At 39.9% G+C, this 72,089-nt stretch overlaps 3 protein-coding genes and 1 non-coding gene across 4 annotated transcripts; 2 read left to right on the top strand and 2 right to left on the bottom strand.

Moving 5' to 3' along the window:
* The first annotated feature begins 20,390 nt into the window (after positions 1 to 20,390).
* On the top strand, positions 20,391 to 20,497 carry LOC141644497 (small nucleolar RNA R71). Its single transcript, XR_012544112.1, has one exon. It is a non-coding gene; the product is annotated as a small nucleolar RNA R71 (small nucleolar RNA).
* Positions 20,498 to 36,419: 15,922 nt separating this feature from the next.
* LOC141642587 (polyadenylate-binding protein RBP45-like) lies at positions 36,420 to 41,537 on the top strand. The gene is made up of 7 exons (XM_074451419.1): positions 36,420 to 36,847; positions 37,778 to 38,237; positions 39,873 to 39,928; positions 40,005 to 40,135; positions 40,233 to 40,329; positions 40,420 to 40,587; positions 41,214 to 41,537. The coding sequence occupies exons 1-7, from the start codon at positions 36,524 to 36,526 to the stop codon at positions 41,214 to 41,216; spliced, it is 1,239 nt and encodes a 412-aa protein (XP_074307520.1). The 5' UTR covers positions 36,420 to 36,523; the 3' UTR covers positions 41,217 to 41,537.
* A 1,692-nt stretch (positions 41,538 to 43,229) lies between these two features.
* Positions 43,230 to 46,597, bottom strand: LOC141642584 (mediator of RNA polymerase II transcription subunit 21-like). Its single transcript, XM_074451417.1, has 5 exons — positions 46,409 to 46,597; positions 46,030 to 46,314; positions 44,328 to 44,405; positions 44,189 to 44,240; positions 43,230 to 43,603 (listed from the first exon to the last, which is right to left on the bottom strand). The coding sequence occupies exons 2-5, from the start codon at positions 46,294 to 46,296 to the stop codon at positions 43,527 to 43,529; spliced, it is 474 nt and encodes a 157-aa protein (XP_074307518.1). The 5' UTR covers positions 46,297 to 46,314; positions 46,409 to 46,597; the 3' UTR covers positions 43,230 to 43,526.
* A 614-nt stretch (positions 46,598 to 47,211) lies between these two features.
* On the bottom strand, positions 47,212 to 49,539 carry LOC141629169 (uncharacterized). The gene is made up of 2 exons (XM_074442214.1): positions 49,318 to 49,539; positions 47,212 to 48,467 (listed from the first exon to the last, which is right to left on the bottom strand). Exon 2 carries the CDS (start codon positions 48,464 to 48,466, stop codon positions 47,450 to 47,452), a length of 1,017 nt encoding a protein of 338 aa, XP_074298315.1. The 5' UTR covers position 48,467; positions 49,318 to 49,539; the 3' UTR covers positions 47,212 to 47,449.
* Between the last annotated feature and the right edge of the window lie 22,550 nt (positions 49,540 to 72,089).

Here is a 72,089-nt window from a genome sequence, read left to right as displayed (position 1 = left end):
GAAACATATATGAATATGTTGTAATAATGAGATGTAGATTTCTAACAACCCCATGTCGAATCGAGTTGTAATGCGCGTCATTTCTGTCGCGTAGGAATCCAGCAAGTTCCGTCAGTCAGCAAGGTCACGAAGGAGTTCAAGCCACAATCACTGTGTCTCTTCAAGACGTTTATGCCATGGTCCTACGAGTTCAAGCTACAGTGGAAAATTTGAGCATTCGCGTCCTCCCCTCGAGAATGGAGTGGTGGAAAAGAACACACCACCTAGAGAAACCTCTAATCTAGGTCGTCCAAAGCTTACCTCTCGCAATAACCATCGTCCTAGAAAGCCGAAAACAGCTGAAAGGAAACCTGGGAGGCATCAAAGGGTGCTTACCGATTTAGGCATGTCTTATGCCGATGCTTTGAAGAGACTCTCTGCCCAAGGTAAGCTACATCCAATAGGGCCGACTCCGGATCCACCTTTAAAGAAACAGGTGAACCTCTGGAAGGGCAACAAATACTGCTTATATAACCAAGGTAGAGGCCATGATATTGAAGAGTGTTTTCTCTTGAAACACACCATCCAATATATGATCGAAGAGGGCATGCTTCCTAAGCCACCTTCTGTCGGGAAATCCAAGAAAATCGGCCCTCTTGGGTCTAATATCATTAAACATGACGAAGAATCATCCCTAGACTGTTCTCACCTCCTCGCTCCTCATGGTAGTGAAGAAATCAATGTCCTCGGAGACGGAGGTATCCAAAATGGAATGCTCATGCTTTCCATTGCCTTCAACAATAAATTTTCCAAAATAGAGGGAGCTATTGATAGCCTAAACTCTCGGCTTTCCAACATTGAAAACCAGTTCGCCGAAATGGGTAAGAAGCTTGATGCTCAACCTCTCAAAATGAAAAATATCTAGACAAACTCTCAACTTGACAGTCCTAAGGAGAAAGCAACAAGTGGACAATCTATTCTTAGTTCTTCTCATCCGGGAATCAAAATCAACAAAGGCAACCTCATGGACCTTTCGTCAAAGAAACCTAACAACTCTCCAAGGTCATTTACAAAGGCTTCCAAAAATAAGGGCACACCTCCTAGGAAATTTACCAACATTGGTATTAGATACGCCGATGCCTTTCAGAGACTCGTGGAACAACGAATGTTGAAGCCTATAGGACCTACACCCGAACCAGAAAAGAAATCCAAGTTCTGGGATGAGAATTCGTACTGCAAATACCATGGAGGCAAATGGCATGATACAGAGAAATGTTACAAATTAAAACATGTCATTCAGGATATGATCGAAAACGGGAAGTTGTCCCTCTCAACTTTTAACCCACAAGGTAGCTTAGGCAATCCTCATGGATATACCACTTATCAAGAAACTCTTCTTGACTGTTATCCTTCCAATGTTCCCAATGATGAGGACGAGATGCTCAAATGGGTGAATGCTCAAAGTCAGATGCCGAAGCCAGTTGCTGGAAGAGAAAATGTTCAAGCATGGGCCGATGATTACGAGTCTAGATCTAAGATCGAGTCGAAGTCCGGATCCGAGTCCGAGTCTTAGGCTTTCTTTCCCCAATGGTTCTAGTGTCTTTCTTCGTTTTCATTTTTAGTGACAACTTGGGGGCCGTCCCAAGACTCATGTCTTTTTGAGTCTGTGTTAAATACATTTATCATTCATTTCAATAAAAGTACACTCTTCAATTCATATATTATATCCTATCTCCTCCTTTACCCTTTTCCTGTGACAACAAGAATTGATTTGAGACAATTTAAAACGAACAACAACACATGACAGTCGATGTGAGTGCACTTAAACAATGTTCCATTCCAAGTTGTAGAGGACCTGAAACTCCGTGTTCATTTTTCTTACCTATTCCATGTCTGGCAATAGAAACCACAATATAACCCTAGTTTAGGACGAGCCTATTTCTAGAGATTCTAGGACGAATCCAGACCGTGTCCCTTGTTAGCGATCCATGACGAAAGGCAAGCCCATTCCCCACAATAAACAACTCGTGTTACTAAAGACCAATCCATTTCACACCCAAAGGTGCTACTCTGACCCAAATCCATAGTAACAAGCAAATCCAAGACGATACAAGCCATAATCAAAGACAAAGGCTCAATCAAGAGAAATGACCAAGATCAATATCCAAGACAAAAGAGTCAAAAGAAGAAGGCTCAATCAAGCAAGTCAAGTCAATATCCAAAGTTATCCTCAAAAAAACCTGAATCAAGAATCTGAGCAAAAGTTGAGATATATTCCAGACCAAGAATATGAGTCTGAATCAAGAACAAGCCTGAAATAAAATGTTATACAGAATACTGCTGAAGTCTATATAGAATCAAGACACCAATAAAGATGGTCATCTAGCACCCTCACTTAGCCTATCACACATCGCACACCCTAAGTCCTTCCCGAGACCGTTACAAAGAGATGGTTAGGAATTTTGAGAATCCTCCAAAGCTTGTCAAATATACCCATCCTTTAGGGCCAAGACATGGAAATTTGAACCCACATCATTTTAACCTACCTTTATGTGCTCAGGCTACATCAAGCCAAGAGACACCATTTCCAAGCCACATTACAAGCCATAACCCCATAAAGCCTTAACACCACAAAATTAAGCTCCAGAGATTTGTTCATCAAAGCCTCTTATTACCGAGCTCCACATTCCAAATATCCAATCCAGTTTCACGTTGACCCAAACACGGAGTCTTCAAATACTTTGCTAGCTAGAATGGGACATACCCATATCATCCTTAGGGTCCACTAAGTGTGCTCACATGACAAGGACATTTTTACAAACTTAATTATACCTCTTTGGTCTATGATCAGAGGGAGTTATCTCAAATCGATTCTTCGAGTCACCAAAGGAATATACTCTCCTAACCCATCCACTTTAAGGCCCTAACAACATAGCTTAGGCACACACTTGAACTACGAACATGGTTTGATTTCACCTCTTCAGGTGGATACGTAGGCAGTCCTTTCTTACACAAGAAGGATACAACCACAACACCCAAACAAAATTAACCAAACCTCAGAACTACGATCTGGTTTGATTTCACTTCACGTGAATACGTAGGCAGTCCTCAAGGACACAACCATCCCCACTTCCAACTTTCAACCTCTATTTTAAGCTTCCAACCTCAATTAACATCCCTTCCACAACCAACACCTCTATACTGGGGGCTCCTTATTGTCGCCCAGCCTCTTTTTTTTACCAAAGTCCAGAGTCATCTTCTCATTCTGGGGGCTTCTCTTCCAAGATGCCACCCTTCCTTTATTCCTCTCTCATTTTAAGTCTAGCTAGTGCTCGGTCCGGACAATGACAAAGATCTTAGATCAATTCTCCAAGTCATCGTGCCTCAAGAGGGGTCTCTTTTATAGCAAACGATGGTGAAAGAAGTCCTAGTAGACAGATGATCCATGGCTCATGCCTTGCCTTTATATGCCTTCATCATTCTTGCAATTCTTATACCTTTGGAACTGATACGCATTGTCACCCACACTTGGCTAGGGGTTGCGCATACTTAAACAAAGTCTGTCAAAGTCATCCCTGTGTCGCGTCAAATCTAAGTTAGTGTCGCGTCAGTCCAACCTAAGTCTATATTTCGCGTCCTAGTAGGTATACGTCGCGTCAGACATGTATCTAAAGCCCATTGAATATGCATAACGCATTACAAACGACAAATTTCTTTGAACAAGTTTTAAACAACGACTTTTGCAAAGCCTATGTGTTTCCTCATTCGAGGTCCATGTGATAATTTCTTACGTGCACATATTAGATTGCATTCTTGTGTGGCTACTAACCATGAAGGTAAGTATCAGAAGCAGTACTTTATCAAGACCTCGCTTGCCACAACGAGCGAATATTCTTTGACAGGTGTTTCGACACACCTCTATTCTGTTCCCCCAGCGAGAGTACACGGATAGACATTCCCTCTCGAGACATGGAGATCAGTTCCCGATTATGTTCCCCCAGCAAGAGTACACGGATAGACATTCCCTCTCGAGACATGGAGATTAGTTCCCGATTATGTTCCCCCAGCGAGAGTACACGGATAGACATTCCCTCTCGAGACATGGAGATCAACATCAACCCCAAGATTTATCGAAGTTTTTTTGAAGACGACCCAAGCAGATTTCTCCCGGCAGTTTCTACCGACGTTTTTGTTTCCTCACGGAGTTCGGCAGAGGTGTCGTTCTCCGGAAGTTCCCAAACCAGAGCCTCCTTCCATAGGTTCGTAGACCCAAAGTTAGGATTCTTACCCATAGATTCTTAGATCCCAAAATGGCTTCCTTTAGGTTCATAAACCTTTAAGCTCCCACACCAACATCCTTAGGTTCATAAACCCATAAATCCTTTTGGAGTTCTCATACCTCAGAAAGCTTAAACGCACGCGTTTAAAACAGGAATTAGTAACCTAGTAGTTCCTAAACTTAACCCTAGGATCCCAATTCCTCTTAGGTTCATAAGCTTTTAAGTTCCCATACCAGCCGTCATTTTAGGTTCATATACCCAGGTTCACACACCTTGCTTCTTTTAAGTTCCCAAACTCCCTAGAGTTCACATACTTATACCCTTTAGGATCATATTCCTTTAGGATCGCCTTTTCCTTTTAGGATCATATTCCTTTAGGATCACCTTTTCTTAGAGTTCCTACACTCAAACCTTGGTTACCCCTTAAGTTGAACTTAGATTTGACCTCCTTCTCGTCGATGTTTTCCTTTAGGGTCCCACGCCCTAGCACAACCTCTATATATCTTTTAGGTCTTAACCTTAGCTCATACGCTTAACCTTAGCTCCTATGCACCTCCGGAAGCATCTCGAGAAAGAAATCTCAGGTATGGTCTCTTCTTATGGCTGGCGAGCTTCCTTACATAGTCTAATGGACTTTAAACGACCCTCCCCGATAGTCGACAGACTCTAAAATGTTCCCGACGACAGGTCCTTGGTTCAGACCCCTTGAACCGCCTCGCGTCATCAGGTTGTAATCTACGATTGACCTGAGGGCTATACTTTGAATTTCGCCTTATCCAAGCCTCAGTCAAAGTGGGGGCTCTGTAGATACCTCGTTTCTGCACCTCCCGCCTAACACCCAGTGATGATTGGGCCGCATGTTTAGCATATGTCGCGATTTTATGACATTTCGTAAATCGGTTAATAAAAGGTAACTCAAACACTTGTGTCTACTTCATGGTCGTCATCTAGGTGTCATTACGGTCGTTTTGGCAGTAATTAGAGTACATTTGGAGTCCGGGTCAAAAACCGTCTTCATTTCCTAAAACCGTCAAATCCCGAGTCAAAGCAATGTGCTTGTCTACCAAAGGTTAGGATGTCATAAAATGTCATGATTATATCTCATTTTGAGTCTCATGTCACTTCATTAGGCTAAACTAAAAGTTTACATTACAAAATGTGCATTTCATTTAGTTAAAATGACAACCCGACCTTTAGGCCCGTTTTACAAGGTGATAACGATTTTTTTGGGTCAGGCCTATTTCACAGAAAGTTCTAGATCTCTTTCTTAGCTTTCCAACGCCACCGAAATCACCCTATTCCGAGTCTTGTAGAGAAAGTTATGCCTAAAATACGACAGGCTATCAAACGCGCTTTCTTGAGCAGGAGGAACCCGCTGAGGAAAGGACGCAGCAAGTGCTGCGCCTCTTACAAGGGACGCAGCACCTGCTGCGCCTTTTCTCCAGGCTTTCTTTTTGTCAAAGTTTCCGTGTTTAACCTAAGTCGGTTATTTCCGGATCTTTCCTTCCGTATCCTAGTCTTACCATAATTCCGTCGTGTGATTAGTATAAATAGGAGCCTTCGTTCCTCATATTTCTCACGCGAGTATCCGCCCTTCTCTTCTCCCTTTGCATTCTAGACCACGTTCTTACTTTTTGGCGTCTACGTGCTTGAACATTCGACCATGTAACCTCGGATCCTTCTGAGTACCAGCCTCGTTTTGCATGACCGACCAATTTGACAAACTCCACCACAATTAATCAATTCAATTTGCTTTTAAATCCTTTTTCAAGGGCACTTTCATATTTGCATTATAGATCGAGTCGAGTTACCACTAAAAACCGATTGAGTTAAATCTCGCGACGCTAACATGTAAGTCTGAGGGTGTAAATCCTTATTTTATTATTTTACTTTATTTCTGTAATCATATTGTAAGATTTATGTCGAAATGACACTTAAAACCGATTTCTAAAACCATGTTTTAAAACCCTTTTTACGGATTATCAGAAGACAGACGTCGAGAAAGGACGCAGCAACTGCTGCGCCTCTTCGAAGGGATGCAGCGCCTGTTGCGCCTCTTCGTGAGGCTGCCGCAGTTCCTGCTTCCTTTCTTCTTCCTTTGTCTTTTGTTCGTCCTTTTGTTTTTCGCTTTGTTTTCAATTGATTCTTTGTTCATTAATACAACAATTTAAGCATGATAATTTTAACCTGTAATTTATTAATAATTCTTCATCATTAATTCATCTTTCAATTCCCGACTTAAATCCCTTATAATCCATATTTGCGGGTTTTCGTCATTAAAGTCAAATTCGGGTTTTAGAGTTTCGATTTATCCATATTGAGTCTCTCGAATTCGTCATTGATATATTTTCATCTGTTGTTTATCATCTCCATCATTAATTCATCTTTAATTTAACCTAATTAGTTTATTTAATTCGTTAATTAATCTTGTATCTCGTAAATATTCGTCCTAATTAGTTTTCATCCATGTTTATTGCTTTTATCACCTCATTCGCATGTAAATAATATGTTAAGCACTTCCATCCGAGTCAAATATTATTAATCGAGCATTAAATTCACCAACTAATATTAACGATTTGCAATTCCGGCTTCACAGCCAGAATTGAGTCAAGGAACGGACGCAGCAAGTGTTGCGCCTCTTCCAAGGGACGCAGCTCTGCTGCGCCTGTTCCTGGTTGATTTCTGTCCCTGAACTCCCGTGTTGCCTTGACCTGGCCTAGTTATTAATTACGTATTAATTAACTACTACTCGTATTATCGCCTAATTTCTGTTCGTTTATTTATTTATTCTTTCTTTCTCAAATTATCCGTTTTAAATGTATTTTCGACATAAATCATTAATCCGATGTAATTATTGTAATTTTCTTTATTGCATTTATCGTATTCCTTTGTTGTATCACTTGTATGCTCTCACATGCAATTAACCTAAATCTCTACTTCGACCCCAACTTGTGTGTTAAATTACGTGTTTATCGACTTAGTCTAATTCTCACATGTTAGGATTAAAACGTTGGATGTTGCATTGCATGCATATAAATCGATAATATATCGAGTATAGACAATTTCCCTAATCATTAGTAGAGGCCGCTATCGAGGCGGGCGGGATTAGGTGTTCGATCAAAAGAGCTTCCTAATACGTACCCTCACCCCTTACTCCAGATCTCTGTGAACATCCGTGTTCATTGGCATCCACGAGAGTCATTCTAGACATAGAATGCTAAGGGTAACGAGTTATTGGTATTCATGTCACTACTTTGTGTCTTGACATGGCACGACTCCACAAATGCAAACGCTTGTTCCCAAGCGCCCCCGTGGCCCATGTCCACACATTGTATGGCTTGGTAAATTCCCTCCCAATGTTCAATGCCGACTCAAGAAGAATACAATCGAGTTTGGTAAGATGATTTGTGCCATTTATAGCTATCAAAGTATTCCCAATGACCTTATGCCATACTCTAATGCCCTGATGGTGGACTAAGAGAGCACGACAATCATGAAAGCGTATGAATTTCTTTCCGGAAATTGCCATCCAAAGAAGAGCGGGGTCATACTTGATAGGAGTCTTTGTATATTTCGGGTTATCACTAAGGCCTAATATCTTACCCAATTCGCCATAAGTTATGCGTCTATCAACATTTTCAAGACGAAACTCGATGTTGGTTCGAGTCTCCACCCTTTTGACTTTCAAAGAACTTAAAAATTCTAAGGTGAGGGATGGGTGTGTCAATTCTTTCATTATAAACAATTTACCCAATCCCATAGACTCAAAGAAGGTTTTGGTTTGTTCAAAAACACCCAATTTTGACAATGCATCTTCACAAATAAACTTAGTAGGCATGATGGTTTTCTTAGCAAAGAGAATGAATTTCTCCCTATGAGAGTCGGAAGTGAAAGTTACCTCCGGATAAATGGATAATTGTTCAATGACCGGGGTTGTTGATGTTGTAGCTTCCATAGGGGGGGTCTTGTTGTTGAACCTCCAACCTTGCCTCATGGACTACCAATGCCTTTGACAATTGTTTTGCTTAAAGAGCTAGTTGCCTTTTGAAAAGTGTCTTCTTTTGGTGTGCCTTGTTGCCTCCTTTAGTTCTTGCCATTCTCCTTTGCTTGATTACACCAATGAAAGATTGAAATCTTCAATTTTTAGTGATACCCAAATCGATTTAGGATGAATGAATGTTGCTTTGTATCCTAAAAATTGACTCAAAGGTTGAAGATTTTGGTGTTTGAATCACTTGTTGTTGCAAAAGGAGTGATTAATTTTTGTTGTGGGGAAGTTTGGATTTGATTTGGTTGAATTTGGTTGAGGAAATTTGATTTTGTTGATGGAGAGGATGAGGGTTTTTGGGTTTTGGGTAGTGTTTGTGTGTTGAAGAAATGAGAATGAATGGGAGAAAAAGGGGTTTAAATCAACCGTTATATTTGAAAGTGCAGTGGAGGACGAGCGGACCAGGTGTCGGGACGCTCGAATTCCTCAATGTTTGGCTCAGGAAAAGACGCCACAGGACGAGCGTCTTGCTTCTAAGACGAGCGGATTCTTTGTGGAGGGACGAGTGTCTTTCTGGGTGGACGCTCGGATTCCTTTACAGAGAAAATCCCAGATTTTTGCTATTGAAAAGACGAGCGTCTTTTGTGAAGGACGGTCGTCCAGAAAGAGACGAGCGGATTCTCGGCTGAGACGCTCGGATTCTTTTACATACCAGTTTTTTGATTTCTGCAGCTCTACCAGACGAGCGTCTGGTGACTTTGGACGCTCGGGTTCTTCATGACGAGCGGATTCTCCGTTTGGCCGCTCGGATTCCTCCTTGACTACACGGATTTAGGTCCATCCGTGGGTACTTCGTAGCCCGTGTCATTTTCATTCTTCAATTCTCGTGTTCTTCATTGTAGGGGTACTAAAAAGGCATGAATAGCCTAGGCAATTGCTATCCCCACACTAAGGTAAAGCACTACACATCAATAAAATCATAAGTCCCGCCCTTACTTCTCTCAAAATGATGAATATCTTGATCAAGGCATAAAAATATAAATCCAAAAACGACAAAAATGCAATGTAATAATTGAAATACAAGTTAGGGAGTTAGAATATTTACAAATGGTGGTTTAGGGAGGACTCCACCAAACTCTCATCCAATGTGAGATGTCAAGGGGGCATGTTCAAGGTGTTGTTGATGTTACTCAACACCTTGAAGAAGTAGTCGAAAGCTTGCTCATTATCATGATAAAGGTCCTCAATAGATTTTTGCACTTGTTATTCTCCATGATGGTCTTGGTTCATAGCATTACCAATATAGGGATTGAATATCCCTTCAAACTCATCATCCCAAAGACCGCAAACTTCGTCTACTTGATCATTAAAAATTTCTTGAGTTGATAGAGACAACTCTCCTTCTTTCTTGTCTTGGCCAATGAGGCATATCTTCTTCACTTGTCATGGGTGAGCTTTTCAAGCTCTCATTGTTGCTATTTCCTTGTTCTTTTGATGGAGCATCATCCACTTTCTTTTTCCATTGAAATTCCAACTTCTTCCTATCATCCTTCCGGCTATAGTGATCAACCATAAAACATGGCTCATGCAATCGGGGAGCTCTTATGGTCTTGTCAAGATTGAAAGTGATGGTTTCATCTCCCACTTCAAGGGTGAGTTCTCCATGCTTCACATCGAGCACCGCTCCCGCGGTGTGCAAGAAAGGTCTTCCTAAGATAATAAGAATGTTGGAGTCTTCTTCCATGTCAACAATAACAAAATCCACCGGGATGAAGAATTTTCCAATTCTCACGGGAACATCTTCTCATACTCCTAAAGGTGTCTTTGTTGATCTATCCGCCATTTGAAGCGTGATGTTGGTACATTTGAGTTCTCTCATTCCTAGCCTCTTGCTAACCGAATATGGCATGACACTAACACTTGCCCCAAGGTCACATAAAGCTTTGTTGATTGTAGTGTCACCAATAGTGCATGGAATGGAGAAACTTCCCGGATCCTTGAGTTTTGGAGGTGAACTCCCTTGAAGTATGGCACTACTCACCTTAGTGAAGGCAATAGTCTCAAGTTTCCGGATTGATTTCTTCTTTGTAAGGATGTCCTTCATGTACTTTGCATAGGCCGGAACGTGATTGATCAATTCCGTGAAAGGAATCGAGACTTCTAAATTCTTCACAATTTCCATGAATTTTCTAAGTTGGTCATCAAACTTAGGCTTAGCTTGACGACTCGGGAATGGAAGTCTAATCACAATGGGCTCTTTCTCTTTGGCCTTTTCTTCACTTTTCTTTGAAACTCCTTGATTGGTGGGTTCTTCTTCCCTAGAGTTTTGCACAACTCTTTCCTTGTCACTAGCTTCCACAACTTCATCCTAAACTTTCTTTTTTGGTCCTTCATATCTCGTACCACTCCTCAAGTGAATGGCATTAACCATTTCATGTCTTGGGGGATTACTTTGAGGTGGTAATTGCCCCTTTTGTCTTTGAGAGTTTGAAGATGCTAGTTGGGTCATTTGAGTTTCCAACATTTTTGTGTGGGCTAGGATGTTGTTGATTGTGATGTCTTTTGCTTGGCTATCTTTTTGCATTTGAGTGAAAAATTCTTGTTGATTCTTTTGCATTTGGAGGACCGCTTTTTGAACATCAAAAGCTTGGTCATTTTGTTGATTGTATGGAGTTTGATTTTGATAACCTTGGTTTTGGTTGTAAAAGGGTCTTTGATTTTGGTTTCTCATGGGAGGTGGGGTGTATGTTGGTTGAGGGTTTTGAACATTTTGGCTTTTGTATGAGAGATTTAGGTGGAATTTGGTGTTTTCATTGTAATAGTTGGAATAAGTGGTACCACTTTTGTATGCTTGAAAAGCATTCACTTGTTCATTTGTTCCCCTACATTAACTTTGGTCATGTCCCAAAGTTCCACAATTCTCACATATCCCACTTGGGATTGATGAAGATGCCACCATGGCATTAACATGATGCTTTGGTGATTTTGAGGCTTCTTCAAGCTTAGCCATAGCCTTCTCAAACTTCAAGTTGATGGTATCAATATGAGCACTAAGTTGAGCACCCAATTGAGTAATAGAGTCCACTTCATGCTTTTCTCCTCTAGTAGCCTTGCGAGGTCTACTATATTGTGAATTATGGACCGCCATTTCCTCAATATTGTTCCAAGTTTGATTATCGTCAACTTCGGTGAACATACTATTGGAGCCGGTGTCCTCCAGTTAGTGCGGATAACGTTATTGCACATACACTTGTACGGACAAGTGGGAGCTTGTTGGGGCTGGTGTCCTTTACAGTTAGTGCAATGACATATAAATCTCTAAAAGGATCAAAGGGTATACTTTTGTATTATTATCAGTTGGTCCACGTTTATCAATAACGGTTGGCTTGCTAGATAAGTTTGACGTTATTGTCATACAGATGGCGGTGATCAACTGGTCCCTAAAAGTCACACCTGTAGGATACGTTTGAGAGATGTGACGGTATGAAAATACAGTCATGTTGATGCCTAATTTGACTAAACAGTTAGTCGGAGTTGTTGACTAATAATTAGTCAAACGCGATGTTGAGATAATTATTTAATACGGATTAAATAATAATGGCTAAGGCGAATTAAGCGGTTAATTCGTAAATTGAATATAAACGATTATATTTAACTGATGTATATTGAATTAATTATACAATATTGTCTTTGTCGGACATGTATTAATATATCGACTGAGTCATGTTACTAGTTGATATTTTAATAACCGATAACCGATGACGATTTATAATAAAATCCCGTCATATACATTTTAGCATTTTGAGTCAGATCACGAGTTAAATGAGGAGAAAGTGGAAAGCCCACTCTCTCCCCTTGCTAACCCACGGACCGAACAAGAGGAACAACAGGGGAGTTTCTCTCCTTTTGACCAAAGCATATTCATTTGCACAAAAATTAGGTTTTTGGAGGCATTTTCTCTGAAAACCTAGATCTCTCATCGAAAAATCTCACAAAAGCCCTCTCAATATTGCAAGGAAATTAGAGAGCAATTCTAGCACAAGGGGCATAGTCTCAGGCGGTCTTGGGTGCAACGATTAGGAGGAAATCTACATTGATTTCTGTTCACTAGGCCGAATTGCATAGGACCCGAGGTTGATTCTTGTTCTTTATCGTTTTCTCTTGTATTTTGTTTTATGACAATAATCACATGTTAAAGATACGTTATAGTCCTAAAATTTAAGGGAATTTTACGGATATTTCCCTACAAGTGGTATCAGAGCGAGGCCACGTATATTTTTCATTGTGATTTTTATAAAACGATTTGAAACGATGTTGTTTTGTCTAGAAAACCGTGCGGCTGGAATTTTTTTTCGGTTGTTTTCTGTTTTTTTGAAAACCGTGTCATGTATACACACGGCTGGTTTGATTTTATTTTTCGTTTTGTGCTTTGCATATTTTTATTTAAACGATCATCATAGCAATATGTTAAAGTATTATCAATTGTAGATTTAATTGTATAAGAATTAGATCAAAAATGCAATTGGTTTTGTTTTGACAAATCTTTTTCACGAGGGTTTTAATGTTTCAGCCATGTTTTGCACTCGATCGAGCGTATTTCTACTCGATCGAGAGCTTTTCTGTCTTGTTTTTACTCGATCGAGTACTTGCAGTACTTGATCGACCATTTTTTAAAACCCCACTGCTCGATCGAGAAGTCCTCGTACTCGATCGAACAGCATTGCTAATAAAAGTCCTCGATCGACCACGAGATCAGTCGATCAAGCACTTTCTGTTTGGCAAACCTCTCGATCGACTTGCAGTATCAGTCGATCGAGCCCTTTTGTTCTTCGATCGAGGACTTAAGTGTCTTGATCGAGGGAATTTGTCTTTGGCAGCGCTGAAAATTATTCCTTTTGTTTTAAATTTTCATTTGGCCATAAAATGTACATTATACGGATATTGTACACTCGCTTGATAGTGAAACGGTTCACTCACGTACCATTTAGTTATTTTAAAGCGATTTAAAGTAACGGATTATCATGAATTAAAATTAAGTTGATAGAAGCGGTTTTGTCACATAATTTTAATTGTTAAAAGGTGGTTTGGATAAATTTAACATAATTACGGAATTATGTCACGAATAAATTTTTGTTTTAGTTGATGCATTTTATTTATCGTTACTTTTGAATGCCTTGAATGTTTTATTACGTATTTATTTTTACAAACGGTTGTAACTTAGTGTGGCCTTAGTAGAACGTGTTACCGTAATGATGGAACACGGTCTTGGTTGTATTTTGAGATCTCGCATCTCCGTTTTGGTTTTTCCTTGTAATTACAGTTTTTATTTAGAATGTAAATAGGTTTATATTTTGTAATTTTAAATTGTAATTTTGAGAAGACCAAAGATGGAGAATCGGATGCTCACTCCCGCTGCATGGATCAAGATGGAACATCAAGACAAGCTTTTCGGGTCCAACGGTGGATTCCAAAGTTGTATTATGTTCATTTTGCTAGGATAGGCCACACTAGGACTTTTATTTACGTTTTGCATTCTTTTATTTTTTTTATATTGTAACGATAATTTGCATCATATTCCGCCTAAAACCAAACCACCTAATATTTGCATGAAAACTGACTCATATAGAGGTCACGCGTTAGTTTTCTTTGATATACAGATATCACATGTTTTTAATAAGTCATCACCTAAATTAATTCATTCACGCAGTTGCTAGTTTTTCGTTCACTTAAAATGAATTAAAACTAAATTGATGGGATCTTCCTCGTATAACCGAAAATTGAGAATAGTCTTTATAGGTCAAACTCCAATGAATCCCTTCTTCGTCGGTAGGCATAATATGACCCCTTCTACGTCGGGTAAGTTGGAACTGATTGACCTATTTTATCTCAACACTATGGTCACTCGTACGATCCTGTGATTATGGTGGACTAAAGATAGGATTTACGGAAATCTATCGACCAAGAGTTCTAACGGTAGAACTAGCTAAACAGTTGGCTTATCAATTTACGGAAATTGAGTCTTGGGATCACTTGTATTATTCTTGAGGGAGATCAATTATGCAAGTGTAATGAGTCTACACGTTAAAATGAATTTTAAATAGACTTAAATCACCTCGATGAGTTGCTTATTTCGTTTTTGTTTTTCTTTCTTTTTCAGTGTAGAACACGATCATTTAAACTGCTAATAACAAAATGGCTGGTCTTATTAACGACCCAATGCCAAGTGCCACATTGGACCGTGAGTCCTGGCTTCGGATCTTCATGAATCAGATGAATCAGTCTAATCGACTGAAGAATGATGGATCAAACTTCGCGGAATGGGAGGCGGCATTACGGAATGCTGCCATTGCTGACGGGAAGCTCAAATATCTGACTGAGCCCATCCCGCCAAGCCCAGGCCCCACAGCTGACGCTAACGAGATCGCCAAGTATAGCGATTTCGCCATGGAAGCGGGTGCGATTAAAAACGTACTCATTTTTGCAATGGAATCCAATTTGCAGAAACGCTTCATAGCCCAGGGTGCAAACAAGATTTTCACCACGCTCACTAGGGAATTCTCGAAAGCACCGAGAATCGTGACCTATGAGCATACCTGTCGCTTCTTTGAGGCGAAACTCCAGAAGGGCCAACCGGTTAGCCCACACATTCTCAGCATGATTGAGAATGTCGAGAAACTGGAGACGCTTGATTGTAAAATCAGCGAGAACATTGTGATTGACCGCATGCTTCATTCACTCCACGATGGTTTTGCGCTCTTTAGAGCCAATTACTATATGAATGATTTGAAGAAAAGTCCTCATGCACTACACTCCCTTCTCGTACAGACCAAGAAGGACATGAAGTTTAATGGGAGCATGAAACAGGATGTTCTCGTTGTGTCAAACAAGGGCAAGGGTAAGGGCAAAGCTCAGGCAGACCTAGCAGTAGGTAAACCGAAGTTTAAGAAGTCGGGATCAGGTAAGAGTGGGCCTAGTGAGTCGAGCACCTCATCAGGTGCGACAAAGAGCAAGAATGGTAACATGGAATGCCATCATTGCCACAAGACTGGGCATTGGAGGCGTACATGTCCTGTTTATCATGAGGACATAAAAGCAGGTCGCGTTAAACATGTTGGTATGTCTTCTTCTTCTTCTTCTACTTTTATTCATATGATTGAGATTAACCACGCAAGTTACGGAACTTGGGTACTAGATACTGGTTGTGGTTCTCATCTGTGTAATCATGTGCAGGGGCTCCGAAACATCGAACCCCTCGTAAAGGGTGAGGTGGACCTGCGTGTCGGGAATGGAGCACGAGTGGCTGCCGTCTCGAGGGGAACATACGTGATCCAGCTTCCTAGCGGATTTGAGTTATTTTTATATAATCGCTATTATGTACCCAGTCTTTTCGAAAAACATTATTTCGGTTTACGCACTTGACAAACTTGGTTTTTCATTTGTAATAGAGAATAATACTTGCATTTTCTCATTACACGATATGATTTATGGCAAGGCAGTCTCCATGAATGGAATTTATGTTTTAGATCAGACCACCGAAATATTGCACGTAATGAATAAGAAGTTAAAGGTTGGTGACAAAGATCAAACGTATCTATGGCACTGCCGTATGGGACACATTAATGAGAAACGCGTTAAACAGCTCATACAGAATGGAGCTATCTCGGCCTTTGATTTTCAATCATTTGGCACGTGTGAATCATGTCTCATAGGCAAGATGACTCGAATTTCCTTCAAAGGTGTTGGAATACGCGCTGCTGACCTATTAGGACTCATACACACGGATGTATGTGGTCCTATGTCAATCACCGCACGAGAAGGCTATAGGTATTTCATCACTTTCACGGATGATTTAAGTAGATATGGCTATGTCTACTTAATGAAGCATAAAAGTGAGTCCTTTGAGAAATTCAAAGAATACCATAATCGGGTACAGAACCAACTGGGTAGAAAGATTAAAACACTACGTTCAGATCGTGGTGGCGAGTATCTTTCACACGAGTTTGATCAACACCTTAAGGATTGTGGGATTGCCTTACAGTTAACTCCACATGGAACACCTCAGTTGAATGGTGTGTGCGAACGGAGAAATCGAACATTACTTGATATGGTTCGATCCATGATGAGTCACACGGTATTGCCTGATTCATTATGGGGTTATGCTCTTCTGTCAGCTACTCTAATACTTAACCGAAGTCCGTCTAAAGCTGTTGACAAGACTCCATATGAACTATGGAAGGGAACGATCCCTAACTTGTCCTTTATACGGGTTTGGGGCTGCGAGGCTTATGTCAAGTGGAGACACGAGGATAAGCTCGGCCCGCGATCAGTCAAGACATACTTTATAGGTTATCCTAAAGGAACATTTGGTCATTACTTCTATTCGCCAACCGAACAACGTGTTTTTGTTGCGGCTAGTGCGACATTCTTAGAGAAGGAATTTCTCGAGAACGCGAAGAGTAATAGAACCTTCGAACTGTCGGAGATTCCAGAACCAAATGCCGAGCAACCATTGGAGGAACCAGTTCCTTCAATCCCGGCTGCGGTGAATATTCCTGAGGAACCTAGGAGGTCGGGAAAAGTCTTTATTCCTCTGGACAGATACATTGGTATGGTCGAGGAACATGACATAGATGACATTCTACTCTTAACGAGTAGTGAACCCGCAACCTATAAAGGTGCCATGACTAGTTCTGACTCAAAGCTATGGCTTGAGGCCATGCAATCCGAGATGGACTCCATGTATGAGAACAACGTATGGGATCTTGTTGACTTGCCTGCTAAGGTTCGTCCCCTTCAATGCAAATGGCTTTACAAGATAAAGCATTCTGTGGAAGGTCAACAAGATATCTATAAAGCACGACTAGTTGCTAAAGGTTTCACCCAAGTGCCAGGTTTGCACTACGATGAAATTTTTGCACCCGTAGTCATGCTGCGTTCCATTCGGATTATCTTAGCGATTGCCGCTTTTCATGACTATGAAATTTGGCAAATGGATGTGAAAACCGCCTTCTTAAACGGTTATTTGGAGGAAGAGTTGTACATGGTACAACCCGAAGGTTTCATCGATCCAGAACATCCTAAGAAAGTGTGCAAGCTTAAGCGTTCCATTTATGGACTTAAGCAAGCTTCTCGGAGTTGGAATCATCGATTCGACCAGGTGATAAAAGAGAATGGATTTACTCGATCGGTCGAGGAACCATGTCTATATATCAAGTCGAGTGGGAGCAAGATTGTCTTCCTAATATTGTATGTTGACGACATACTCCTGATTGGGAATGACATACCTCTCTTAACTTCGGTAAAAGTGTGGTTGAAGAACCATTTCCAGATGAAAGATCCGGGTGAGGCACAAAGAATTTTGGGCATCCGTATCTATCGAGATAGATCACATCGGATGTTATCTCTCGATCAGAGTCTTATATAGACAAGATACTAGAGAGATTCAGCATGACTAACTCCAAAAAGGGGTTTCTTCCTATGGCTCCAGGGGTGCATTTGAGCAAGTCTCAGGCACCAGAGACACCGGAAGAGAAAGAGCGCATGACCCGGATTCCTTATGCTTCGGCTATAGGATCAATCATGTATGCCATGATATGCACACGTCCGGACGTGGCATATGCATTGAGTATGACAAGTCGATTCCAACAAAGATCCAGGTGAATCACATTGGATGGTCACAAGAACATTCTTAAGTACCTACGGAGGACTAAAGATTGGGCATTGACTTATGGAGGCGAACAAAAGCTATGCGCAACCTTCTGCGATGCTAGCTTCCAAACGGATCGAGATTACTCGAAATCTCGATCTGGATTCGTTTTTACTCTTAATGGCGCTGCAGATCACCGGAAGAGTTCCAAACAAAGTGTTACAAAGAGATTCTACGACCGAGTCCGAGTACTATGCCGCGTCCGAAGGCGCAAAGGAAGCGATATGGATGCGTCAATTCTTACAAGGACTATCTGTAGTGCCTAGTTCGAATGACCCGATCACCATCTATTGCGACAATAGAGGTGCCATCTTCCAGGCTAAGGAGCCTAAGTCTAGCAACAAGTCTAGACATGTACAACGGAAAGCTCATCTAATCCGAGATTACGTGGAGCAAAAGGAGGTAGTGATAGAAAAGATTGCTACAGATGATAATATAGCAGATCCTCTCACTAAACCATTACGACAAGATAAGCATGAAGGGCATGTTAATTCCATGGGAATTAAACGTGTTCCTGAGTTGTAGTACTCTTTTATGGATTAGATTCATTTTCTTGTGTACTCTATACGACATCATCGTTTTGATATTTATATATTTTGTTTTTCATGTGGATTTGTACGATAATTTTGAACACCACAAAGTGAACTGAACAAACATTATATTTTTGGTCCTTAATTGCCCACGTGAGCTGATAGCTCTGGCAATTATTTTGTGACGTTGGTTGATGGTGGGTTCAACGAGCCATAAGTCAAACGGTTGACTGACCAATCACAGAGGCGAGTTATACGGATATCTCGTAGGACACAATTGTGACAACGACGTGGAGTCCTAAATGTTTTATAACATTCGGTGCTCGGTCGTGGATAGGACCTCCATGGTGATCCTAAGAGTCGATTCTTTTGACTATCTACTGTCTCTTGAGATTAAGGCCGATTTTGGGTGACTTTGGTTTCTTTCTCACGGTCATCCGTAACGAGGGGCCAAGTAGATTTTTTCTGGTCATTTCATGTTGTGCTTATATCGGCGGGAGTCGAGTTGAAGGAAATATTCACCTTTATCGTGTACGATATTTCTCGGGGCCACTCGAGGAGTCAGAATCAAATGCATGGCCATGCTCGAATGCGGATTCGTTTTATCAGTTAAGTTACTCTCTAGTCGGGGAAACCACTCTAGATACAGATCGATTGTAAAATACGACCTTTGCGGATCCGGATCTGCAAATTGTTTTACATTGAGTGGGAGAAATTTTAAATGGATATGAGAATCGGTTATCGCACATACACTTGTACGGACAAGTGGGAGTTTGTTGGATCCGGTGTCCTCCAGTTAGTGCGGATAACGTTATTGCACATACACTTGTACGGACAAGTGGGAGCTTGTTGGGGCCGTGTCCTCTACGATTAGTGCAATGACATATAAATCTCTAAAAGGATCAAAGGGTATACTTTTGTATTATTATCGGTTGGTCCACGTTTATCAATAACGGTTGGCTTGCTAGATAAGTTTGACGTTATTGTCATTCTGATGGCGGTGATCAACGGTCCCTAAAAGTCACACCTATAGGATACGTTTGAGAGATGTGACGGTATGAAAATACAGTCATGTTGATGCCTAATTTGACTAAACAGTTAGTCGGAGTTGTTGACTAATAATTAGTCAAACGCGATGTTGAGATAATTATTTAATACGGATTAAATAATAATGGCTAAGGCGAATTAAGCGGTTAATTCGTAAATTGAATATAAACAATTATATTTAATTGATGTATATTGAATTAATTATACAATATTGTCTTTGTCGGACATGTATTAATATATCGACTGAGTCATGTTACTAGTTGATATTTTAATAACCGATAACCGATGACGATTTATAATAAAATCCCGTCATATACATTTTAGCATTTTGAGTCGGATCACGAGTTAAATGAGGAGAAAGTGGAAAGCCCACTCCCTCCCCTTGCTAACCCACGGACCGAACAAGAGGAACAAAAGGGGAGTTTCTCTCCTTTTGACCAAAGCATATTCATTTGCACAAAAATTAGGTTTTTGGAGGCATTTTCTCTGAAAACCTAGATCTCTCATCGAAAAATCTCACAAAAGCTCTCTCAATATTGCAAGGCAAATAGAGAGCAATTCTAGCACAAGGGGCATAGTCTCAGACGGTCTTGGGTGCAACGATTAGGAGGAAATCTACATTGATTTCTGTTCACTAGGCCGAATTGCATAGGACCCGAGGTTGATTCTTGTTCTTTATCGTTTTCTCTTGTATTTTGTTTTATGACAATAATCACATGTTAAAGATACGTTATAGTCCTAAAATTTAAGGGAATTTTACGGATATTTCCCTACACATACCATTTGATCCCATGTTGAGAATGTTTCTTGAGTCTTCATAAAGACCATTCCAAAATTGTTGTACCAAGAACCACTCGCTAAGTCCATGATGAGGACATGAGCGACAAATTCCTTTGAATCGCTCCCAAGCTTCATACAAAGATTCTTCGTCCCTTTGCTTAAAACCCGTAATTTGAGCTCTTAGCATGTTAGTCTTTTCCGGAGGGTAGAATTTTTTGTAGAAAGCTAGAGCCAACTTCTTCCAAGAGTCAATTCCAAGAATAGCCTTATCAAGGCTTTTCAACCATTGTTTTGCGGTGCCAATTAGAGAAAAAGGAAATAAAACCCATCGAATTTGGTCTTGAGTTACTCCGGTTTGTGAAATCGCATCACAATAGTCACACAAAGTTTTCATGTGGGAGTGAGGGTCTTCACTAGGCATCCCCCCAAATTGGCTTCTTTCGACTAATTGGATAAATGCGGATTTTTCAATGAAATTTCCGGTTAAGTGTTGTGGTGTGGGAGTTCCATTGGGTAGGTTCTCCTCGGTTGGTAAGGAATGTGATGAAAACTTAGGCATTGTGGGTTGATTGTGTAATTGATTTTGTGTTGGGTTCTCCTCATCTTCTCTTGCAAAAGGGTTGATGAACTCAATAGTGTTTGGTTGAATATCTACAACCTCACCAATACCTCTCAAAGTATTTCTAACAAGTATTCTATTGGTTGTCAAAGTCCTTTCAATTTCGTGATCAATGGGTAACATGTTACCTTGTGATCTTCTAGACATGCAAAATATCAAACAACTCGAAAACAATTAGAACAAACCTTGAGGAGTTTTACTTCCCCAAGGCAAAGAAAGACACAACTAATAACAATCAAAGAAAATCAAATCAAGTTAACACCGTCCCCGGCAACGGCGCCATTTTTGGTCGGTCCGCTTTGAGCTTAGATTTCAGTTACTTGTCGTTAGGAGCACCTAGACCAAAATAAATTTTATAACTTCACAAACAACTCTACTAGTAGTAAAGAGGTAAGTAAAGGTCGGATCTCAAGGAACGGGTATTGATGTAGGATTTTCGATTGCAAGTAGTGGTGTCTAGGGGTGTCACAATTTGGGTTGAGATAAGAAGATCACTAAACTAAATAACAATAAGAGTAAACAATGCAGGAAACTTCACTGCACCTGTTCTTTGATTGTCCTTTCAGTTTGAGATGTTTACATCTATTGCAGACCTGGCTTGGTTTTTTCTGGACTGTGGATGTCATTGCAAACAGCCTGAAATGGAGAGAAAAATCCTTGCTGCGTAAGAAAATCATTTTAGCTGCTATTGCTAGTCTGGTATACTATATTTGGGAGGGCCGCAACAAATGCAGATTAGGTGATTGGGTTGCTCGGCCTGAAGCTGTTAGAAAGCGTATCCATGCTACTCTTCGTGGAAGATTACATATGCTACAAATGGAAAAGGTTCCTAGTAGGGATATAGTATGAGTAAAGAATGTCATTTTGTGCTAAATTATGTAATGTTGTGCTAGAAATTGTTATCGTTGGTGTATGTACTTCATTGTCAAAGTTTTAATGAGAAGATTCACATTTCACCAAAAAAAAAAATAAGAGTAAACAAGCAAGATGACTAAAATGAGATGTAAACAATTGATTAAAAGCACTAGGGTGTCATGGGTTCATAGGGGATTCATGGGAATTGATCATATAAACATATTCTCAAATTATGAGCAAGCAATTATTGTTGTGATAGGATCGAGTTGGTTTATATCTTACAATCCTGGGAAGGTTTGGGTCCCGGAGCCGAATCGATTAGATTGTACAACACCTACAAGTCGACTTAATCCTCCCTACTCAACTATATGCATGGTCTAATGAGACTCGAGTTGGTTTATGTCTTACAAGTCTCATTGAAAAGGTAAGTGATGGGTAAAAAATGCAAGGATTCATAGGCTCGCATTTCATCAAACATAACATGTGCATAAGTTGAGATCACAACAAGCAAGCAAATAAATTATGAAAACATATTAAATTAAGCATGAATCATCCCCTGTGTTGGTTTCCCCTAATTACCCATTAACCCTAGTTAAGGAAACTACTCACTCATTATCAAGTTTAACATGTTAACAAGGTTGTCAATCATATTAACAAAGCAAAACATGATGAATAAATGAAGATGATTAACAATAATTAAAAAGGGATTAAGAGGATTATACCTAATGATGATTCCAAAATAATAATGCAAAGAATAATAGAAGGACTTGATGATTGATGGAAGGTTGTCAATCTCCCAATAAACTCAAATAATCTTTAATTACCCAAAATAAAAGATGAACAATAGAGAAATTAAGGAAATGAGATTTGTATTAATACTTGATTAGAAGTTGATTACAAGATTAAAGAGAGATTAGAATAATATAAACTACACTAAAGATTGATAAGAAGAACATGATAATCTAATTAGACTAATGGGGTATTTATAGTGGGGATTAGGTGCACAAATTAGGGTTACTAAGGGCTTAAATGACGATTAAGTCCTTGAGGAATCGCTCCTCTCAAGAAAAGATGCGGGTCTCCTTTTAGCTAGTCTTCCAAAAATATGCGCATCTCGAATGAAGGAAGAAGAGGACGTGTTTCTCTGGAAGACAATCCGAGCGTCCAAGGGTCGGGACGGGCGGATTGGGGAGCTTTTGGACGAGCGGCCTGGCGGTAAGGACGAGCGTCCTGGGGAGCTGCTGGATGGGCGTCCCGAGGGGTGAGACACTCGGATCTTGGCTCAGCTTCCATTTCTTCTTTTCTTCTTTTCTTCTTCCAACAATCCTGCGGGATTTTGTCGGGGATGCAAGGATCTTCTTCATCATTGCCCATCTACTACATTATGTACAAAGGCCTTCTAGTCTTGTCTTCTCTTTGATGCTTGGTCATTAGATTCGATCAATTTAGCTTTATTTTGCCATGAAAATGTAAGGTTTGCACTCCTCTCCTACCAAGGAAACAAAACATCAAAGAATATGCAAAACAAAGGACTAAAGATAGTAAATGACCCAAATATGCACTAAAAAGCATAGGAACGAGGCTAATTCGAGGACTAAGTATGCTCAAATATTGATCACATCACTTCACATTTTTAACCTTCACAATTATATTGTTTTGTTCTCATTTAGGAGCTATCAAGATTTGTGGAGTTCTGAGATTCATAGGTAAATATACTTACATCTTTATGATTTAATACCCTATTTCTTTCATTATTTAAGGGAAAATTTAAATTAATAACGATAAGGTTAGTATTACATTAATCAAATTCCACCATTTTGTTTTTTATTAATCACTCAGTGGATTTTTTTAGGGATAATTCATTGGAGAAAGAATACTATTTGAAGTCTAGAAATACTAGAATTGCTTAATCAAATATTCCCCTTATTCCACTCAATACTATGTTATAAACTAACTACAAAATTGACTACATGAATGTGAATGACTAATTGTTTTTAGGTTCATAAATAAAATTTAGTATTTCAGAAACTTTCATATAGTAGCATAGTTATGAACTTTAAATTTAGAATTTTTTACAAATTGGTATAGATAATATAGTAAGACTAGCATTTATTAAAGTTCATAACTATGCTACTATATGATTTATGGCAATTAAAATATTGAAAAGATAAAAAACCTTATAATTCTATATGTTTTAAGCTCCTTGTGTAACAACTCAGTTTCTCTAATGACTTAATTAACCAAAGCGGAAAGAAAGATAAGTCATAAAAATCAGTAAAATTTAAAACCGTCAACTCGTAATGAGTTGCTTCATAAAACTGGATGTTTAGAACATAAAGCAAGGTTTAATATCCAAATTACAAATTAAAGCAAGGTCCAACTTTAATAAAAGTTTGCTACATAAACTCATGAAAGATCAATATAAGATGTTTTATTCTCTCGACAGTCCCCTCCTAAGTCCAAGTCTTCAAGATCCATGTTACCTGAAACATCATTAAAATAAAACTGCCCCACTTAGTGGGAGTAACCTAACCGTCCTCTATCAACGGCCTCTATCATGGAGAATATTAGTAATGCAATTAGGCGGTCAAACATACAACTCCAGTCACATTACAACATCGACGTGCACACATGTGATATGTACATGAAGTAACACATTGGTTCATATTGGCATATGACATTATAAATATGTGAATATAACGACATTGTTCAACAACATGTTATATCAATCAGCATATGGTAAATCCAAGTAGACGTTATGCGGATAAAAACTTGTAGTCATTTCTTTTTACAATATTTATTTTCTTCACAAAAAGCACGGAACGTGACTACTAATGTCACACGCATACTCACGGCTTGCATCTCACCTTGAGTACGAGTGGGAGCATCAATCCCGTTGATCATATCGATACTAGGAGGTTTACATCTCACCCCTAGTGCTCAATAGGACCGGACAACTAAATTGACTTGGTTTAGCAACCAGAATCGTGGGGAAGAACAGACGGCTAATGAATGGACTCAGAGGTCCCATTTAAGTGACATGTCCCATACACTTCGAGGCACCAAGACAATCGTAACCGTCAAGGTCTGCACACGATCGCAACCGTGAAATAATAATTGCCAAGATATATAAAGGGTAGTAAAGCTGATCAAGCTCATGTCAATATATGCGCATATACCCACTCCACAACTTCTTGGAACACGCAGCTCCTCAGTGGCAGCTGGTCGACTACTATCCTAACGACAATCCCTCCACACGCAGCTTTGGGATGTGCTGTCCGTACTTGTATAGCATAAGCTCTCTAAGCATTCTTCCGACACATCGATCCCTAAAACTTACCAAGGTAGCGCCCAACATATAGCACGAAAGACTCACAGATGTCTCATAGAGACGATAATACATCGATATGCGTACCATCCCAACATATCGACAATACGACGGCACTTGGCTCAAAGGTCCCATTCAAGGGGAATACCCAAGATAACCGGAAATAGCATACCGATTCAGAGGTCCCATTTAAGTGGCATGTTCGGCAGCTAGGATAACAGGGCGGTAGGATAATCCCGGACTTACAGACTCCCGCAGGCCCTAGTCCAAGTTGTGGAAAACGCTTTTACTCCATGAGAATTTCATGGGTATTAATCTCAATCGAGTAGCGTTCGTATTTGAGATTTGGAACATCTTATTCAAGTAATATATTAGAAGGTATTCATTATTTCTAATTCGTTATTCAAGGATTGAAATTGCTTGATACATTATTTTCAAGTATAAATTTACTTTGACTTAGTAACTCTTGACTAATTTAATTAGTCGATGGTTAACCAAGGTCGTCATAGTCAACTCACAGCTTAACTAATATTTTAATTAGTCAAGGCATGACTAGAGACAAGTCCTTAAGTTTTTATTAAATATTCAAATAAGGTCCTTATAATTATCATATTGATTTACTCAAAATTTAAAGGTGAAGACGAGTATTTTAAAATAAAACCTTCAAAGGCATTTGAGTCCAAAATTTAATAATTTCATCAAAATTGTTAAGATTCACGTTTACACTTGTTAAGATCTTTAAAGGTTGTTTCTAAAACGGTTTTTAGAATAAAATTTACTTAAACTCTTAAAACAATTATTAAAATAACTAAGCAAGGTGGTTTTAGTTTAAAAAGAATAATTTAATATAATTATTTTTAATAAGATATTTGTATATTCTTCTTGTTGTATTACACTTAAATAAAGTTTTATTTTTATAAAGTAACTTCACTAAATAAATTAAGGGTATTAAATTCGGATTAAACTATAAAGTGACCTTTTTGTTCATTTTCGAAAAGGGGTCTAAACTAAGAATTTTTTAACAAAATTTTACCAGGTGATTCCTCATAATATAAGTGAACTCCTGTAATTGTTTTATGATTTGTAAAAGGGTACATAATTTATTGAATTTCGTACATTATTCAGACTTGTAAGAATTTTATAAAATAGAATAAAAATCGTATTGATACAAGATCTGCGCTTAAAAATCCTATAAATCAGAAGGTAATACATATAAAAATTTCAACTCCATATCATGCATGAAACAAAAAGAGTGCAAATAAGAAGTTTCATCATTTTCCATAAAAGTTAGCATATACATACAAATTTTCATTCTGACTTTGTTTTAGTGGGTCTAACATCTGAGTGCATAGTAAATAATTTATTCAAAGGTATACTTTTCATGTGAGGTGATAACACAATTATTAAGCTTATAGACATGATTGGCACATTGTCAATTTTCCACATAATGATTTATTTAAGTGATTTATTCAAGGTGGGCAGTAACATGCATGTAACAAGCAATAGTATGTCGTACTAAAATACATATATGACACTAGTTAGAAAGACTTATTCTATCAGGATATGTCTATTTGCCTCCTGACTAGATTACTAGTATTCTACAATTACGAGGCAGAGGGTTAGGTTAGGTTAGGTTACCTTAAAGGTTATCCGGTTCTTGAATGTAATCAAAGATGCTTAGATCAACAGGCTCTTCCTCTTCCTCCTCTAATTTGATTCCATGATAACAACAGAATAACAAACAAGTTAGTAATAAATTATCTACTTAATTAATCTAGTAATTATAATCAAGGAAGAGTTAGAAAAAGAGAAGGGAATGAAAAGTATACAAGTTTTAACTTGGGCTTTGTGGAAGATGGAAGATGTGAGTATGCAAATATCGTAAGGAGTTTTGAGCAAGGTGTGAAATAAGTGAACTTAGGTGCTTTAAATAGGATGTAAATCTACTCACTCCATGTGTTTAAGTTCATGGATCATTTTCATGCAACTGGAAATCATCACAAAAGACAATGGTCATGTTTTGTGTAAGAGTGAAATGTCTAGTCCATGCACAAGAATGAAGAAAGAAACAAAAGTTGATGGAAGATTAGACTTCTCATCAAAATGGATGTATTGGGGTAGGAGAAAGAGTCACAAGCTGCTGCCCTTCTTAAATAGGGGAGGTAAAAAAATCCTTGTTTGTTTGCAAGGTCATCATGGAATTAATTATAAACGCCATGATTTTATGAAGATTCTTTTGTTTCGCCTCAATCGGAGTCCGGATGAGCAATTAGGGGCCAAAATACGAAGGTGGATTAAAGTTACGCGCGAATGAAAAGTCGCAACTTATAACGATTGTTTCGAAGGCTAAAAAGGTATTGAATGAAATTTCAAGTTTCTTTTATAAGATTATAATATCGGGATTAATTATGTAAATATGCGATTAAAAACACGGGGTGTTACACCTTGCATTGTGAGATTTATCTATAAAATATTATTAAAAGGCTAGCCTAAAAAGGCTACGTACAATGCCACATGGGATGAAAAAAAGCCACATACACAATAATAATCTGACTTCGCAAACTAATATGACATGGATTATCAATTTATTATTATATTGTATTAATTTAATTCACTTATTTCCTTTAAAAATCCATCCATATTCCATTAGCTTTAAACTTAATTAACTAAAAAAAACTACAATAAGAAAATACGCATTAACTATAAGTTAATAATTTTAAGAAATTTCATATGGATTAGTATTATATGTATTCGAAATAAAAAAAAAATACATAAGAAATTAAGAACGAAGAAGAATAAATGAAGTTGAAAACAAAGTTTTTTTTGTATTGTTAGATTTGTCACTAATTCACTTATTATAACTTTGTTGTACATAGAAGATGTTTTACAGAACTAATTAATCAACAAATGAGTATTAAATATCATATAAAATATTTTCTTAGGAAAATATAAAATATATGGAAAAGAAAATATTTATTTAATTTAAGTAATTTACAAACAAATTCTGTAAATACTTAAATGAAATTAAACACTAATAATAAAATTTTAAAAGGGTAGTAATACTGTGTATTTAGTTCATGAAATTATTTCACGTAAGGGATAAGGTTTTGGAAAAAATAAAATATATGGAAAAGAAAATATTTATTTAACTTAAATAATTTACAAACAAATTCTGTAAATACATAAGTAAATTAAACACTAATAATAAAATTTTAAAATGGTAGTAATACCATGTATTTAGTTCATGAAATTATATCATGTAAAGGATAATTTAAATGAGACATTCTCCATTCCACTTTTATTGTTTAATTATCCTTTAAAATTTATTCCAAATTAATTGTTTTTTTCAAAATTTAGTATGATAAATGACTAAACTATTAGTATCTACACAATATAATAAAAAAACAAGATGAGTAGTTTATTATTTGACGTGTGTCATGTTAAGCAATTTTAAGTGCCACATTTTATGTTATTTTTCTTTGCATTTTATCTATCTATCTATCTATACAATATAGTTAAAAGCCTACTTAAAGCATTTAATTTTAATCCACGTGTATTTTTTATATTGGTTAATAATAATTCAATTATATTAATTACTTAATTATCTAAATAAAAGTAAATAATTATCTAATTAAAAGTAACCTCTAAATACCATGTATTATATGCTTATAAAATACAAACAAAATAAAAAATATTAGTGGCAAATACAAAAAAAACAAATTAATACAAACTCTTTATTTTCCTCTCATAAATTTGGTATTAATCTACCTATTCATTTAACTTTTTTTTTTTTTTAATAGATGGTCTTTTGGTTTTCCTCACAATTATTATACTTTGTATTTATTTCACCATAACTTTTTATCTCCCCCATTCTTCTTCTCTCAAATAAATTATTGAAATTAATTAGATAATTAATTATAAAAAATTTCTTATATAAATATCACAACAATCCTATTTTTCATTTTTATCCAAAAAGTTGGTAGATAAAGTATGCATATATAACCAATTGAATTATTTAAATTTTGTATTCTTATTATGTTTTGAATTAATTAATAGTTAGAATCTTATTTAATTATTATTTTTGTGTTTGTATTAAAATTGCAGGAGGATGACATACTCACGTATCAAAAACATTGCATGAAATTGGAAATAATGGTTATGAAACTTCTTTGCAATTATCTTTCGACTTGAATATATTTTTCATTTTCATTGAGTTTTCCTTTTTTTATTATTATTATTATGATGTATGCGCAATATCAAATTGTAGTATGAATCTCTAATTATTGGTGACATGTTACATTATATATTCCAACCCTTGGAATATTAATTGACAAATTTGTAAATTGTACTAAATTGTCTTATACCCTTTCGTGCACTTTATTAGTTTTTCGTGTACTCTTCAACTTGTATTTTGTCAATCACGTTATAAATCAAATATCTTAGTTGACAAACAGATTATAAATCAAATGTCTTAATGGAAATGTTGAAGTTATATGCTCGAAGGATATAAATCAGATCTTTTAATGCGGATCAAGGTAAATATTTTGCATGGTTTTTGAGCGAAATCCGATGATCATTCTCCAATACGTTGTTCCATTTTGAATGCTTTCAAACCTTTAAATCATTTTTTTTGTTTTCCATCAAATATTTTCTTTTAGCACTCTCAATCTTTCTTCAAGAAATGTTTACTTTTTTTGTTTGTATATATTTTTGTTACGAATATTTTTTAATTATCACCCAACTTCTCTTTTTTTTTGTCAATTTTTATATTATCACCCTTTTTCTTTAATTTCTACTTTGGGACGTACATTTTACTAAATGTTTCTTATAACTTTTTTCTTTTTAAAATTACAAAATAATGTCATCGTTTAAGGGTAAAATTCTCACATTACTCCACCAATTCCAAACTTTTTCCTTTTATTTTCAATTGGTTTTTATGTTTTCTTAATTTTAATTATTGCACGCAAGTAAATCAGATGATAATTAAAAAAAAGGAAGAAGTATAATAATACAAATTGTGTATCCTTATTTCTTTGAAATTCATTGAGATAGGCGTTAAAGCTTCTCACATAAAAGTTCACCAACAACAAAAGATATAGAGATGATTCTAATTAACAAGAGATATAGAAATGAAACTAGAATGATGTCCATTGTTTAACAAATACATTTTCTCGTGTATCCTCTCAAAAATTGCTCACATAAAATTTATTTTTAAAATTATTGAATGCGTATTTAGTCTAAAATTTTATTTGTATAAGTCACATATCATCAACTCCTTGCTAATAGTTTAAGTATATCACTTAGGTCTTTCGTTATACAAAAATCATTTCAATAATATTTCTCCCAATACGTTGGAAATCAATTAAATTTACAAGGACGATGTTGCAAGACCGATAAATCGACAAGAATTGTTAATGTATTATTTGTTAAAAGTTTAACAAACTCCATTGCATTTAAAAAAATAAACTTGTAAATTTAGCCTAATTAGTAAGATAAACATAAGTTGTATTTTAACATAGTGCTTTTTGCGCATTATTCATATCGTCTCTAATTGACTAAAGGCAATATGTAAAATTCAGTTATAAAATATCATTACCATCCATTCATTTATATATTTTACATATTTACTTTATTTTACATTTCTTTTTTCATTAGAATACGTTAGGTAATAAGGAATATAATTAGATGTCCAAGTGTCCAACATTTTGTTTCTTTGTCGGATAAAAATAGGACCAAGGTTCTTCGAACGCACCAAAACAACACTAAAAACATTATATCAAGTACTAGAATACCAAAAGCAGTCAATGTTGAGTGAACTGAATAACCACTGTGACAAAGCCAAGCGCCCTCGAAATCCAGAGATAATCTAAACACCGTAAAAAAAGCAGGGACAAAAACAAAAAGGGGACCGACAATAATTAACACAACAAGACAACAATCAGTAAAAGGACAAAGACAATGAGGACCGTAGCAAAATAAGAGTAGTTTGCAAAGTTAATATTCCACTGTTTGAATGCAATTTTACGTTTTCCCATAATTTGTGTTAACTTTGCTTATAGGCTTTGAGAATAAATTGTTTAAAGTGCTCTGATGAAACACGAGACAATACAATTTTCCATTTAATTTATATGCACTACCAGCCTTCGAAATCAGATAATGGACATTTGTATGTTCTTTAAAATGAGAGATTCATGGGTTTTGGTGCTATAATATATCTTACCCTCATGAACTGTGACAGTACTGACAAGACCCTTATTGCCTTGCTTAGGTATCCTACCAACATATCTCCAAGATAATAAGCAAGAAGACAAACAAGCCGAATAACGCATTTATGAACGATACTGCAAAAATAAAAGAACAAAAGCAATCAAGCCCGTGATTCTCACGGGTCACAAAACTAGTTATTCTCAAAAAAAGAAGGAAAAAAAAGAGAGAAATAATTCAATATGATGCATTAATTTGCCCTTCGTCTTTACTTACAAACTTTATTTCCCGGAAGACAAAGCGACGTTCAAACTTTTACATAGAAAATTTAGTACAAAATCTATACAATCTAATCAAAAAGTAACCTTACGCATTTAATTTTTTTTACATGATGTCATGAATTACTGGACTCATTAAAAGGTAACTGTTTTTAAAACCACATGTTTTTATATATTAATCAAAATAACAACTAAAATACAATATATAGTTTTGAAAATAAACCAAAATTGTCAAAGAAATAAGGCATGAACCAACTAACTTTTATGTATTTCAAGACTATATTTTTTAAATGGATCAACTAATTGCTCAGACAAATATAAACAATACGATAAAAATAGCAAAACTAAAACAGATAAACCCGTGAATCTCACTGGTCACAAACCTAATTAATACTACTTAACCCTTAATTAACCCACTTAATTAACCAAAACCCTAACTAAAATCTCATAAGACAACATTCCCAAAAATTAGGGTTTAGTAACCAAAATAAATAACGGGAAAAGGATAAACAAACACTTACAAATGTAAAGAATTTCAAAAGGATGAAACTTTAATGCAAATCTTCAAAGGTATAGTGAGAATCTTGAAAGGATAAGGTTGTAAGGGAATTTGAAAGGTTTTGAGGTGGTTAGGAAATAGTAGAGAGTGTTTTTAGGGGTTAGAAAGAGAGAAAAGCTGAAATGGAGGCTTATGTATGTATCAAGTGTTAGGCGAGTGGTAATAAAGCAATAAGTAAATAGAGGAATGATCTTATCTGGAACGAAGGTTGTGGCGTGACTTAAAGTCACTGTCCAAAAGTCGATTATGCCCCATCTACTACACACTAACTCGATAACATTCGACCCCCAAGATTACACAAGCGCTGCAAACTTCGTGTAGGTAAGAGTGCAGATGAGAGCCGCCAAAAACGTTGCCAAGACTTCGGACTCAGGAAACACTAACAACCCGAGTGAACTTTGTTAATGTAGAAACAAGAAAACATTAACAACGCGGGTGAATCTTTCTAATGTGGAAACCAAGAAACATTGAAAATTTGTTGAAACATTTTTAAGTTAGAATATAATATGAGAATAGAAGAGGAAGAAAAGAACTAAAATGGTGGAGAATAAAAAGGTGGCGGGTTTAGGGGGAGGTGACGAGGGCGAGTTTGACTGGTCGGGGGCTGACTTGCGGTGGGGGCGAGTCTAGCCAGCGAAGGGGCGATGGGCCTGGGCGGGAGTGGTGGTTGAAATTGAAAAGGTTAATTGAGAGAGATAAAATTGAAAAAAAAAGGTAAGGAAATGAGAGGGCTAAAATGGTCATTCTTGTACATGATTAAGTAATCATGTACATGAAAGAGTATGATCCTTTTAAAAAGGGTTTGAATTTTAAAGATTTATTATAATCATAAAATTTATATATGTGTTCTTTTATTGAAATACTAGTTTTAAACCCGTGCAAAATTGCACGGGATGTTATTTAGAACATTATTATTAACTAAAAATATATAAAAATTGTCAAATTTTATACGATGTCATATTTAAGATTATTACATTTAAATTATAAATTACATTAGCAATTAAGATGTTATATATGCTGGTCATAATAAAATGTGATAATTTAACAATACATTTCGCATTTAAAAACATATCCTAAGAAAATTAGCAAATAAAAAACCGGGAAAAAAATTATATTATGTAAATAGTAATGTGCAAATGATATTATTTTTTTTGGATAACTTATCCGTTAATTACAATATTTGTATCACGATTTCTTTGTTTTTAGATAAGATATTAATACAGTTTTTCAAACTGGCGAACCAATGTCGTGTTTGTAGATATGTCAAAATTTGACTCGAACCATAAATCTAACTTGTGCAGACCTGTTTTTTCCAAGATCAAAATATGTAGATCTTAACCCGTGGCCCGATCAATCCGAATCTTCAATGAAATTAGTTTAAGGTCAAAACTTGACTCAACCTGCTTGACCACATGAGTAAAACATACTATAAATTTATGTTTTATGTGAATAAGCCAACCAGCTAACTTAAGAGTTAAGTGTTGCTCAACCCGTGAAAAGTTAGTGAAAAATGTATTTTAAATATTTTGCGTTATGTGATATAAAATATGGATACTAAATATAATGTTAAAATATGTTTCATTTAAAACATTTGAATCATGAAATTGATAAGTCAAAATACGTAAATTTATGTTTAAGACGGATATATCCGTCCTAAACTTAAAACAAGTTTAAATAATAAAGATAAGACAAAAGTACAATGCATTGAAATTAGCGGAAAAAACTTGTCCCATCTATGTAAAATGGGTAATATTTACCCCGTTTTAGTTTTAAAACGAATATATCCGTCGTAAGAGAGAGATACTCGTCAAAACCATATTTATCCAAAACATTAGACATTTACCATCACAGATTACATGCATATATTGAGCATTATAGCAAATTAAACCGCATGGTGAAATCAAATAAATACCAATGCAAATCCTCTGTCCCATTCTGTGTCTCATTTTATGTCCCGTATATTACTCTGATAAGTCCATATCTGTCCATTAACCCATAATACCCCGTATTTTTGCCGCTTTAAAATTTGGTAAAAGAAGAAGATGTTGAAAAGTGTTTTTGATCCGTACTCTGACCCTAACCCAACTCGTGACATACATGACCCGGAGTATTTCACTTGACCTGTATTCTGAATCGACTTGTATAACCGACCCGTTTGACAAATCTACCTAAGCCCATACACGTCTCACTTTACCTGGTCCATCTATAGCCTAATTACGCATAACCCGTGAAGAGCTTAATAAATCACCCACTACAACTTGTTTTACTACTTCGTATATCCTAAAATTTAAGCCCTTCAATAAATATGTTCCGTCGTCCCACAAAGCTTCCACTTGCACCTGTTTATACTCTGAAAAGTGGAAAATGAGTCATTCCACACCTCCCTCGATTAACCTTCATCCACTTTCATGATTCTCAATTTCTCATTACTCCGTCCTCCTTTTATATCGATTAACAATGGCTTAATATTTGTTGAAAAAATATAAGTTCCTTTCAAACCAAGTTCTGAAATGTCGAAAATGTTTATTTTGAGAGAAACAATTTGTGTTCACATTGTTTTGAGGTTGAAATATGCCAATATAGTATGATTACATTATATTTAAAGTCATCCCTTAATTGATTCAAGGAAAAAAAAAATATTTTTGTAAGTAATAGAGCTTTAATTCATTTATAGTAGAAAGCATGATGCTTTTTTTTCTCAACGATTTAAAGTAATTTTTACATTAATTTTAGTTAGATCTATTATTATCATCATCATAATTTTTTGTTATCCATTGTTTGCTTCATGATTTTTCCTTTTGTTTTGAAAGAAAGGCTGTTAAGTCTAGCTAAATAATGTCCAGATACAATCTTTTTCAATCTTCATTTAAAATTAAAACTTTATATTCGGTTTTTTTCCGGATCGACGGTTAATATTGGATGTATGGACATTGTCGAAAATTGTTTATTAGGGATTAATTTTTTTTATTTTATATATTTGTGTTATAATGTAAATTTGTATATTTATAGTATAATTAATATAATTACGTTGATTATTCATAATTTCATATTGGACAAGCAACAAATCCAATGGTCTAATTAAATCCTTTTATTAAAATGGCTCCTGAAAATTAGTTGTTGAATATGAAAACGAGTTGTTTCTAATTAATTCATTGAAAGAACATGGCCCTAGAATCCAGGAAAGTAAAAAAGCCTTTGAATTATTGACTTTCAACCAGAGGCTGACACGTCAGCTCTGTGGTTGTTCGTTTAATATATAGGATACATTTTTTTTTGTATTTACTCATATCTTATTTATATAAATACATAAACATTTCGTGCAAATCTGTGCAGCCACGTCATCACTTCCAGTTTTTACTAAACATTAAATGCGGGACCAGAACAAATATTAAGGAACTAATTAATGAAAAACCGTCAATGTTTATGTTTTGTACTTAAATGATTACGTTTACAATTTGTACGTAAATATTAAAAAATAACGATGGTTTGTACCCACAACGCGTGCATTTTTTTCGAGAACAACCCGTGCATTTGTTTGCACGGGCCTAAAACTAATTTTCATAAGATAATGAAAATTTCTTATGTTTCTGCCCCCCACCAAAAAAAAAAGTAATCTCACGTCGTTACTTGTCACGATGGACCACATACTTTGTTAATCCAGCCTAGGTTTTTTCAAATCTTGGTTCCGTCCCTGATTGACACGACCCGAAAACACAATACGAACCCGACATATAATTAGGGGTTGTTTGGTTACCCATTAAATAACACGGGAATTCCAATTCATGTGAATTGTAAAATGAGTAACTTGTTTGGTTACCCCAATTCACATGAAATGGAATTACCTTGGAACTCTAATTCCTCCATAATGGAAGAAGTTGCTTACCTAGATCCCCCTAGGTAAGTTGCAATGCCTACATGAATTGTATTTCCTTTATGCAACCAAACAGCATTTCCTAATTCACATGAATTCTAAAATCATGTGATTTATCACTTCTTAGGCAATGCAACTTCCTACATGCAACCAAACGACCCCCTTAGTGGGTGAGGGTTAAAATATTGTGACTCATTTAAGTAATTGGGTTGACACAGAGACGATACGAAACTTAAATGAGTGCGACTCATAGTCACCTCTAAATCTCTAATTGATGTGAAGGTAGGATAGTGTTGGGCTAAAAACTGACCCGTATACGAGCTGGACGAAACTTGTAGAACACCCAAGAAGGCCCAAAGAATAGCAGAAAAAAAGAGTAGATAAGCACACAAAGTCCCAATCATACATCGCCTCTCTTATTTTCCCCCCAAAAATATCTCGTCTCTCTTGTTCCTCTTTCTCTCTCTCCTAGGGTTTCTATCTCTCATCCGTCAACGAGATGATGCAACAACCAGGACAACAACAGCCACAACAATCCGCCATGGATCCACAACAACAGCAGCAACACTACCAGCAACAGCAACAACAATGGATGTGGGCTCAGCAACAACAACAACAGCAGCCACCTCAACAGATGTGGCCGCAACAAGCACAGCAGTATCCGCAACAACAACAACCGCAACAACAACAACAAGCGTATCAACAACAGCAACCGCAGCAGTCGGCTAGTGCTACTGGTGAGGTTTCTACCTTGTGGATTGGAGATCTTCAGTATTGGATGGATGAATCTTATATCAGCAATTGCTTCGCTCAAACTGGCGAGGTATTTTTCTTATATTAATGATTTGTTTAAGTTTATGTGTTGAAATTATTTTGATTAGGTTTTGTTTTGCATAAGGTACGATAAACGCTGTTGATGATTGATTGCTCATGTTTATGATTTGTTGAAAATCAGTTGTTTTTATTTTGTTTGTTGTTTGAATCGACATCGTTTTTCAAGTTGAATAAAAGATGTTGATAATTGATTGCTCAAGTTTATGATGTGTTGGAAATCAGTTTTTATTTTGTTTGTTGTTTGAATCGACATCGTTTGTCAAGTCGAATTTGCGCCTTGATTTTAAATATAGTCATGTTTATGACATTGAAAGTATTTTGATTAGTAAGCTTACGTCTACTATTGTTTAAGTAGCTATGCGCGATGTTTCTCGATTTAAACTTTAATTCATGTCTTGAATTTTACTTGTGTACTCTGAGTTTTCTTAATGATGTGTGAAGTTTGATTATGGTTTACAAATTTCTCTTTTTTTGGTGTTTATTGTTTGAATTAACACCGCCTCAATAGTTGTAAAAACACTGTTCTCTTTGTTATGACTTATGACCATAGAAGCGCATGATAACAAAGTACTTTTAAGGTTAATTTAGGAGCTAGTCTTCTAGCTCAGACCATCGAAGTCTATGACGGTTAATCTATTTTCTTGTATTAATTTGATTTTTTTTGAAACTTATTTCGTTGTCAGTACAACAAAATTAAATTGCCATAACTTAATTTTTTTTATTGTTAAGGTTCATGTTGCTCTGCATAAGTGCGTAGAAGCGGTCTGACTATTGGCTGATCTATCCTGTTTTTCTATGACAAATATGTCAGTTTTTTAGAATTATTTTTTCAGTAGTTAGGTCTCTCTGCTTTATATTGGTAGTTTTATGGTGTTCAACTGGGTGGAGTTTGACTAGTAATGATACTGAATTCATGCAGCTCGTTACTGTTAAAATCATTCGCAACAAGCAAACTGCGCAGTCAGAGTGCTATGGGTTTATTGAGTTTTCATCTCATGCGGGTGCTGAGAGAGTATTACAGAGTTACAATGGCACCTTGATGCCAAATGCTGAGCAGAACTTCAGACTGAACTGGGCTTCCCGTGGGTCTGGTGAGAAGTGGGCTGAAGATGGCGCTGATTTCAACATTTTTGTTGGAGATTTGGCTCCAGATGTCACTGATTACGCATTGCAAGAAGCATTTAGAACTCATTACCCATCAGTAAAAGGTGCAAAGGTTGTTATGGATAAGCTTACTGGAAGGGCCAAGGGTTATGGATTTGTTCGTTTTGGAGATGAAAGTGAACAGTTGCGCGCCATGTCTGAGATGAATGGAGTCATGTGCTCTGGGCGCGCCATGCGAATTGGCGCTGCTAGCAAAAAAACTGCTACTGGGACAGGTATGTGCTCTGTGAGAATATGTGATAAACCACCTTGCTGTATTGAATGTTGATTTTTTTGGGCTAATTGTCGGCAGTATCTAGATTTAATTGGTTTTTTCGTCTGATTTATGGGTTTGTCTTTGTTTCATTTGTACATCTTAGTTCTTTTAAGTGGTAAAGGGGGCAGTTGTAAACTTTTGTTTACCTTTAGGACTTCTTTTCTTTTGCATCCTTCATTCGATTTCTACGTTTGAACTTTGAAGACAAGCAAAATTCAGTTTCAGTTCCTTTCAGATTTTGGGAGCAATTAATTCAGTTGAATTATGTATAAATCTGAAAAACTGATAGAGCTCACATTGTCTCAAAGCAGGGTGTCAAGAGGCTCTCTCATTTAGGGGCCTGAGACTGATTTCTACCGAAATGGTTACCCCCTTATTATGCGGCCTTGTATAGGTCAGTAATGTTGTAAATTTTGCATTCGCAGCAGTTCCATTGCAGAACTTCTTCTACCTTTCAGTTCTTTAACTCCTTTATTTTCCAGCTATCAGTTCAGCTCCATTTCACTTACTATACAAGATGCTGTTTCATTTAATTTATTGTGGGTTTAGTTATTTCTATTTAGCTTGCTCGCTCGCTTTTTTCGGCCCACCATTCAAAGTTGCATTTTATTTATTACTTTTTTTTTCCTTCATCATTTTTCATATCCTTGTTTGTAGGTTCTTGGGTTAAAGATCTTCTTGTCATTTTCCCTTTTCTACCAAGATGGTTTTTTTTACATTTTCAATTTTTTTCCTGTTCTAATATTCAGAGCTTTTATGTAATTGTATTTGTAATTCTTGTAAACACTTGGTAACTTGGTGCGTTAGCAGATTTTTTTTTTGTTTCAATACTTCTATTTCTGCCTCATAGATTGTGTCATCTGAAACTGTTTAGTTGGTTTTTCTCTTCAGGGGAACCTTGCCTTTTTATCGGTTTGGTTTTAGTTGTGTTTTTTTAATCAACATTCTGCCTCTAAGAAAGCAAAATCTGGATAAGGGTGAATCGAAGTAATATGTGTCTCTTTTGTGACCAACACTTTTCGTCACAAGCTTGTAACCTCTCACATGATGCAAGTGGGAGAACAAGTGGGGAAGCAAGTGGGGGAGACCTCACAAGCTCGTGACCTTCGTTCATTTTTTTCAAACTTCTTTTCTTTCCTCTTGATTATCTTCTTCATTTAAATCTTTCTCCAATGGTTTTCCTCATTTTTACAGTTTAATTTTTTTCATGTCATGTATACATATTTTCGCTTATCATGTGATATGTATTGTGTTTTTACCTTTTCTCATCTTTCATTGTTTGACTTCACATTGAAGCTTTGTTTGCTTGTCAACTTTATTCCATTGACGTTTCTTGACTTTATCACCTACTGCTCTATACCTTACCTGCGACGCCTAGGTCACTATATTCACGTGTTAATTGTGTTCTCAATTTGGCTTGTACCTCTAGTTAGTAAAAACTGTCCTTACTTTGGAGAGTGTGCAATATTATTGTAGTTCACAAACGTCATACAGCTATTGTTGTCGTTGAACACATTGTTGTGTTACATTTTTCTGTGATGCATTTTTTTGGATTGCTTCTGCTATATCATGTTTTTTTTCTTCTTAAACGCAGCTTCTTACCAGAATACCCAGGCAACTCAGAATGACAGTGATCCAAATAATACTACTGTGGGTATTTTTTTTGAAAGAGTTCCACCTCAAAACCATTTTCGGTCTCGTTCTTACTTTAAGCTTTACTTTCCAGGTATTTGTTGGTAATCTGGATCCTAATGTCACTGATGAACATTTGAAACAAGCTTTTAGTCAATATGGGGAATTGGTCCATGTAAAAATACCTGTCGGCAAGCAATGTGGTTTTGTTCAGTTTACTACCAGGTTTGGATGATTTTTTTTAGTAGTAGTTGCAACTTGCAAGTGAGAATGCCATGTTTGTTTCTTATACTAGTAACTCATAACATAATTAATTTGGCAGAAATTGTGCTGAGGCGGCATTGAGTGCAATGAATGGGACTCAGTTAGGCGGACGGACTATTAGACTTTCTTGGGGTCATAATACATCAAACCGGCGGGTATGTTTTTCTTTTATAAATTCTTCCTGCTTAACATTAACATTTAATCTTGTTTGAATGTCAAGTTGAACTATTTTTCTGTTTCGGTAGCCACAAGCTGAACAAAACCAGTGGAACAATGCCGGTTACTACGGTTATCAACAAGGATATAACCCTAATGGTTATGCTGCTCCCCAAGATCCTAATATGTACTATGGAGGCTATCCTGGATATGGTGGTTATGCCGTGCCACAGGCCCAGCAGCCTGTACAGCAGCAGGTTAGATAATAATTTCAAATTTCTCAGTTTTAATTAAAGAGCATAGGATAGATATCAGCATTGTTCCTTGCATCGTAGACATTCAATTTTGTTTTTCAAATTTTAAACAAAGAAATTATTAAAATGTGGTTGATTTGAAAGTTAGAATCCAAAACTGGTCCGCGTAAGGTTGCATTTTTCGGTTGTAAGCAAAATTGATTAGTCGCTCCGCTGAATGGGACAGCAGTTTAAACAAAAAAAATGTTAGTCTGGTATTTTGGAAGTCAGTTTATGTCGCTGAGCCATGATAGACTTAAAAGTCGTTGGCAGTGACCTAGTGTCATAGTCCAGACCTAGTGTCATAGTCGAAACCTGAGAAGAAAAAGCGTCTATGTGGACTCTTTGAGGAGTAATAAATTTCAATTTCACTTCATTTTGTTAATTATTTTAATTTTGGGACATTAAAGAAAACGGCCTATGCTGGTACTTTATTTTGTTTATTTTTTTAAATGTTCCGTTGCATAGATTGTTTTTGAATTTTGATATAGTTTTACGCCACTCTTTTGATCAATTGCTAACATTATGCATTATAAGTTATGGAAATCGGAATTATTGTTGGATGCTGACTTGTTGCTTTGGAAATGCAGTGATCATCTTGAGGAGTTGATGTGATGGTCGTCGTTTGTACCAGATTGTGTGTTATTGGATTTCTTTTGGTGGGGATGTCTCGTAATGTAAAACATTACTCAGTTTGGCTACCAAGCCTAGATACATTTTCTTTTTTGCGTATGAGCCCCTAGAACGTTACATACTACAATATGATGAGTATGGTTGAGTTAAGCTTTTACGGATTACCTTTGTATTTTAAGTTGGTGTCTCATGTCATGCGATCATGTTTGAATTCCGTTCTTATTAATGTTGTATTTGTGGTGTTTTAGATAACGTTTCTTAATAACTAGTACTTCCGTCCATGTAGTCGTGCAGTTTCAGTTTAGCAAGACATGAATCGGAATTTGAAATGAAGAATGATCAGAAAAAATCTCAGTTTTTTATTCAATAAAATCATATTTCTCCATTTTGGTGGATTTTTATTTTTGGACGTGGAAATCAAGTGTTAAATTTTAGTAGCCTTTTTTTAGCCGGGCTCATTTTTTGCCTTTTTAGCTACATTATGAGCAATAAATTATGAAAAATATAACTAACAAACAATGGAAATTTTTAGTTAGATTAAAAATATCATTGATTATGGCTCCAGGAGATGATGGTTTCTCGAGATGACACCTAGGATCTGCTAGGTAACTGTCAGATTAGCAGAAAAGAGCGCTTGTCGCCCCCTTTCTCCCACACGAGGAGAGAACGGCGGTCAGAGGAAATGTACACACGAAGGTGCCCAACTTTCCTTGCCCAGTTCAATCCCGTACCACACTGAGAGCCTCAGCCTGCTCTACAAATTGTGCCAAGGTCCACCCAGGCATACGTAACATCCTATACCAGAGAAGAGATACGGTCTTAATTCCAAGCTTGATGAAAAATGGAAAACAATCCAATGATAACAAAAGCTTTCCCTGACTTCCTATGCTCGTCATTGATCATGACATCGACCACAACCAGCTCTGTCAAATGCTTAGTAGCACTTCGGCCAACGGAAAGGAATGATTCCTACCAATTGAAGAGTCCATCATTCCTAGTAACTGAAATGGTCCGAAGCGCGCTCATTTAAGGAAATAACCTTGAACTCTCAGAGGAGTTAGTCTTTAACAGTAAATTGAGCCAGTTGATATTCGAGGTTCGAAAGTCGACTAATCATCTCATGATGCGACCATCCCAAGCTGGCAACCCAACCACAATCTTTGAGCAAGAAAGCAATCTTAAGGCCCCTTGTGTACGGAATTCTTCCACAATAGGCAATGTTTTAACTTTGTAGTCTGCTCTTGTCGAAGTCCGATTGCAATTTTCTTCCAATAGAGAGTCCAACGGAAGGCTATACCCCGACTTAGTGTTGTAACTACCATTGTAAGAATGGGACGAGTAGAAGGTGTAAGAAGTGATCCGATGGCTCATTGGAATACTAAGGATATGAATATGATTCACCCACCTTGAATCAAAGATAATTTCTATCCTAACCTCCATGATTTTAGAGGTGTCTAGCTTCCAAATCGGTCAATAAAGGGAAATCAATTATCCTAACATCATTCATTATAGGTTCAGGCTTTTTTCCTTCTACCAAATTCGTCTCCAAACTTTAATGGTAGAATGAGGTCTCAGTTTCCAACAGTACTGACTACTGAGTAGTCCCTCATTTCCCATACCATTTTAGCAGCCACGACCAAACAAAGAAGAGACGTAGGCTTGTAAAGCAAGTGCATAGTCGAACTAGGGCTAATCATGTCTGTAGTTCTAAATTTATAGGGCTAATCATATCTTAGAATTACACGAAAGAATTGGACAGAACGTAGATGCAGGAGTCAACTCTATTTCCACGGTGAAATTGACTACTTCCACAGGAAGTATACATTAGAGATCGGCAAGTAGATAAATTGAAAAGAAGCCTCCTCTAATTACTCCCCTGGATCAGTGAACAAGTACATTAACTATGTAGACTGTAGAGCATCAATTCAATCATCGTTTCCGATGCTAGAGCTCTATGAAATTAAGCCAAGTACAAGTAATCTGACCCAATTTTTAAAAACTATTTCAACGCCAATGGAGAATTCATAAAGAAATATTTTAATGTCTTAACACTGGCTTATAGGACACTGATTGAGATTTACTCGTTCGTTCACATTCCTAACCTCCTCTGATGGCTAATTCTCAGGCCTACTAAAATAAAGCTCCGGGCCTTATTTGAGACTACACTACCACACTTTGGCTTAAATAATGGGAATCATGAAAAGGGTTTCACATAATATACACATAATGACAGTTAAAATCTCCTAAATGCTGGGTAAGATCATCTGTCTTCAATACGGTTTCTTCATGTTTAAACACTTATCTGATGCTTGGTTGAACATTTCCTGCACTTGTTTTAGCTCCTCATCTACAAAAAAAAAGGGCACCAGATTGAAAATTTAATTTTCAGAATAATACAGTACTTGGTGAGAGTATGTGCCTTTAAAAAAAAAAAAAAACTAGTATGTGACTACTTGAGCTGGTAAAACACAAAATAAAAGTTTCGAACGGCAGCACACTATAGTAGGTCAATCAACAGATATAACATACAGCCTAGGTTACTCGGCCTATTCATACTAACATATTGTATCAATATCGTACATTAGATACTTCTAATTTACTACGAGTAACATACATATCATATACCTAAGTTAATTTCGGTACCTAATGGCAAGTCTGCAGTTACAGGCAACCAAGCTACTTTATAGCTTCTATGTAGCATACTAACTAACTAACAGCGTTGTTGCTATGCATGCATAAGATCTTATGAAACTGTGAGTCATGACCATATCTGTAGTTCTAGGCTTCTAGCAGCTTAAAAAAGTCGTCAGATTCAGATTTATTGAACCTACAGGAATAAAATCAAATTCTCATAACTATTTTGACTAAGTTAGACCATCGATGTTCTCAGGAAGCAGAAACGTAAAAAAATATAAATTGTCCAAGTGTTTACCAGCAGCTTCCAGTTGCCTTTGCAATTCTTGTCCAACAGCATCATTTTCCGCCTGGTGTACTTACAAGGAGTACCAAGTAAGCGACATGTAGATAGTTTAGCAGTTCAAAATGAGCTACCAACTGTAATACACTAATACCTGAAGCTCTGCTATTCGTTTAAGTTGAGCTTCTTCACCTCCCTCAGTCAGTGGAAGGGCGTTAACCAAGGCATCAAACTGAACAACAAGACGTAATTAGCTATATGGTGATACATAAACACAAATAAAAAGTTCCAGATTGAAGAGTGCATATGCAGGGAGCTACACAACACGCCTCTTTCTGCATAAAAAAAGTCCTAGAATAAAACCAGTTATTACATTTTACCAGTGAATATGCAGGCAGCAACTTATGTGAAAACTTGGCAATCACTAGTGTGAGTCAGTTGACAATATCTACAAAAGTACAAATATAACATGATACTATGGGAGTAACATAACTATGACTTCGCGTTCAATGTTCAGAAAGGTAACAACAAAGTTCAAATTGAAGTTCGACAGAGAAGACAGTCTGTCATTACCACCCTAGGATAAGTCTAAAGCATTAATTTACAATATCCGTACAATAGAAAGAACATAAGAATGAAAGTAGGAAGTGCTTTAGGACAGGGAGAATAATCTTTTTTATTTATAGCTCACAACATTCCGCAGTCAAAGTCACTGATCCAGTTCTACTTGTAACAAGTATAGCAAAACATAAAATGTACTCCCTTTGTCCCGGTCATTTGTTGTCCTTTTCCATTTTTGCGTATCTCAGTCAATTGTTGTACTTTCTATTTTAAGAATGAACTTGATGAGCAATTTGACCATTCACACTCAATTAATTCCACTTGTCATTTAGTAATTGGCCCCCTTCCCTTTCCTTGGTCTTTGGGCCAAAACCAAAGGACAACAAATGACCGGGACGGAGGGAGTATAAGGCTTTCTTTTGAGCTATTCATGCAACCAATCCTTCAACTACTTGAGACCAGAAGAAATACCGTTTTTGAAATATTTGAAATTTAATACCATAATGTCGGGAAATCAAAGCATTGTACGTACATATACGACAATCACCAAAGAATTAGACCTTTCGGTATGACTTTGCATAACTACCTAATATGATGACCTACATGCATGGAACCTTATCCTAAGCAATCAAAGACCAATAGAGACACGTTTACTACCCAAACCTTAATACCAACCACATCACTAGTAGTGAGTAGTGACAGCCTTTTAGTGCCGTTAAGTTGAACACAATCTCAGTCTTAACCATAACTGGTTTTGATCACTCATATCATCACCACCACCACCAACATAATACTAACAATTGTGATGCACTAACCGATGTGCACACCATCTTGGTTTCATTCCTAAACCCTAACTTGACAAGCATACCAAAAAGCCAAATTTTGAACATATCAACTCCTATCAGCGTTCAACATTCAACATTCAAATTCTATTCGATCAGTAGTTGAGGTTGCCACCAACAAAAACATTGCCCTGAGTGTAAACGCACTCTCTTTTCCTAAACTCCAACACCTAACAATTTGGCAAGGCTACTAATGAGATGTTTCCATACACTCAAAGTTCCAAACATACCTTTCGCCTGTTCAACCACAACCACATTATCTTACACCGTGCAAAACGCAAAACGATCAATCATATCAAACAAGCTTAAGACACTAGAGAAGAACACGATTCCAAACATTTCAAAACTAACACCGGCAAATTATTATCCAATTGATCAATAACTTTCCAATAACACATCTACACAAAGCGTGAAAAAAAAAACTAAAATCACAAGAAAACAAAGGAGAGGGACCTGTTTGGCAGCCTTAACAAGAGCAGCACTCGCCTTTTTCGGCTCATCAGCGAAATCCTCCTGCGGCGCCGGCGCTTGCGACGGCTGCTGCGGCTCCGACGGCGGTTGTTGCGCCGGTGGTTGAGAATTAGGGTTTAATGGCGTAGGTTCGGGATAATTAGGAGAAAGACGAACAGGAGGAGCATCTCTTTGCAAAGTACCAAAAGTGTTGAATGCTAAGGACGCTATCAAATTCACTTGTTCTTGCATTTGTGATATTATATCCATCTTTTCTTTTATTATTCACTTCAATTCATGCAATTTTAATCAATCAATTGGATAAACTTCAAGCTAAATTTGAAGAAGTATGAGTAATTTACAAGTTATTGTAAATGATTACCTTAGCTGAGGAGGAGGATTATCGTCTATGGAAGATTAGCGCGATTTGAGTGCAATGGCGATGACTGAAAGGAAGGAAGGAAGGAACGACTAACGAGGGATAGAAGAGTGTTATTTGAAATTTCGGGAACGATTTGAGGGGATTCGAACTTGCTATCTTTTGTTTTTAGTATCTTCGTCTTATACATGTCTAAAAATAAACCCGACTTATAAATGGGATAAAATAGCAAAAAATGCAAATTGAAGGGAAATAAAATCAATTTATAAAAGAAAATCAATATTATAATCAAATTCCATTTATAAGTCACAATTACAATTGCAATTAAAATATTAATATTATACCCCTTTATAGTCTGTCTCGATCAATTCTTTACGTTTTTCTTATTTGAGTGTCTCAGTCATATAATTCATCTATATAAATAAACCGACAGATAACCCGATGGCAGTATTCGACCCCAGCTGTGTATCAAGCCGGACCTTACTGCCCGACCAGTTTGACAGTCACTGATTAAGCAGTAACTATTAACAGGAGAAAAAGTAGTGTCATAACATGTATGCTTATTTATTTTTTAACCGCCTTTATTCTAATGTCTCAAAGGCTCCTTAGACGCCTATTGAGTGGCTCAATGTATACAACTTCGGGTCTTCACCCTACGGTGAAAACCGCTGACAGCAGTTTCCTTCCAGGATGAATAAGGAGTAACTACTGTATGAACAAAGGCTACCCTCTGGATTCCATTTGGCAGAACTGGCACAAGTGATTTAAAGTACACAGATTATGCAGGGAACATTCTATCATCAGTCTTGAAAAAGAAGAGGGTACTTATTAGATTTGAATAATGCATCAGCATAAAAGAATCACTAACTAAATGAACGAGTATCCAATGCCTAAAGTTCAAGAAAAACAAAACGCTACATCGAAAAAACCCTGTTAATAGGGTATGACTGTAGTTCAGTAATTGGCATTTGCAGTGAACTTATGTTAACAAAAAAAGGAAGAAGAAGAAGAAATGGAGTTAGTATAGCTTATTCTCCTGCTTAATCATTCAGTCTCCATTGCAGTAACCTCGCTTGGTTGTTCAGTCAATAAACTATCACCGTCTCCATTCTCCATGCTAATTTGAAATCCAGAATTGTCGCAAATTTCCTTCAGAGAAACTTCACATCCATCTTGCTCTTTTAATGGCAGCACATTTGAGCAAGCCACAGTAACTTCATCTGTCTTCTGCATCTTTAATGGAATCTCAGATAGGTCATCCAGATCCGCCCTTCGTGATGAATCTTCCTTCTCTTTCACTTCTGTCGGAGGGTCATTTCTGTCTTTTTCCACCTCTAATGTATCAGAAAGGGAAACATTAACATTTACTTCTCCCATTCCAACCTCATTTCCATTCTCAACAGGCTCAATAGATGGTTCCTTTTCAGCTTGTTTCTCTTCCGGGACATCTTCTTTCTCCTCCTCTTCCCTGTGTGCTTCGACAATTCCCGTTGCTTTCTCAAACGCAACAGTTAACTGGTGGTCAACAGTTTCTGTCTTTGTCTCTTTCTGCTCGGCATCATATGTAGTAGGCGAGTGCGGTAGTACCCTAACTACGGGGGAATGAGATTGAGGGGTAAATGAGGTGGGAATCGGTATGTCCCGTCTCGTGTACATCTTAGCATTCGGGGCAATATCATTCTCAGGAGTGACAGGAACAACACAGCCTTCCTTAAACACTACCCCTCTCATGTACATGTCACTGTCCCCTACTCTCACTCTCAGGAAGTATCCTGCATCAAAGGCACACTCCAGAACACCTGTCACAACCTGGCCCACCATCTCATCATTGTTATAATCATCATCTGTTGACAGTGACAAGTCAGCGTCTACTTGGACCGTGTCCTTGCCTTTAGATGCACCAGATGAATTTCCTGGTGTGCAGGAAACAGACCTTAAGATAGGTCTGCTAACAAGGGATGGTTTCTCCACTGCTGGAGTTTCGTCTTTGCGTGGGCGCCCACGCCTTCTCTTCACTGGTGGGTCCGATGGTGATGCAGCTTGATTCATGAGCTGGTTCATTCTGCTAACAAAGAGATTTCAAAGATAAAGAATAATTAATGGCTCATTGGATTCACTAAATATTCGTATGTTCAGTTTACTCCGGTACTAAACAAGACCAGGAAGACCAAAGACTTCATAGTAAGTTTGTCAGTTGTATGAACTTATATACTAGCAATCCTTAGACGGCAAGAAGAGTAATGTATACAAAGTTGTCTGAAGTTTATTGAATCTTCAAAACAAGTGACATGCCTTACTTATATACACTATAAAAAACACTTGCCACTCGGCCAACTTTACGCAAGCATATTCTAAAACGGATTAGTTCGACAACCCTTTTTCACTTAAATGGGTAGATATTCCTAGTGAATGGATGCTTTTAAATATTTGTGTCAACGGCAACAACAACAACAATAGTGCTGACATTCAAAATGATATTGGGGTCGACTAACAAGAATCCCAAGAGATCGTTTGAAGTATCATGATGACATTGTGGCACATAAATTGTGCCCCCTCTTGATCAGTATACAGTCGTTTTCTAACTAAAACAATTTAAGTACTATATACAAATTCCAAGAAACAAATAAAAACAATTACTTCCCCTCGTAATCTTGATTAAAGTATTTCTTACAAACAACGGAAATGTTAAACAAATAATTGGGACGGACGGAGTATATGTCGTAACTTGTAATAAATCACACATCACAGTCAATTTCTCATCATGGGATTGTATACGTACATTACCCATCAAAAGTTTTCAAGATCAATAGGTGGGTGCATTATTATTATTATTATTATTATTATTATTCATAACACATGTAAAAAAGGGAGATTAAAAAAACATAAATTAGAAGGGTTAAATCTTGAATTACCTGATAAATTCCACGGTTTATTTTAATCTACTATGATGATGATGTTGCTGTAAAGATTGGTATTTACAGTGAGGAAAGATTCACAAAAAAGAAAGTTACTGTCAGGAGACGAGGCGAAATGTAACGCCACGAATTGAACAGCCCTTTTGTTGTTTTATGAGTAATTATTTTGTCCTTTGATTTTCCAGTGGGTAAATCATAGTAAAAGATGAATCAATAATGAGGTTGATTAAGATTTTGGGGTAGTTCAATAGGCTCTTCGCTACTTTGAATTGCTATTTTTAGACATGGTAAATGGGTTAATTTGGTGGGGTTTGGATCGGGTTACTTGAGCCAGATGTGAAAAAACAAGCCCACAAAACAAGTTGTCAGCAAAAAAAGACAATAGCTTCGAGTAATGCACAAGGAAATTTAGGGCTGTGTATCGGTCCAAAATCGGACCAGATTGGAACTGAAGTCGACAAAATTTATGGATCGGTACTAGACCTTGTAAATGGGTCAATCAGGTCAGGTTCGGGTCATGTCAGTTCAGGTTTTTCGTTGATTTCGGGTCGGTCGGGTTATTTCGGGTTTCGGGTCTGTTTCAGGTTTGTTTCGGGTCAAGTGGGTCGGATTATTTTGGGCCGGGTCATTTTCGGGTCAGTGATTAAGAGAGAAAAATCCATTTCAAGTCTTTTCAGTTCAATTAGAGTTATGTTTTGTCGAGTCATTTTCGGGTTTGGGGTTTCGGATCGGGTCATTTTCGAGTCAGGTCAGTTACGGGCAAGAAAGTTCGGGACATGGCCGGGTCGGGTTTTCGGGTCACATTCGAGTGCTGTAGTTCAGGTCGATTTCGGGTCTCGGGTCAGGCTTTTCGGGTCAGGTCAATTGAGTCGGGTTGCTTTTGCTAGGTCTAATATTCGTTTTCAATTTGTTTTGCATTGTACTTTGGAAGCATGATCGATGATTTTACAAGCTAAACTTAACGCGAGTTTTCCTATTCAAAGATTGCAGCACTGGTGCTCTTCTGGTCGTAATAGGAGTAAAATCCAAAGGAAGCTAATTGGGGTGCTGGATTGATGTGCCCTTACAGTAGAAAGGGACTTATGAGAATTGGTAGCTTTCTTGCATAGTTTAGAGTTTTAGTCACCTATTTTTTCGTTACAATTGTTCAATATGAAAATGTCTGGTATAGCCTATAGGTAGCAGATCGTAAGGAAAAAAATGCTGTACTTGGAGTAGATTAAGCGAGGTTAAACTGCTGCAAACTGATATTCTTACGTGCTTGTTTCCTTTGCAGACATCTTTAGCACACAGCTGGACCTGTATGGATCTCTACGTTTTCGCAACTCCATACAGAGTTACCTGGGATTATTACTTTGCCTCCAGTGAGCATAAACTAATGATTGAATCATGGGGAATATGTATGGTTTTGTTCTTATAAGTTTTAGATTAGATAGATACGGAGTACAACAGTAATATCTTAATGCGCCACGAAGCCTCCCAGCCATGGAGCCATGTTGAGGTAGGAGAGATGCAGGTTCAATACGACCCATAGTAAAAGTTACGCAAAAATTGCAGTAACTAACTTTCACGTCATGGCATAAGAAGAATGCACACAGTTTAGTTAGCCATTTTATCAATTCCAATATACTCCATTACCAATTAGTGAATCTCAAGCTCCATTGGAAAGGGAAATAAAATTTGTATGGAACAGGTAAAGCAACATGGAAATTGGAATATTTGTATTTCTAATGCCATCCGGAATGCTGGGTACACTCCTTTCTATGGTGGATATCTGACCTCTATTTTCCAAACACTGCTTGGGGTCAGCATGCTAACCTAGCTTTTCTCGAGAATCACATGGGCGCAACCTTTGAGAAGCGCCCTCAACCTTGGCAGGCAACCATAAATCCAGATGATGTCCATTCTGGGGACTTTTTAGCTCTTTCAAAAATCCGGGGTCGTGGTGGATGATGCATTTGCTGGTCATACTGCTGTTTGTCTCAAAGATGATGACAGCAATCTTTGGGTCGCTGAATCGGGTAATGAGAATGAGAAGGTATGATCTGAATTTACTGAGTTTGTTAGGAGATTTTTTTTTTGGAGTGTATTCACAATTCCATGTGGGATTAAGGCTCTTTATATGGAATGTATGCTAGAAGTCTAGAACGTCGAATAGTTAGTTACAGTAGTTTTACAGTTTGGTTTACGTATTCAACTTCAGTCAGGATCAACCATTTGTGTACATTTTGTATTTATTATGTACTTCTTACCCATGTGTGCTTGCATATAAAAATTGGATCCAAAAGCAAACTTGTACCCATTCGTGTACATTTTCTATTTATTGTTGCTGCTAAAATTGATTATTTGGATTTGGATTAAGACACGATAACTAACAGAAGAGAGAGAAAGTTAATTTCCCCCAATTCAAAAACCCCCAAATTATAATCTAACCTGATCCACCGCGTACGGCCACCACCCCACACTCTCGCTCCTCTGCCGACCGGCCATCCGCCGGAGATGGGGCGGTCTCTTTGCTCATCTCCGGCGGAATGATTCACCTACATTCGTTTTTCTCTGCCCTGGCTGCGGTTCACCTTGGTGTGCGAAGTGCGGTCCATCCTCGTCTCAACTCGTCTGTCGCTATTGTGGCTTTAGCGCAATCTTTTCTTGCACCACGATCTCCAGCTTTCAAGGCATATCCCTCATTTCTTATTCTACTGTCACCCGTCGGTCTGAACATTTATTTTTATGAAATGGATTCCGCACCTGTTTTCTTCGAGCTTGTTGTTGTCAACCTTGATGTGGTCGTGTTTGTTGTTGTTGCTATTCGCCAATTTCGCTGTCAGGACCTTCCTTCTTCATCACTTTTGATTTTCGTTCCCTGTGTTTGTGCTTGGTGCGAGAGGTCCTGGGAAGGTTTGGTGTGCGTGTCTGGTGTGTGTTGCGGTGTGTTCGTCCGATGGGTTGTCGGACTTCCGTGGCCTGGGTGTTCATGGATGGCGTGTGGTGTTTTTTTTGGTTATTTCCTTGGTAGTAAAATGTGCTGTTTCGATTGAAAAAAAATGTGATGTTTCGGACCGTGTCTGTTGGGTCTGCCTTATACGCCCCATCTGTGTCGGACTTCCGTCCCTACGTACCCTTGTCCTGTCACCGAAAACCGTATGTGCAACCTAGGGGTGATCCCCCCATTCCCCCCACCCCTGGTTTGGCCTGTCTTTTCTTGTTTTCTCGTGTCACTAGAGTTTTGTCTTTGATTGTCAAAAAGAAAAAATTGTCAAAAAAAGAGTTTTGTCTTTGTCAGCCTTTTGTTCGGCCTTGTTGCTTGTATGGCGGTGGTCCTGGGAGGTGTCGTTAGGTGAAATTGGGTGTCTTTTGCGGGGTTCTTGATCAATACTTTACTCCTTGTTTGTTGCCTTTATTTGGTAAGGGTGTGTGATGGCCCTTGTCTTAGGGGTTTCTGTTTCTTTGGTGTTCTTTTGACATTTGGGTGGTGGATGTAGTCTTGAGGTTTATGACTTCTAACCCTCTGTTAGTTGCGGGTTGTAATTGGTTTTCTCTTTTGATTGCTGGATGTGGTGTGCGTTCCTGGGACTGTTTTGGTAAGGGTCTGTGGTGGTCCTTTTCGTTCCTTTTTTCAATCGGTCTAGTGTGAGACTTCTGGATGGCTTTTGCTTTCTCACCTCGGGTGAGCCTGTTTGGGCTGGTTTAGTGTTGGGGTGATTCATTAGGTTGTGTCGATATGAGTTTGGTGTGGTGTTGGTTGGTCTTGTGGTGGTTTTCCTCTTTATGAAAGGACTTTGTTGGAATGTCAGGGGATTTAATAATCCCCTTGCCCCTACAATCGCAAAGACTAGGGCGCTCCTTTCGAGTACTTACTTTGATTTTTTGTTCTTAGCTGAAACTAAATGTAAAGTAGCTTTGGTTGATCCTATGTTTCGTTCTTTTGGGTTTTCTCGGAGTTTTGGTGTCGATGCTCATGAAACCAAAGGAGGCCTCTGGTTTGGCTTTAGACCCAATGCCAATTTCGATTATATTGTAGCATGTCAAAACTTCATTATTATCAAAGTCATGCAATGCAACGAGAGTTTTTGGTACTTATGTCTTATCTATGGTGAACCGGTCACTCATAAACGTGAAGCTGTTTGGAATGATGTTAGTCAATATATTCGCTCTTTTGATAACCCTTTCCTACTTATAGGGGAATTTAACCAAGTTGACTATCAAGAAGATAAATGAGGGGGTAGTAAAGGTCGGATTCCGGGAGCTGGTTTTTTTAATAAATGGAAGGCTGAGCATCTTCTAATGGATATTCCGTATAAGGGGCCAAAGTTTACTTTGTGTAATAAGAGGGAAGATCATAGTGTAGTGTTGGAACGCCTTGATAAGGGTTATGGCTCATGGGATTGGAATGATATTGTTCCGGGTGTAATTTCGGAGCAGTTATTGTGACCACGTGAGCTTGTAGAATGATGTCGTTGCTTGTCTCTTCCTTTCACTCTTTCCTGTTTAAGATGAACAAACTGAGGGCTCGGCTTGGGGCCGAACGTACTCACTCCGACGCTCAAGTCAGTAAACTTAGAGAGATCAGTTGTATGTTACTTGGCAAAGTATATTGTAGAGAGATAAGGGAGTTTATACCAGATTATTGGATTTCTAGTTAGTTTTCTCAATGAGAGATGTGGAGTATTTATAGACTTTCACCTTTTGTCACGTAGTGGCCAAGTGGCAGAGCAGGTGGAAAGACTATCTTACCCTCGGCCGAGGGACCCATGGCAGGCTGGCGGGCCTGGTTGACTCCATGCGGAGGGGACTGGATGTGAGTACGCGGATATGCCTCTCGGCCGGCTAGTTGCCGAGGCTGAGACCCAAGTGACAGGCCGAGAGGCTTCGTCGGCTAGGATGCTTTTCCTTTGACTTGTTGTCTTTTGGCTTTGACCTTGCTCAATATGTTGACTCGGTCAGCGGGTGCAGAATATGCCCCATCAATTTGCCCCCAGCGTAGTCTATGCCATGGTATGGACTCCGATGCGTGTTGAGCGTATTCTGCGCAAGTTGAACTTCTTCCTCGGCTCGGTTCTGTTTCTTGGTTCTGTTCAGGCCGTACCATATCCCCCCTCCACATTGTTGTGTAATGGACATCGAATGTGGAAAAGAAAATAAGCGCTGGCCGAGACCAAGGTTGAGAGTGCCGTGTGCTTTTGATTGCCCCCGGCCGATGCTGCCAAGCTTGTTTGATCAGCTGGCCGTTGGAAAGTAGATACCAAGGAGCGTGTCAAAGAAGATTGGTTACTGTTATGTCGATTGACATTCCGTGGCTGTATGCTTGACACGTGGCCTGGTGTCGGTTGGTGGACGTTTCATGGGCTTTGCTCTGATTGGTCCGCTTCATGGGCTTTGCTCTATAAATAGAGCAGTGTGCCCCTCTTTTTGACTTGCAAACTTCATTCTTTCAAAAAAAATTTCTCTCTCTAGTTTTCTCGAAGAGTTTCTTTCTCTCTCTAATTTTCGAAGCGTTACTCGGCGTAACACTTTCTTCCAAGGTAAACAAACAAATTTTTCCCAACTTTTATTTGTTACGTATTTGTTGTCACCATGTCTTCTGCTGATGCTCAACCCAGTACCTCTGCGCCGGGGGGCGAACCGTCGCGTCCTGATGAACAGGAGCCACTGGTTGTCACCCCGATAGGGTTTGGGGGTCCCAAGTCGCCTTCTCCGGAAATTGATGAGAAATATCTCGAGGGTTTCGAGGATGATGATGATGAGGCGACCCAATCTGATTCGGAGAGGCCGCATCTCTTGTGGCACGGCGACGCCTGCTCGATCAATCCTGATCGCGTTTGGACAAACAAGTTCGCCTCTGTCTCCGGGCCTGAACTTTTTGAAAACCATTACTCCTTCGGCAGGGGGTATAGAATAGTTGTCCCTGAGGGTGATCAGGCAGTCTGTTGCCCTCCCGAAGGCTGTATCGGCGTGTACATCAGACACCTGGAGTATGGGCTCCGGTTTCCTCTTAATGTACACGTTGCTGCCATAATTAAAGCTATGAATGTCGCCGTGGCACAACTGCATCCGTTGGCCATTAGGACGATCGTTGGCTTTGTATGGTTTTGTTTGTTTAAGGGGGAGGCCCCAACGGTGAACCTTTTTCGCCGGCTCCACCATCTTCGGCAAACTACCCTAGGCGGCACGGGGTGGTACAGCGTGCAGGGCGAGCCGGGTTATGCGACCGTCATCAAGCTGACATCTTGCAAGGACTGGAAGGGGCGGTGGGTATACGTCGAGGTTCCGGAGGACTATCCACTGCCCCGGTCCTTCCAGAGCCGCGTCAATTTGCGGTGTGAGAGTAAGGGGGAGCATGATAGATACGTCTCCCGTAATAAAATTAAGATGGACGCCAAGAAGGTCTATCTTAAGGATGACGAAGAGCGGGCTATGAGCATGTTCGAGGCGACGAAGGATGACACTCCGAAGGGGTGGATGCCTCCGACGCAGATCGTCCTTCAAGACGAGCCGCTTTGTCACGTCGGCCTCATACCGGCCCTCGGCCAGGGTGAGTAGGGTCGGTGTGAGGCCCCTCTTTTTATGCTTTGATGTTTTAGCCTCAGTTTACTTTTTTTGTTTAACTCCTGCTTTGTTTCTTTTGCAGATCGATTTGGCCGGGATCTGTCTGTGGAGATCCTCAAGAAGTTGGGACTTGACAAGGACGGGAAAGTTGTTGAGCTGCATCCTAAGGCCGCGCCACGTGATCGCAGACCGGCCCCGCACGAACTTATGGAGCAGGCGATGAAGGCAATGGATGTGGCGGCGACTCAAGCGGAGATTGGCGGTAACGTGCCGCGCCGGAGACCAAAGACAACGTTTACGGCGGCTACGGCGTCAACTCCAACTCAATCTTCAATCCCCGTAGTCCAAAAGGTGCAGGTGGTCGTTGATGTTGAAGAGGAGGTCACCGTTGTGGAGGGTCCTCCTCCTTCAAAGAAGAGGAAAGAAACGACGCCTGCTGCTGCTGTTACCGAGGCAGGGGAAAAAAAGGACTCAGCCGACCCTCTATCCAAGAAGGTCAAGACTGGTACGGATCTAACCCATAGCTCGGATTTAGCAGGTTCTTTAGGCATTCCTGATGACAGGCTTTCTGATATGTCAATGAATGTTGACATGGATGCTTTGTCTGGGTTTTTTATAGATCAACCGTCGCCGGCTGTCGTTCTTACTGATCGGCAATTGGAGAAGCGGCCTGTGCATACGGGTGATAAAAATGTCACCGCCGACTCCTCATCCCAGAAGGCTTCCTGTGTTCAGCTCAGGGAGGACGGCGTAAAGTTGGCCAAAAGGCTGATGAAGTGGGCTGAACTAGCCGACACTCAGCTTATCGAGCAAGAAAAGCTTATGGCTCAATCTGCCCCTGCGCTCGAACGACTTAGGCTTGAGCTTGCCGCTGCTAAGAAGGAGGCCGCGAAGACGAAGAAGGACTTCCAGGCCGCCATGAAGGACTTCCTCGCTGAGCGAAAGCTTAAGGAGGAAGCTGAGAAGCTGGTCCTGGCCGAGAAGGCTAAGGTTGAGTCTGCGCTGGCTGATGCCGCTAAGCTGCGGGAGGAGAAGACCAGATTTCAGGGCGGTTATAATACCATGGTTGAGCAGAGGGATAGGTGGAAGTCTCTGCATTCGACTGAGGCAAAGGAGCACAAGAGCACAAAGGCTATCCTTGCTCAGAGGGAGAAGGATATTGAGATGCTTAAAACCGTCATCATCCCTGAGATGTGTGCCCGGTACCGGGACCAAGCTGAGGATGCTACCAGGGATGCGATCAAAGAGCTCCTTCCTGAAGGTAACTTCCCGTGGCAAGATTTTGACCGACTTCTTGATGAGAAGGCGGCTGCTACGGAGGTCAAGGCTGAGGATGAGGCGAAGGTGGCGAAGGCTGCTCAGGAAGCTGAGGCCAAGGCGGCCCGGGATGCTAAGGTGAAGGAGGCCAGGGAGGAGGCTGAGAGGGCAAAGGCGGGTGAAGCTGCCAAGTCGGCTTCTGGGCCGCCCACTGTTGGTGATGTTTGCTCTGCCGCCGGTGGCGAGCGAAACAGCATAGGGAGACGGGCGGTCGTCACCGGATTCACCCGGCTCTTCGGACGGCCACTGTTCGGGGCCAACTATTGAGCCTTTCCTCCCTGCCATCCTTTTGGCGCTTCAAGTCTGAATGTTGTAATCTTTTGTTGTACCTTTTGTTTTTGTTAAACTTTGGTAGGTTGTGTTTAGGCTATCCCTATGGGGACGGCCGTCGACTTTGTTTTGCCTCACATGTAAACATTTTTCAATAAAGTTTGTTTATTTGCCCTCGGCTTGGCCGAGGCTTTGATCCTCCATTCAGTTGTCTTATTACGTTTCAACATATTGAGCGCTTTTTCGTTTTTACTTTCGGCTTGGCCGAGGCAGTTAGAAGGCGCATCTCAATTGTACTTAAACGTTTTTTAACATGTTGACATGTCGGTCGCTTCCTCCTCCACTCCCGGTCTTAGCCGAGGCGGTCAGATTTACGCTTCCCAACTGCTGTTGTGAACATGTTAGCGTATCGGTCGTTGTGTCCCCGTCGCTCCCGGCTTTGGCCGAGGTAATCGAGGTTACGGCTCGACAGCGTTCGTATCTGTAGACATATTGATCGCTTCCTCTCCCACTCCCGGATTGGCCGGGGCGACTAGAATTGCGTTCTCAACTGTACTTATACGTTCCTAAGCATGTTGGTCGCTTTCGCGAGTATCAACTGCATTTGTAGTGACTGCCGTGACGTCTACTAAGCATGTTGGTCGCTTTCGCGAGTATCAACTGCCATTGCGGTGACTGCCCGGCTTTGGCCGTGGCGTCTAACTTGGTACGACTACGGAGGGGACAAGCATTTCGATGGAAAACTTGGATCATTCTTCATAAGGTATAATCATGCGTTGGGGTGCCCACAACGGTCTCGGACACCTCCGCCGCTATACGAAGTATTTCCTTAGGTTGTCTGTGTTCCAATGGCTCATTAGAGGAACACCCTCCATGTCTGTTAGCCGGTATGTACCCGGCCTCATTTCTTCAACCACTTTGTAGGGTCCCTCCCAGTTGGCCGTCATCTTTCCATGGATGTTTCATTTGTTGGTTGCGGCCGACTTTCTAAGGACTAGATCTCCTACTCTTAAGTCCCTTTTGTGGACCCTACAGTTGTATGCTCTTCTCATTCGGTTTTGATACACTGCCAAGTTGAGCCGTGCCGTGTCTCGACTTTCTTCGACCAGGTCTAGGGAGGCTCTCAGGCCTTCCTCATTTTCGACTGGGTCAAAGGTTTGCGTTCTGAATGTCGGCACCGATGCTTCAATTGGCAGGACGGCCTCATACCCATAGACTAGGTGGAATGGACTGTACCCTGTTGCTTCTTTCTCCGTGGTTCGGAGGGACCACAGGACGCCGGGTAGTTCATCAGCCCATCTTCCCTTTAGATCTTCAACCTTCTTTTTCAACCCGTTCAGTATTGTTTTATTGGTTGCTTCCGCCTGCCCGTTGCTCTGAGGGTGGCAGACGGAGGAGTATGCAAATTTGATACCGAGCTCCTCCAACCAATTCATCACCATGTCGCTCCAAAACTCTCGGCCGTGGTCAAACACAATGATTTGGGGTAGCCCAAAACGAGTTATGATGTTCTCCCAAATAACCTTTCTTACGGCCGCCGTTGTCTTGGCTGGTACCGCGACAGCCTCGACCCATTTGGTGAAGTAGTCAACGGCGACAATTAGGTACTTTCTTCCTCCGGAGGCCGTCGGAAATGGTCCTAGTAAATCCATCCCCCACTGTGCAAATGGAAGGGGACTAAGCACCGGTTGCAGGTCTCGGGAAGGTGCATGTATTACCGGAGCATGCATCTGACAATTCTTGCACTTCTTGGTTTTTGCTCTGGAATCCTCAAGCATGGTAGGCCAGAAGTAGCCGGCTCGGAGAGCTTTGTGGGCTAGCGTTCTCGCCCCCATGTGATGTCCACAGACGCCTTCGTGAATCTCTGTCAGTATAAGCTCCGCGTCGGCTGGGCCGACACATTTCAAGAGTGGTCTTATCACGGACCTTCTGTATAATTCTCCTTCGAACACCAAGTACCTTGCGGCGATCCTTCTTATCTTCTGCGAGAGACTGCGGTCCTCCGGTAACTCTTTTGTCAGCTTGTATTTCATTATCGGAGTCATCCACGTCGTCTCGGCTTCGATGTCGCCCACCATGCCGACGGACTCAGTGATGCTTTTAGCGTTTCTGATATCCACCAGCACGGTTCGACTGACATTCTTGATGCTTGAACTGGCAAGTTTTGAGAGAGCGTCGGCTCGGTTGTTCTCAGACCTGGGGATGCACTGTATTTGGAAAGATTTCAATTTTGAGGTGTCAGCTTTTACCCTTTCCAGGTACCTCACCATCCCATCGTCTCGAGTCTCATACTCTCCTCTGATTTGATTAGTCACTAAGAGTGAATCTGTTTTCACCACAACATGCTCCGCCCCGGCAGCTCTAGCTAACTCGACTCCAGTTATCACCGCCTCATATTCGGATTCGTTGTTTGAGGCCGAGAAGGTAAACTTCAAGGCGTACTCAAACTCGTCCCCGTTAGGGCTGATGATAAGGATGCCGGCTCCTGAGCTGTTCGCTGTGGAGGACCCGTCGGTGTATACTTCCCACACCCCGGGATGTGATTCTTCTTGATAAGTGCACTCGGCCAGGAAGTCTGCAAGCGCTTGCCCCTTTATCGAAGGCCTTGGTTTGTACTGAATGCCGAAGCCGGATAGCTCCACTGCCCATTTGATAAGCCTGCCTGATTTTTCGAATTTTTCTAAGGCTTTCTCCAATGGCTGGTCGGTTAAGACCGTCACGGGATGTGCGTCGAAGTAGGGTTTTAACTTCCTTGCGGCAACGACGACGGCGAGGGCTGCTTTTTCAATCAGTGGGTAATTTCTTTCGGCGGCCAGCAGTGTATGGCTGATAAAGTAAATTGGGCATTGTTGCTTATTTTCTTCCCTGATGATCACGGCACTGACCGTGGCCGAGGTAACTGCTAAGTATAGATATAGCGTCTCCCCCAGCATCGGCCTGGACAGGGTCGGCAGTGTCAGAAGATGAGCTTTCAGTTGCCTGAAAGCTGTGCTCTGTTGCTCCTCCTAGCTGAAGTTTTTATTCCCTTTCAGCACTTTAAAGAACGGTGTGCTCTTGTCGGCCAACCGAGAGATGAAGCGGGCAAGAGCCGACATTCTCCCGGTCAGCGTCATAACCACTTTTCGATTCCTCGGCTCCGGTAGGTCCAGTATTGCTTGGACTTTCTCCGGATTGGCATCAATTCCCTTGGCACTGACAAGTACGCCGAGGAACTTGCCGGCCCGGACACCGAAGTTGCATTTCTTTGGGTTGAGCTTCATTCTATATTTCCTTAGTGAACAAAATGTCTCGCTTAAATCGGCCAAGTGCTCGCTGTCAGACTTGCTTTTTACAATAGCATCGTCGACGTAAGCCTCGATGTTTCGCCCTTTTTGATTTTGGAACACTTTGTCTACCAGCCTAGTGTATGTTGCGCCAGCGTTTTTCAAACCGAACGGCATCATTTTATACATGTATGTGCCGTGTATGGTGATGAATGCGCACTTAGGCATGTCTTCCTCGGCCATGAATACCTGATGATACCCTGAGAAGGCGTCTAGCAGGCTCAGCATAGTGTAGCCCGCTGTGGCGTCAATTAAGCTATCTATTCGAGGCAAGGGATAGCAATCTTTAGGGCACGCTTTATTAAGATTGGTAAAATCAACACACATCCTCCACGCCCCCGATGACTTCCTCACCATTACAACATTTGCTAGCCACTCAGGGTAAGTACAAGGCATGATAAAGCCCGCCTCTAATAATTTGTCTACTTCGGCCTTGATGGCCTCATCCTTCTCGGCCGAGGAGTTCCTCATCTTCTGCTTGACAGGGCGAGCGGTGGAGAGTACATTCAGCTTGTGAACGATCACCTCCCGGCTCACGCCTGGCATCTCGGCTGCTGAGTATGCGAAGACATCTTTGTTCTTCCTCAGCAGGTCTAGGAGATCGGCTCTGAATTTTGGCTCCAGGTCGGCACCGATAGTTACGGTGCGCTCTGGGTCAATTTCCACTTCCTCGGTCTGGGCTCCTTCGACCATGCCGACGTTAGTATTCATCGGATCGCCCTCCTGCTGCAGGGATGTTCTCTTCCCTTTTTCTGACTTCTTCGCCACTTTGAGGGATTGCATGTTGCACCCTCTGGCAGATACTTGGATATTGAATACTTTGTCTCTTTCGTCCTTTGAGACGAGCTTTTGTGCTTCCCCCCCGGTCTGAGACGTACATCAATGTCAGGGCCCGGATGGACATCACAGCGTCGGCCTCGCTCAAAGTGACCCGGCCTATGAGAACATTGTAGGCAGACGAACCATCAATAACCACGAACTCAGATAAAACATTTTTGGCCGCATCCGCTTGGCCGAACATCACCGGCAGTTTGATTGACCCCAGGGGTACCAGGCCGGCTCCAGAGAAGCTGTATAGCGGGTTGGTGCAGGGGCTCAGGTCTTCAATCTTCAGACCGAGATTGAGAAAGCACTCCCTGAACATGATGTTCGTGTAGGCGCCTGTGTCAATCAGGCACCTTTTGACCAAGTGGTTGGCTATGTCCAAGTGGACGACAAGCGGGTCGCTGTGCGGGGCAACGACTCCTTCGTAGTCCTTCCTTCCGATGGTTATATCGGGGACGGTGGAAGCGGGGATCGCTGTGGTGGGCACAAAGTTGATGGCTTGATAAAGCTCATTTAGGTGCTGTTTGTGCCCATTAGCTGACCCACCGTTCTCGTTTCCTCCGATGACAACCTGGATCACTCCCATCCGCTGGAATACTGATTTTCTATTCGCCCCGTCGGAGCTTGTTTCTGGGCCTCCAGCTACATACTTGCTGAGGGCCCCCTTTCGGATTAGCTCCTCGATGGCGTTCCTCAGATGCCGACAGTTGTCGGTCTTATGGCCGGTTTGGCCGTGGTATTCGCAAAACTGGCTAAGGTCACTGTCCCCCTCGCCTTGGGGGGCCTTGCCCATTTCTGCCCTTCATTCTTGCTTAGGGCAAAGACCTCGGCCGGTGATTTGACCAGGGGGGTGAGACTGCTGTACCGCTTTAGGGTGTATGGTCTCGAACTCCCCCCGGCGCCCGCCGAGTGCTGTTTCCTATTGAATCTCTCGGGTCGTGACCGATTCCCGTCACGGCGTCCTTCATCTACGTTGTCCCGGCGACTCCTCCTCTCTGGGTGCCCAGCTTCACTGTGGCCTACCCAGGTCTTGTGATAGTCCTCCACCTTTATGGCTCGGTCGGCCATCTTTCTGGCGGAGTCCAAGTTGAGGTCCTCGCACTTGATGAGCTCGTTTTTGAAATTGCCTTTCGGTAGGCCTTTCATCAGCGCGAAGGCCGCCAGTTCAGTGTTCAGCTCTCGGATCTGCTGAACCTTAGCGTCGAATCTCTTGACGTAGCTCCGGAGGGACTCGTCCTCCCCCTGTCGGATAGTCAGGAGATCTGATGTCTCCACGGCCCTTCGCTTGTTGCAAGCATACTGGGCTATGAAGTTGTCCCTCAGGTCGGCATAACAGTATACCGAGCCATTAGGTAGCCCCTTGTACCAACTCTGAGACATCCCATGTAGGGTTGTTGGGAAGACTCGGCACCACACCTCATCGGGTTGCTCCCACACCGACATGTACGACTCGAAAGTCTCGGCATGGTCGGTTGGGTCGCTATCCCCTTTGTATGATATGGGCGGCAACTTCAGCTTAGTTGGTACAGGGACTTCGAGGACATAGGCACTAAGGGGCTGTCTGACCACGTGTCGAATGACACGCGGCGATCGGCTCCTCGCAACCTTAGTCCGACTTCTCTCCCTCTGGTGGGAAGGGCTTCTTGTTGTCCGACTTTGGTGAGTCAGACTTCTTTCTTCATTTCTTCGGGGGTGGCCTTGTTGTTGCCGCGGCGACGCTGTCCTCCCGCGAGTGGGGGAAGGACTTTGGTCTGCCACTGGCACCACGGGCTCCGCCGGCGTCCTTGCATGCCCAGCTCCTTGTAGCGCTCCGGACAAGTTGTTCGGGTTCACTTTATGGGCCCTGGTCACCTTTGGGTGCGCTGCCGTCAGCGCCGTCGTGACAGGGGTGATCGGCGTACTACCCATTAGGTCCAGGAATAGCTTCAATTTGGCTGCATCAACCACATGTCCCATGACAGTGACTTGGTCGGTGGGCAGCGGTGTTTCTGGCTCTTTCGGCATCCCGTACTTCACCGGCTCAGTGACTCGGCTGGTGGGGGACTGCCCGATCTCAGAATTAGGGAACGTGTCATCCTGGTAGAATTCAGTTTCTACACTCACAATTTCTTGTTGTTTTGACATCTTCTTAGCTCTTTGAATGTTTTTTTTTGTAAGGTAGGTGACTAGCTTTTAGTAAGTCTTCCCAAAGACGGCGCCAATTGTTCCGGGTGTAATTTCGGAGCAGTTATTGTGACCACGTGAGCTTGTAGAATGATGTCGTTGCTTGTCTCTTCCTTTCACTCTTTCCTGTTTAAGATGAACAAACTGAGGGCTCGGCTTGGGGCCGAACGTACTCACTCCGACGCTCAAGTCAGTAAACTTAGAGAGATAAGGGAGTTTATACCAGATTATTGGATTTCTAGTTAGTTTTCTCAATGAGAGATGTGGAGTATTTATAGACTTTCACCTTTTGTCACGTAGTGGCCAAGTGGCAGAGCAGGTGGAAAGACTATCTTACCCTCGGCCGAGGGACCCATGGCAGGCCGGCGGGCCTGGTTGACTTCATGCCGAGGGGACTGGATGTGAGTACGCGGATATGCCTCTCGGCCGGCTAGTTCCCGAGGCCGAGACCCAAGTGACAGGCCGACAGGCTTCGTCGGCTAGGATGCTTTTCCTTTGACTTGTTGTCTTTTGGCTTTGACCTTGCTCAATATGTTGACTCGGTCAGCGGGTGCAGAATATGCCCCATCAGATATTTTTCCGAATTCTGGTATTACTCATCTTCCTATTCAAGTTTCAGATCATGCGCCTATTATCTTTGAAACAGATCTAATCACTTGTAATGGTAGAAGACCTTATCGTATGGAGGCTTGGAACCTGGATTATGAGGAATGTATTCGCTTGGTACTCAATGAATAGCCTGACCCTGTCTCAGGCTCTGTTACTGTCAGAATGATACGTAAGTTATCAAGAGCTAGAAATTGTATGCGTCTCTGGTCTATTTCCAAGAGGAAAGAATGGAATAAGAAATGGAGTGATTTTGATGACACTTTGGTAAAAGGGCTCCATGAAATTGAGACGAAGGGAGTGACTCGAACTTTCACTACTGCATATGCTAGTCAAGTGGAGTATGCCAAAGTCTCGGCTAAATATTGGAAACAAAGGGCCAAGTTGAAATGGAACACAGAGGGAGATACATGCTCCAAGTACTTCTTTAATTGGGTTAAGGGAAGGGCAAGCAAGAACTACATTGCTGGGATTAAAATGGAAAACGGGGAGTGGAATTTTAACAGTGAGGATATTAAGGGATTATTTGTTCAATTTTACTCTAGCCTTTTTAAGGAAGGAGAGAATCAGAACACTTTTGATGAGTACCGCCCTACTGTGGAAAATTTGTTCAGTATTAATAAAGAGTTTCTGTCTCCTGATGACAGAGATGCACTTGGCATTCGTTTTACTCCTAAGGAGGTTCGTTTGACTGTGTTTCAACTTGGTCCGTTAAAATCTCCGGGACCTGATGGTATTCCTGCTATTTTCTTCCATAAGTGTTGGCATTTTATTAAGCATGATGTTGTTGGAACTGTCTTGGCTATTCTCAATGGTAATAGTTCACCAGACTTCCTGAATAAGACCTTCTTAGTTCTTATCCCGAAATCTAGTGCCCCTGAAACGGTTGATAACTTCCGACCGATTAGTTTATGCAATGTTATAATGAAAGTCATTACTAGATGTATCACTAACCGATTGAAAAAGTTCATGGGAAAACTAGTGGGTGACTTTCAAAATGCATTTGTTCCTGGGAGGAATATTGGTGATAATATTTTAATTACAAATGAAATATTACAAAAAATTTCTTCATCTAGAAATGGTAGGATGGGTAGGATGGCCTTCAAAGCTGACATGAGTAAAGCTTATGATCGGTTGGACTGGAACTTTATCAGGGGTACGTTGCACTTGATGGGATTTCCTCTTAACTTCATTCAGCTGATTATGAAGTGTATCACGACCGTATCTTATGAAATACTGGTAAATGGAGTTCCTTCAAGACATATCTATCCGAGTTGCGGCCTTCGTCAGGGTGACCCTCTTTCCCCTTATATATTTGTTCTGTGTACGAAAATTCTCTCTTTAAACATTCTACGTATGGAGAAGGAGGGTCTTATACAAGGAATAAAGGTCAGCAGAAACAGTATCCCTATCTCCCATAAGCTCTTTGCGGATGATTCTATGTTTTTTTATTGAAGGTAGTTCTAAGAGTTGCGAAAGCCTGGACAAAGTTATTAAGTACTATTGTCATGCCTCCGGCCAGGTTATTAATGATAATAAGTCCTCTATGATGATAAGTTCGTCTTCTAGTCTATCCTTTGCTCGAAAATGTTTGAAGACCTTCAATATACCGTGTGGCACTAACTTAGGCTCTTACTTGGGTATTCCTACGGACGCGGGACTCTCAGGTGGGAATATAAGTAAAAGGGAAATTTTTGAGTTTATCATAGATAAGGTTAGGAAGCGATTATCTTCATGGAATTGCATTCTTTTATCGACGGCGGGCAGATTGGCGTTGTTTTCTTCTGTCTTGTCCCCCCTCTCTGTTTACTTTCTATCGGTATTTAAAATACCGGTAAGTGTGACAAAAAGATTGGATGCTATTTTGTCACATTTTTGGTGGGCGGGTCATAAGAAATCTCCTTCTATTAGCTGGTGTAGTAGGCTTTTCCTAAGTCAACCCAAAGGGAATGGTGGTCTGGGTATTAGACGTATGAAGGAGTTCAATCAAGCACTCCTAGCAAAGATTGGCTGGAGGATGCTGACTCATCCATATTCTATTCTTAGTAAGTCTATTGGTGTTAAATATAGCTTAAAGTGGCGTGATGGTGACTTGCGTTTTAATGATGGAAAGAGTAATTCTTCGTGGGGATGGAAATGTATTGTTTGGGGCCTTCAACTCATCAAACCTCTTTTAGCATGGAACATCTCTCCATCTTCTGATCTTGGTGTCTGGAATACGAAATGGGTTCATGGCACCGTGCCGAAACTGTGGGGTAGTATCCGTATAAGACCCTTTAAATTTAGGACTATAACGTAAATATAACATGTGAAATATGGTCATAAACGAAATACAATAATGAAACGATAAAGATAAAGAATCAACCTCGGGTCCTTTGTAGTGCGGCGTAAAGAACAGAAATCAACAGAGATTTCCTCCTAATCGTTGCACCCAAGACCGTCTGAGACTATGCCCTTGTGCTAGAAATGCTCTCTAATTGACTTGCAATATCGAGAGAGCTATTGTGAGGTTTTACCGATGTGAGATCTAGGAATTTCAGAGAAAATGTTCCGAAACCCTAATATTTTCGAGAATGAATGATTAGGTTTCAAAAGGAGAAGAAACTCTCCTTTTGTTCCTTCATTCGGCCGTGGGTTTCATTTGGGGGAGTGGGCTTATCCACTTCCTCCTTATTAAACTCGTGGTCCGATAAATTTCGCTAAAATGTATACGACGCGGTTTTTATAAATCGTCATCGGTTATCGGCTATTAAAACATCAACTAATAATACGGGTTAGTTGAAGTATTAATACATGTCCGACAAAGACGATATTGTATAATTTATTCAATATACATTAATTAAATATAATCGTTTATATTTAATTTACGAATTAACTGTTTAATTCGCCTTAGCTCATTTTATTTAATCCGTATTAAATATAATATCTCAACATCACATTTTGACTAATTACTAGTCAAATAACTCGGACTAACTGGTTAGTCAAAATTGGCATCAACATGATCAGTATTTTCATCTGTCACATCTCTCAAACGTATCCTATAGGTGTGACTTTTAGGGACCAGTTGATCACCGCCATCTGTATGACAATAACGTCAAACTTATCTAGCAAGCCAACCGTTATTGATAAACGTGGATCAACTGATAATAATACAAAAAGTATGCCCTTTGATCCTTTTAGAGATTTATAAGTCCTTGCACTAATCATTAAGGACACCAGCCCAACAAGCTCCCACTTGTCCGTACAAGTGTATGTGCAATGACGTTATCCGCACTAACTGGAGGACACAAGCTCCAACAAACTCCCACTTGTCCGTACAAGTGTATGTGCGATAACCGATTCTCATATTCATTTAAAATTTCTCCCACTCAATGTAAAACAATTTGCAGATCCGGATCCGCAAAGGTCGTATTTTACAATCGATCTGTATCAAGAGTGGTTTCCCGACTAGAGAGTAACTTAACGATAAACGAATCCGTATCCGAGCATGGCCATGCATTTCGATTCTGACTCCTCGAGTGGCCCCGAGAAATATCGAGTACCTGATAAAGGCAGAATAGTTCCTTCAACTCGACTCCTTCCGATCTAAGCACAGCATGAAATGACCCAGAAAAAATCTACTTGGCCCCCTGTTACGGATGACCGTGAGAAAGAAACCAAAGTCACCCAAAATCTACCGTAGTCTCAAGAGACAGTCGATAGTCAAAAGAATCGACTCTTAGGATCACCATGGAGGTCCTATCCACGACCGGGCACGGAATGTTATAAAACATTTAGGACTCCACGTCGATGTCACAATGGTGTCCTACGAGATATCCGTATAACTCGCCTCTGTGATTGGTCAGTCAACCGGTTGACTTATGGCTCGTTGAACCCACCATCAACCAACGTCACAAAATAATTGCCAGAGTTATCAGCTCATGTGGGCAATTAAGGACTAAAATTATAATGTTTGTTCAGTTCACTTTGTGGTGTTCAAAATTGTCGTACAATTCCACATGAAAAACAAAATATATAAATATCAAAACGATGATGTCGTATATAGTACAAACGAGAATGAATCTAATCCATAAAAAGTACTACAACTCAGGAACACCTTTAATTCCCATGGAATTAACGTGCCCTTCATGCTTATCTTGTCGTAATGGTTTAGTGAGAGGATCTGCTATGTTATCATCTGTAGCAATCTTTTCTATCACTACTTCCTTCTGCTCCACGTAATCTCGGATTAGATGAGCTTTCCGTTGTACATGTCTAGATTTGTTGCTAGACCTAGGCTCCTTAGCTTGGAAGATGGCACCACTATTGTCACAATAGATGGTGATTGGGTCATTCGAACTAGGTATTACAGATAGTCCTTGTAAGAATTGACGCATCCATATCGCTTCCTTTGCAGCTTCAGACGCGGCATAGTACTCGGACTCAGTCGTAGAATCTGTTGTAACAGTTTGTTTGGAACTCTTCCAGGTGATTGCAGCGCCATTAAGAGTAAAAACGAATCCAGACCGAGATTTCGAGTCATCTCGATCCGTTTGGAAGCTAGCATCTGAAAATCGGTTGCGCATAGCTTTTGATCGCCTCCATAAGTCAATGCCCAATCTTTAGTCCTCCGTAGGTACTTAAGAATGTTCTTGACAGCCAGCCAATGTGATTCACCTGGATGCTGTTGGAATCGACTTGTCATACTCAATGCATATGCCACGTCCGGACGTGTGCATATCATGGCATACATGATTCATCCTATAGCCGAGGCATAAGGGATCCGTGCCATGCGCTCTTTCTCTTCCGGTGTCTCCGTGCCGAGACTTGCTCAAATGCACCCCCGGAGCCATAGGAAGAAACCCCTTCTTGGAGTTAGTCATGCTGAATCTCTCTAGGACTTTGTCTATGTAAGACTCCTGACTGAGAGATAACATCCGACGTGATCTATCTCGATAGATACGGATGCCCAAAATTCTTTGTGCCTCACCCAGATCTTTCATCTGGAAATGGTTCTTCAACCATACTTTCACCGAAGTTAAGAGAGGTATGTCATTCCCAATCAGGAGTATGTCGTCAACATACAATATTAGGAAGACAATCTTGCTCCCACTCGACTTGATATAAAGACATGGTTCCTCGACCGATCGAGTAAATCCATTTTCTTTTATCACTTGGTCGAAGCGATGATTCCAACTCCTTGATGCTTGCTTAAGTCCATAAATGGAACGCTTAAGCTTGCACACTTTCTTAGGATGTCTTTGGATCGATGAAACCTTGGGCCGTACCATGTACAACTCTTCCTCCAAAAAGCCGTTTAAGAAGGCGATTTTCACGTCCATTTGCCAAATTTCATAGTCATGAAAAGCGGCAATCGCTAAGATAATCCAAATGGAACGTAGCATGACTACGGGTGCAAAAATCTCATCGTAGTGCAAACCTGGCACTTGGGTGAAACCTTTAGCAACTAGTCGTGCTTTGTAGATATCTTGTTGACCTTCCACAGAATGCTTTATCTTGTAAAGCCATTTGCATTGAAGGGGACGAACCTTAGCAGGTAAGTCAACAAGATCCCATACGTTGTTCTCATACATGGAGTCCATCTCGGATTGCATGGCCTCAAGCCATAGCTTTGAGTCAGAACTTGTCATGGCACCTTTATAGGTTGCGGGTTCACTACTCGTTAAGAGTAGAATGTCATCTATGTCATGTTCCTCGACCATACCAATGTATCTGTCTGGAGGAATAGAGACTCTTCCCGACCTTCTAGGTTCCTCAGGAATATTAACCGCAGCCGGGATTGAAGGAACTGGTTCCTCCAATGGTTGCTCGGTATTTGGTTCTGGAATCTCCGACAGTTCGAAAGTTCTATCACTCTTTGCATTCTCGAGAAATTCCTTCTCCAAGAATGTCGCACTAGCCGCAACAAAAACACGTTGTTCGGTTGGCGAATAAAAGTAATGACCAAGCGTTCCTTTAGGATAACCTATAAAGTATGTTTTGACCGATCGCGGGCCGAGCTTATCCTCGTGTCTCCACTTGACATAAGCCTCGCAGCCCCAAACCCGTATAAAGGACAAGTTAGGGACCGTTCCCTTCCATAGTTCATATGGAGTCTTGTCAACAGCTTTAGACGGACTTCGGTTAAGTATTAGAGCGGCTGACATAAGAGCATAACCCCATAATGAATCAGGTAATACCGTGTGACTCATCATGGATCGAACCATATCAAGTAGAGTTCGATTTCTCCGTTCGGACACACCATTCAACCGAGGTGTTCCAGTGGAGTTAACGTAGGGCAATCCCACCGTCTTTAAGGTGTTGATCAAACTCGTGAGAAAGATACTCGCCACCACGATCCGAACGTAGTGTTTTAATCTTTCTACCCGAGGGTTACGTACCCTATTCTCGGTATTCTTTGAATTTCTCAAAGGATTCACTTTTGTGCTTCATTAAGTAGACATAGCCATATCTACTTAAATCGTCCGTGAAAGTGATGAAATACCTATAGCCTTCTCGTGCGGTGATTGACATAGGTCCACATACATCCGTGTGTATGAGTCCTAATAGGTCAGCAGCGCGCATTCCAACACCTTTGAAGGAAATCCGAGTCATCTTACCGATGAGACATGATTCACACGTGCCAAATGATTGAAAATCAAAGGCCGAGATAGCTCCATTCTTTATGAGCTGTTTTACGCGTTTCTCATTAATGTGTCCCATGCGGCAGTGCCATATATACGTTTGATCTTTGTCACCAACCTTTAACTTTTTATTCATTACGTGTAATATTTCGTTTGGTCGATCTAAAACATAAATTCCATTCATGGAGACCGCCTTGCCATAAATCATATTGTGTAATGAGAAAATGCAAGAATTATTCTCTATTACAAATGAAAATCCAAGTTTGTCAAGTGCGAAAACAAAATAATGTTTTTAGAAAGACTGGTACATAATAGCGATTATATAGAAATAACTCAAATCCGCTAGGAAGCTGGATCACATATGTTCCCCTCGAGACGGCAGCCACACGTGCTCCATTCCCGACACGCAGGTCCACCTCACCCTTTACGAGGGGTTCGATGTTTCGGAGCCCCTGCACATGATTACACAGATGAGAACCACAACCAGTATCTAGTACCCAAGTTCCGTAACTTGCGTGGTTAATCTCAATCATATGAATAAAAGTAGAAGAGGAAGAAAACATACCAACAGGTTTAACACGACCTGCCTTTATGTCCTCATGGTATACGGGACATGTACGCCTCCAATGCCCTGTCTTGTGGCAATGGTGACACTCCATGTTACCATCCTTGCTCTTTGTCGCGCCTGATGAGTTGCTCGACTCACCAGGACCACTCTTACCTGAACCCGACTTCTTAAACTTCGCCTTACCTACTGCTAGGTCTACTTTAGCTTTGCCCTTACCCTTGCCTTTGTTTGACACAACGAGAACATCCTGTTTCATGCTCCCACTGAACTTCATGTCCTTCTCGGTCTGTACGAGGAGGGAGTGCAGTTCATGGGGAGTTTTCTTCAAATCATTCATATAGTAATTCGCTCTAAAGAGCGCAAAACCATCGTGGAGTGAATGAAGCATGCGGTCAATCACAATGTTCTCGCTGATTTTACAATCAAACGTCTCCAGCTTCTCGACATTCTCAATCATGCTGAGAATGTGTGGGCTAACCGGTTGGCCCTTCTGGAGTCTCGCATCAAAGAAGCGAGTGGTATGCTCAT

The sequence above is a fragment of the Silene latifolia genome, chromosome 2 (genome assembly GCF_048544455.1).
Source record: "Silene latifolia isolate original U9 population chromosome 2, ASM4854445v1, whole genome shotgun sequence".
Taxonomy (NCBI): Eukaryota; Viridiplantae; Streptophyta; class Magnoliopsida; order Caryophyllales; family Caryophyllaceae; genus Silene; species Silene latifolia.
Note: the sequence above shows the minus strand (reverse complement) of the source record. Positions and strands in the feature narration are given on the sequence as shown.

Coding starts and splice junctions, on each gene's coding strand:
- LOC141629169 (XM_074442214.1), bottom strand. CDS start 48,466: ATGAACCAGCTCATGAATCAAGCTGCATCACCATCGGACCCACCAGTG.
- LOC141642587 (XM_074451419.1), top strand. CDS start 36,524: ATGATGCAACAACCAGGACAACAACAGCCACAACAATCCGCCATGGAT. Junction 36,848..37,777: donor GCTTCGCTCAAACTGGCGAG/GTATTTTTCTTA, acceptor GAATTCATGCAG/CTCGTTACTGTTAAAATCAT. Junction 40,330..40,419: donor ATAATACATCAAACCGGCGG/GTATGTTTTTCT, acceptor CTGTTTCGGTAG/CCACAAGCTGAACAAAACCA.
- LOC141642584 (XM_074451417.1), bottom strand. CDS start 46,296: ATGGATATAATATCACAAATGCAAGAACAAGTGAATTTGATAGCGTCC. Junction 44,406..46,029: donor TTGTTAAGGCTGCCAAACAG/GTCCCTCTCCTT, acceptor CTTGTTGTTCAG/TTTGATGCCTTGGTTAACGC. Junction 43,604..44,188: donor AAGGCAACTGGAAGCTGCTG/GTAAACACTTGG, acceptor TTTTTTTTGTAG/ATGAGGAGCTAAAACAAGTG.